Raw genomic sequence first — 72,089 nt, forward strand, 5'->3', positions numbered from 1 at the left:
TTACCCAAAGCCCATTTTAAATAATAGAAAATTTTATGCTAGCTTTTGTGGGCTTTGGATGACATCCTTCTTGGGTGCAGAAAAGCAAGAGTATAGAAACCATGGTTGGAATTGCAATGTCTTCAGAAGAAGAGTAAATCAGAGACCTCTTTCCTATGTCTGTGATGGAAATTCATTCCACTTTCTAGCTGATCGATACTGTTCTGAGGCATGGCATGTATGGAAGATCCTGCACGTGTTGTGCTGTGCTGATGTTTCTGTGTTAGCATTATCTTCATCTGTTTGGCAGAGGCATTTTGTAAAATGAAGCCAGTTCTTTACTGAAAACATTATGGAGGCAAGAGTTTGTAGGATCTTCAGTTAGCTTCAGCTTAGTTCAACCTGAAAAGGAGGGTTACATGCCCTCTAAGCAGATGTTGAAGAAAGGAATGAGCTCAAACACTAAGCTCTCTAATCTGTCATTGGCAAAGGTTATGGTAACCTTATAGTGGAGACAACCCCTATGGATATACCAGATGGTGAGATAAGAGGGAACAAATTGCTCGCTGGAGAAGGTGGTCCTATCATGTAGTTTATTGCCAGGCCCAATCCCAGCATAGGCCCTGTGAAACATAATTTCTAGAGGTAGCAGATGAAGATGTGGTTTTAGCTCCTGTTGGGATAGCAGGTGTGCAGACTGTATAGGAACAAAAGGACTCTTCAAATTGCTGCAACGAGAGCTGCCTGAATTCCCTGGAAAGAAAAATCCTGACTTTCCGTGAGCAGATTCAGGAGATGAGGCAAATCCAGAGAACTTTCCTCAAGAAAGTGTCTTGGGTTACTTCACCTCTCAAGAGGTGTGTTGGGTTACTTCAGTCAAATATGTTGCAATTTGTTTTGTCTATAGTTGTTCATTGCTGCCTATTCATTGACACTATCTAGATTCTGGCTCTGTAAAACATACATTTTGTTGTTTTTTGGTTTTCTTTTTTTCTCGTTACAGGTGAATGATTTTTGGCAAAAGTCAATAACATCGTAAATTAACTGCTGGAATGAGGTATTGATCACCTTTTTCCTGTAGGAATTGTTGAACATTTTTCTCTGTTAACATATTAAACTTAATGTGGCAATTAAGCTTCCTTGAGTTGGAATTACCAGCGTTTTAAAAATACCTCCTTATCTTTATTGTGAAGAATTCTGAGTATCCAAACTTCTCTGGTTTTATATTTTATCTATGCTCAGTCAATTTGTTAGCTGACAGAAATCCATCCAGATAAAATATTGGCATCTCTTTGTATACTCCAGGCCTATTCAACCAACTCACTCTATTATCCCAATTTGTAAAGCTGGCCAGCTAAGTGTGTCATCTGTATTACAGTGACACATCCTATAATCAGTAGAAAGTAAAACAAATCTCCCATAACATAGCAGCTCAGACATCCTGCTGCAAGAAACAAAATGAATGTATGTACCATTTTTCCTTACTTGTTTGTGGTGGATAATTGTTTATTTGTAGTTTAATTTCTCCATTGCATATGTTGGGATGTGTTAAGTAGTAAGAATAGCTGTATTGAATTGATTGCCTCTTTTAATTAAATTTTGGGTTTTGGGGACCAGTATGATGAGTTTTTAATTTTGTGAACTATGTGGGAGAAGGGAAGTATCAATAATCGTTGGAACAATGAATTAGCTAAATGCCTTCAATCTCAATAGAATGCACATGGGGATAAAAGCAAAGTAGACTCAGAATAATAACTCCAGAGGAGATTGTCCATTGCAGTCAGGGATGACAGAGGCCACTAGACCTTACATTGCCAAGGTCATATCTATATTGCATAACTAACAAAGGTATCCATTGTAAGGTCTTAACATTCAGAGTTGCCTTGTCCTTGAGCAAACATTCTCACAAGAAACCTACTCCTGTCTTACAGTATCTGCATAGTATCTGCCTTCTCCAGAGTGTTCTTGTGTGTCTGTTTGTGTGTGTGAATACAGATGCATGTGCAACAGTTTGTTGTGATGAGCGATATTAGGATCCTTTCTTCCTCAGGTATCCAAACATTTCTCACTTTTAAAGAGGAACTGTGAGAAGGAACTAGAGATCTATCTGTATTCAGTGATTTTTGCTTACCTCCTCATTCCAAAGTGGACAGTTTACAAAATGAGATTACAGCAGAGTTTGGGTTTGGATTGGATTATATGATCAAACTTGTGACTTCAAGCAAGTACTCAGGTGTTTCTGTAGAGATCGAAGAGGAAAACGGACTGTAAGTCAAGATGTTAGATTGATAACACAGTCTCCATGAGGGACTACCTACTCATGAACTAGCTTTGTCTTTAGATCACTTCCTGGAAAGAAGTGTCAATTTTAGGCACTCTGTGGCAAGAGAACTTCTGAGCTGAAGGAAATCTTAATAGGGATGTTTCTGTGACCAATTTGAATATAAAGGCCTCTATGGTTAATGAGACTTTTGAAATGCCTTAGTATCTCTACAGTGCATATGACAGTGTCACAAATTTAGTTGTGAGTATTATTCAGGAGAGACATTTTTGTGTTATATTTTCCCCTTCTCTCACTATAAAGTGCTGCAAAGTACTTCCAGTAAATGATGTTAGAATAAAACGATGTCTAAATCTTAGTTAATGACCCCTTTCAATACTGAGAAGAACATGTATTTTTTCACAGTTTTCAAAATATATTCAAAATAACTGTCAGTGACCTAAAGCCTCATGGCTTTGAATTTGTTCCTGATCACCTTGGGAAAGTGTTTTTCTTAATAGAAACTTGTGAATAAAGTTTTGAAGTCCTTCTAGCTTCATCTGGATAATAGAAACAGATCTGGGTCTATTACAGATGTGATGGCAGGTTAGCTTTATTATAAAATAATAGAAGGAAATAACACATAAAGAGAATTAGAAATACTTGGTCGCCATTAAGTATCAGCCATGATATTTCACAGACTCGGTAATTGCTAATATAATGTTAACTGCCACATAACTTCAAATATCAGGTAAATAATTAATTCTATTGAAATTTCAATTGAAATTTCCAAATTACAGGTTACTTGAAAAATAGGCTATCTATTAGAGCTGAACAGAATGTAATAGAATCATACATTGTCATTGGTGACTCTTAATGGATGTGTGTGGACTCTCAAAAATCATGTTAATAAATTATTTCTATATTTTATTAATGATATTAAAATACTCAGGATATTTTATTAATTGTATTATTAATAGTACTACTCCAGACTTTCAAAATTATGAGATGTGTTAAAAAGGAAATGACTATTAAGTGTGGGCAAAATATAATGACTTTTTTTATTGAGAGATTTACAGAGTGCATGCATGTGATCTCAAATAATGCTTTACTAATTAATACTCTTTCATATAATTTTAATATCAGATGCGTGAATACTTGATAGTGATATGTATCATTAGTTTGAATTCTGAACTTATTCTGATTTTGTTTACGTTTACTGAGCATTTTTCCTCCCACTGCTCATTAAAATGGTTGTAAATATATTATTTATCTATTTGGTGAATAGCTGCTGTTGCTGTTTATAGTCATGTTTGCATATGAATTTGGGCATTGATGAAAATGCGATATCTTACACTTGTTATCCTTTACTGAAAATTATAACCAAATGGTGTGGAGCAGAAAAAAGCCAGAAAAATCTCTGTGTGATTTGAATGACCGGCTGTACAGCAAAAGACTCCTGGCTTTACTGGAGTTTGACCGGTGTTCAGATCTTGTGCTGGAGAACTGTCAATTTTACGCAGAAAAAATGAGTGTAGAGCCAGAGTACTGTTTATGAAGAACAGTTTGAACTAATGAAAGAAGAAATAAAAATAGAGTCAGGAATCATTGTCCAATAAAAAAGAAGGGCTAATTAATTGGGTTAATTGATTTTATCAGCTTTATTGAGCAGGATCTATGACAAAGGAGTGATAAAGTATTTGCACCCATCCAGGCGATCAATGTATTGCTTATGCACTGAACCATTTGGAAACTTTGAAGTATTTGCCAGTGTTTAGAGAATTTAATATTCTATAAATCTTCTAAATCCCTGGCATTCCTTTTAGAGTTTCATCCAGTATTTGACAAAAAAAATGTTTAAATCTCTTTTTTGGTGGTCACAGGACAATAATTTCATTACTATTTCCATGAAATGATACAGCCATAACATTTGTTCTGTGTTTCCATCAGCACCATCCACACCTGACCTCTGACTCCTCAATTTTTCCTTAATTGGGATCAAAATAATTTCAGAAGCATCTCTGTTTGGTTTTTTTTGGCCAATAAAAATGTAGTTGAACTTTCTGAAACAACAACAGCCTGGCCGAAAATAGCTTCCACAGGGCTGGGAAAGATGACTGCAAACTTGCCTAAATATTTATAAACAGTTTCTCTGAAGAAGTACTAGACCATGCAAAATAATTACTTTTAAGAATTTTCAAGACTTCTCTCAAAGCTATTGCACTCTTGAAAAATTTTATAGTTCAAGACTATAAGCTATGGAACAATCAGTTTCCATATCCAGGTTTTCAGGGAACTCTGGCTTCCTTTCTCCATGGATTCCATTCTTGAAAGGCATTTGCTTTCAGTCCTGGCTGGAAGAACACACTTATCCTCAGCTGTACATTCAGATCCTCAACAGAACTTAAGCTTCTACTTTCTACTGAAATCATCAGATCTCGGGTAGGTTTCCAAGTGTGTAACAACCGAGACAGAGCTTGAGGAGTTAGCCCTTTACAGATAACATAGGAAACAACTGTTGTGAAAAGCGTGTACGAAAACTAATAGCCACAGAAAATTTTACTTTTCATATTCTATGTTAAAGAGCAGGACTGCTTGCCTGGTGCGGTTACTTATGCTGTCCCAGAGATGTACAAGAGGTACAGACAGTTATATTTTTTTTTAAGTGCTTCATTTTACTGGGATGGCACAGACAACCTGCAGGTGATCTCTACACTGCTGGATGATGCTAGGAATCTGTAAAGAGCTGTGGGAAAGAGTTCTATGTCAGGGTGTTTCCAAGCCAGTGGTTATTGAAATAAGTTTTAATTTGATGCTTTTAGCAGTCTGCCGGCCTGTGTGGACTCTGGTAATGTCAATAGCTCAGGATCTATATGTAAAGAATAGATTGTGGAATGATTGATAAAATCTGGTTTAATACTAACCTTGTGTTACTTGATGAAGGAGCTTGTGCTCGCTTCCTTAGGCACAAAACTTATTTTAAATGGGATAGAGAGGTCTAAATGCCTTCTAAGATTATACTTAGGTTTTACTACCTCTTTGTCCCAGTTCCCCATGTAAAAAGTGGGGAGAAAAAAGGACTCTTTCTGTTAAAGCCACCTGGAGTGTATGTTAATTTTGGAAAGCACCACCCTCTTTGTGATTTGTAAAGTGCCTACAAAAATATGGGCTTGTGGCTTGTAGGGATATCACCAAGGAATTTGAATAATAAGATTTTCTAAAAGCCAGAAGAGAATAATCCAGAAAAACTGTCCAGGGATAAAGAGAAAGACAGTATTTTCCTCAGCTGAAGGTAAGCCAATTCAGGCAAGCAGAAAGCAGAAAGTCTCAGTGTAGTGTAACAATATGAAAATTGGGAGAAAAAAAAGCCCTTCAAAATAAAGATCTTTGCATGGAAATACTGCAAAAAGGAGATTTAACAAGAGTGTTTAAAGCACTACTATAAATAATAATATAATTTCCTATTTTTTCTTGGAGTATTATAGCCACTTATTTTATTAATTATGAAAGATGCCTCTTTAGTAGAGCTAGTGGCTTTGTAAGGAAAGTATTGTTGTGCTAATAAATAGATGTAACATCACTAATCCAAAGCCATAAGAAAGGATTCTTTAAATTCCCACAGTTCTAGTATAGACATAAGGAACCTATAAACATTGTGATTGTAGCATGTACCATTCTGAAGAACTTCAGCTGTATGTGTCATAGCAACAGGAATACTTTATAACAGGGATTTTAATGTGGCTTGAGGAAGGTATTTCAAAATGTTGTTACTAAATATACCATTAATTCTGTACTAAGCAACCTGGCTCAGTAACAAAAGCTTTTCAGAGGCTCTTGAAGACCATGTACTTAAATTCTTTCTCTATCACATGTCTGGGAAGGTATCTTTCATTTTAGGAGGCTGTGACCAGCTGCTACTATATGTACTGGGCTTAAGTTCACTTACATAAGGATAACACATACAATGGTGGTAAGATCCATCAGCCTTGTCATACTACTGGAGTTTCTTCTCCTTTAAAAAAAAAAACCCAAACCGACACATTAAAACTGTAGTGACAGACTATGGTTTCAACTTATTGCTCTGAAAATCATATCGAGGCCATGAACTGGTGAATTTGTGTCTGTGGCCTGCTACACCCATACATTCCTGATCAAAGTACAGGTAAAATAGTTCCCAATCAGGATAATCAGGTTTTGTGTTTACAGGTTTAAAACTATAAAAAGGAGATGCTCATTCAGGTATGACAATTATAGCCTAAAGCTATAATAAATGCTTTTCTATACATGTATGTAATACATCAAATTGTCAAATTCTTTAATTCTCAAGCTTGTCAGTCACTGTAAAATCACAACCACTTCCTCACTCTGTCAGTCTACCTTCACAATACTGTGTTAGAAATTTTGCTCAGGAATAGAAATTGCATTAACCTTTGCGAGTTCTGGTGCTTTGTTGACTTGAAGAAATAAGGCCGAGTGTATTTGGACTGATGGCAGGAGAATGTCGATGACGACAAGAAGTTGTACAAACCTCCAAGCCTTTAAAAACATATGACTTTTTTTTTTTTTTTTTTTTTTGGTTCCAAGTGATGTTCCAAAGTCCACACCAAAATGTCTCACTGAATAGCAATGGTCATATTTCTCTAAAGTTTGTACACCAAACCAGGAAGGAAATTCCAGGTAGTTGACAGTTTAATAAGAAGACACATGAGGAAGGCACTGAAATAAGAACACAAATTTCTAAGAAGACATTCTATTTTGTGCATGAAGTCAGTAGCTTTTTTTGTGATAGAATGAATATCAGAAAGCAGCAATGCTAAATGCTGCAATGGTGATGTAGCGTAGCATATTATACAGGAGTTTGCTATTTGAAATAGATTTGGAAAAGCTCAAGCAGATATATTTAAACATAAGAAAAAATTATTGTGAGGGTGTTTGAATACTGGAATGAGCTGCCCAGAGAGGTTGTAGAGTCTCTGTTCTTGGAGGTATATAAAAACTGACTGAACATGGCCATGATTTACCTGACCTTGTTGAACGAAGAAGTTGAGCTAGATGATCTCCAGAGGTGCCTCCTATAAGCGCCTATTCTGAACTTCTATATTAAGAGGACTCACTGCTAGCACTTTGCTCAGTTTTCATTAAAATTCCTCTCTGCTCTTTGTGTGGGGACCTAGAATCTGGTGGCACTGGACTGCAGGGATTCTGCTGCCTTGATAGCAGGACATAACACCTAAGGTAGGCAGCTGGAGTGAACAGGACAAATATGGTTTTCATAATGTTTCATGGAATGAGGGAATGGAATATATTCGTGTCGATGAGCTAATTCAGTATTTCTGGAATCTGGGCAGAGTCTTTCTATTGGATTGGTCTTCTGTAGATTATGGCTGGAATGCTACAGTTACTTCTGAGCATCTCTTTGTCAAAAAGACAGAGATAAAGCAGAGGGTTCCCAAAGAACAACAGCGATGATAAAGAGTCTGGAGGGTATGACTGCAAAGAGATTAAAGCTTCTTATTAAGATCCTCAGTGTTACTCTGAACAAAAAAGTTAACATTACCAAAATATAAGTAGTTTTTAAAGCAAGTTAATTGAGCAAGCAATGAACTTGTGCAGGTTACAACAGCAACCAAAAAAGTCATTCTATTGTGAGCAGTGAATGAAAGACAATGGGTCTCACACTCATGAATATTTGCATGAATAATAATTTCCCATTTAGCAGTTTAATAACATGATATGGGAGAATGAGGTATATAAAAAGGAGCCTGAGAAAAATAGGAGAAGGTATGTAGACAACAGGTAGAAGAAAAGTTAACCTGAAAGGTTATTTATCTGTTAGACTAGACATCCTCTAAAACAAGGAACAGACAAAATGAGTGTTTCAACCCATTACAAATGGAACCAAAAAAAAAAAAAAAAAGAAATCATATGCCAGGGAACAATCCCACAGTAGCAGGAAGACTTTAGATAATCTAATTGTCCTTCCCATATAGCTTTTAGGAGCCTGTGGTTCTGCAATTATGAAGGAAGCTATGAGGAAGACATAACATGTTCTGACAAGGATGCAGACTGTTAGACTCACCAGTGTGCAGTTTGTTATCTGTCAGTGTCTAGTCCAAAAGAGATGCTGTAAATTTAAATTTGTAGTGATCATATTGATGTAAGTGATCAAGGAAGATCTGGTAACATTTTTTTTTTTTATATATATATAGTGTCTAAAACAAACCCTGTAACCTCAACATAGCAAGAAGGGCAAAAGTTTGCTGGGGCTGGGTGCCTCTTACTGGTCCATCTTATAGGTTAACTTGTCGGTAGACACTGACACTTGAGTGCTCGACTACTGACCTCTGATGAAACATGGCAGGCCAAATGGAGGAGTCCTATAGTCCAAGTTCAGCCAGTAGATGACTAGTTGACCCAAACTGATCTTGATTTGGTGGTGCTTTTACTTTCTCTAGGGATCAGATACTGACACAAACGGGAAGTACTGCTCAAACTGGAAGTACTATTCACTGCTCACAATAGAATGACTTTTTTGGTTGCTGTTGTAACCTGCACAACTTAACTGCCTGCTCAAGGTTAGGAACTCGGTCTTCCTTGAATACATGTCAGTGCTTTTGAGTGTGTCTATTATTGCAATGAGGGAAACTGTCCACCAATAACTACCACACAAACAGCTTCCCACTCACTGGGAAGTGAGTCACTGTGGTCATCCTGCCACTTATTTGCTGAGATCCCTCCCTTCCTTTACCTTACCAGAAAAGAAGTAGAAGTTGACCGTGCTATTTTACAGTATTTATTTATATGCTGACTGATTTTGCATGTTGTGCAGAGAATTTCAAGGTCATTACTGTCAGCTTCTACTAGAACGGATGACTATAAAACCGGATCTCTGGCTTCATATTCTCGATAATGGGTAATTCATGCTGTAGCTCATTTGGAAGGAACACGAACTGCTTAAATGTGAGAGCAGATGATACATTTCGAACACGCTGTGCTTATGCAGCCTGTACAATATGAAAAAAGGGAGCTTTTTGATATGAGCTTAGTTAATAGAGATCATATAGCTTGTCACCAAGTTAGCTTAAACAGTATGTAGGACTTTTTTTGAAAAATAACACATTTAGAGAATGTAGCCCTGCAGCCAAGTAATATGGTGTTGCCCTTACTAGTAAGAGGTCACAGGCTTTGCACTGAGTTTGTGAGGAGCTGAAGTTTGTCATACTTGGTCTGTCTGAACTTGTCCTGACCTGACTGTAGTTTTGTTTTAACTTGACTTAGCTACATGGAGTACAGGCAAGCAGTGGAAACCCCAAGGCTGTAAACAGCTCAGCCATGACCAGCTAAAGAAATTAATTTCAAGATCTGGACAAAACCGGATTTAAGGATATGAGAGAGAACAAAGAACAAGTATGCAACATCCTTAGAACAGCATTTATGTATTAAATTTGCATAAATGTTCAAATAAATGAAGAAAAAGGAAGGTGTAAATGTGTGTTGGCAAACATAAAACCACCCCAAGCAGATCTCAAGCAAGAAGAACAAGCCATCACTATTAGCATCATAGTCTTCCCAAAGAAGGACTCCAGATGCTGTCAACTTGTAGTGCACCCTTCACCCCTCCACCGGCCAGATGGGATCCATGAACTCCAGGGCCTGGATGGCAGTGGGAAGGTGAATATAACACCAGAAAAAAGGGTAGAGGATAGGGACTATGTATACAACAATCTCAATGTTATTGCAATGTTTTATAACTGTTGAGACCCTTTCTGTATGGTGGTATTCTTTAGTTTCTTTTTTTTTTTTTTAAGTGCTGAGATATAGACTAATAATAACTCTTTGATTAGCCTGTTAAGATTTCAATTATAGTAACAATAAATTCTTGGCTTTACATATAGATTGTTTTTCCTCTTTCCCATAATAGAATTTTGAACTTACCACCAAGCTATACTCTTTTTTTTTTCTGCATAACTTAAAGCATTTTATAATCCTCCACCCTCACCCTACAACAAAGCCAGCTACACGAGCATTTCTATGCCCTCCAGCTGGTGTTCAAAGGAAGAGATCTGTAAGGTAGTTCCACCTGAGCTATGGACTTTATTTTCTCTATCTGTCTTATAGTCAAGAAAGAGAAATAGGCATTTTCCAAGTCCAAATCATCTGATCAGTTTTGTCTATCTACAATGACAGAATGAATCCCACACAAGTCTTTCACTGAACTGACCTTCAGAGACGTTTGAAGAATTTCTGTCTCCTGTCTGGTTGGCTATTTACTCCAGCTTTCCCCAGCAAGTCTTTCTGGGGTGGATGGACACTTAAGTGCAGCTCCATTGATGCTTTTTTGAAGAAATTACATCACCACATGCAGCAAAAAAAGGCTCTGATCTCAGACAGACAGCACAAAAAGACAACAGGAGTAGGCAAGACATGGAATTCTTTCACTGTATATCCTGTTCATTCATTCATTCATTCATTCATTCATATGTCATACAGCTTTCTGCAGCAGACAGCTCTGTCACAACAGTTACTAATATCATGTTTTCGTCTATCCTATGCTTTCTATCTCTGCATATGTCTCACCTGCAGGTTTACCTAGGTAAATATGTCACTCAAGCTTTGACAAGTAGGATGCTGGTTCGAAACATGCAGGAAGTTCACCTCCAAGACTGCTTACAACACCAGCCATGCTAAATCAATTGGATTTTTATCCAGCCTTCTTGGTTTTATAGTCCTTATGTCTATGGCAAGAGAATGTTGTCAAGTCAAGTTGAAAGTGTTAATGAAGGTGCAGCATTCTGTGGTATTTCTTATCAGTTTCAGCATATGCTGTAGCATGGGAAATGATTTGGCACAATCTCTGTTCCTGGCACTGAATCTCACTCTTCAGTTCTACTTTGAGGGAGAAAGAAGGGGAAAAAAATACTCAAACACAAAGCATACACAGTTATCAATGGGAGAGTTTTTCAGCCAGGAATATTTATTTTTAGACCTACATCTGTGCTGTATGATACTCATGCATAGATATTTGAAGAAAATGATGATAAAAATATCTCCATGTGGCTTATTGCTGTTGGCTCTCCCTGGAAACTGAGGGCACTCAGCCTCTTTATGTAGTCAGAGCAGTCCAAGACATCCCAGGAATGGAGAGTTTTTAAATTTACAGTCTTCTCCTATGGCAAATAAGCTCAGAAATTAGGTAGGGAGATGAAAATAGATATGAAAAAAAAGGATATTATTTTGAATGACTAAATCAAGGCAGAATGACACAGAATGACATCAGAACAACAAGATTCTTATTTGAGGTGTAGAGTCTCAAGTGGGAGCAAAGAAGGGGAGAAATATGTGAGCAATATGAGCCCCAGACTTCCAGACATTATATATTCCGATAGATTGGAATTCCGCAGGTCTCAGCAGCTGTTAGCATCTTATCACAGCAAAATTCATAAGGGTCAACGTCTGGGGGAGACTTCACATAGAGACCTTACCTCAGTAGCCAAAATGTCTTTTGTTATCAGAAGCAGGATTGTCATAGTGAAAGGCAGTAGCATAGTTCTAAGGGAACTTGCAATGCTTCAAATTCAATTGCAACATTTCTAGATTAAACAAGGATAGACTACTTTCAAGGGTAGACTAGCACTCTTTGGGAAGGAAAATCAACAGTCAGATATTCAGTATCCAACCCAGTAGCTGGAAACAATTATTTGAATATTTGAAAAAAAAAATTCTCTAAAGCTTTTTCTTTGTAGTTATTGGTGGTGATATCTGTAATAAAACCTTTACCTTACCAGATGAAGAAGAGAAACTCAGAATCAGATTTTTTTATATCCTGAACTGGATTATAGAAATTTCCTATTAACATTACGTGCCTTTGGAAGCTTCTTCTTAATAAGTCTTTCCCATTGTTAGAGTCACAGAAAAATAACCCTTGAAAAGAATTGCAGAAAATCACTACTCCATTTGTCTGCCCCAAGATGTGATCAGCTATTCCTATGTCAATCTGAGGGCTTTTTGTGTAATTTATTCTTAAAATGGGCTAATGGTTGGGGTCCCAAAAGCTGCCAGGAAATCTGCTCCATTGCTCCACTATCCTCACTGACCTATTCTAGTGTCTAAACTTATCTTTTCCTGGTTGCAGTTTCAGCCCTTAATTTATGTCCTGTCTATCATGGATATCATGTCCCTCTGCAGGACTTTGAGGCTTTGAGGCCATTTCTGATGTTTTCTGAAAGTCTTTACTCTAGACAAAAGAAAATCACTATTCTTTCAATATTTCCTTATAGACCATGACTGCCAGACGACTAACAACTCTGTACTTTCTTGTCAGCAGTCTGTAATTCAGCCATACGTCTCCTGATGTTCAATATTCAGAACTGAACACAACATTTCATTACAGAACTTATCAGCAGCGAGTGCAGTGGAAGGGTTAACTCATGTATGTTGTATACTACACATGACAGTGTAGGTATTTCGCTACATCATTCACAGCTGCTGGTGATCCACCAGAAACCCACACCTTTTCCTGGGTTATTGGTTACTTAAGCCGTCTTCCAATCTTCTTTGTTTGTTTGTTTGTTTGTCATAATTATGTCCTCTAATTGTTCTTAGTAAATTGCATTGGGGCTTTTTTTTTCTTCTTCTCCAAACAATTTCTTCCTTTGAAATTCTAATCTTGCCTTCCGATGTGTTTACAGCTTAGTGTCATCTGTGTATTTAATAAACACAGTCCGTATTCCTTTGAGACCATATGTAAGAGTATTAAGCTAAAGACAAACTCCTCGGGAACTCCACCTTATGCATCATTCCACTTTAAAGGCAAACTCTTGATAGCTACTCTTTGAATGTGATTTTCCAGTCACCTTTACACCCAAGCTACTGGTCTTTCCTAAGATTCCTTCTGAGAACAGTATATCAAACAGCATGAAAGCCAGGCTAGAATTGAGATACAGGTTATCTGTTAATTTTTCCCTGTCTGTAAAGCCTGTTACCTGGCTAGGGAAGGAAATTCAATTTATTTGACGTTATTAATTCTTGAGAAAGTAATGTTGACTGTAGTTTGTCTCCATATTCTTGTCTAAGTATTTACAAATAGTTTATTTATGATGGTACTTTCCTGGGACTTAAAGTTCCCCTACTCCTCCTTTTCTTCTACTTTAAAGATGGTCACTTCATTTTTCTTTTTTCAGTCTTCCAGAATTTTACTCATTTTCTATGAGATCTCAGAGTAGTTCTCTGAATACTAAAGAGAGGAGATCATTTGGTCCAGCACATTTGAGAGTACCTATGTTTCTAAGAAATATTAAATTTATTCTTTCTTCCTGCTTGTGTTAAATGTCTGACTGTTTTTAACTTTTTGACAGAAGACTGGTGCAAGAAAGGCATCAGATATTTCTCCCTTGTAGCGACAGATTCATTGTGCAGTAGTCATTGAATCAACAGTTTCTTTGTTTATTCTCTTACTGAAAATGTACTTACAGAGAGTTTTCACTTGTTTATTTTTTATATCTTTCTGTATTTTTTCTTCCTGACTTTATTCCTAACGTGCTTCTGCCACTCTATTGTTATTTACCTATGAAGTCCAACTTTGTTTTAACTTCCTATTTGTTGTGGGGAAAGAGTCCCCGACGGAGCTAAATGGATCACTTCATGTTCTTACTCCTCTGCGATGTAATAATTTTCATGTCTGAATTTAATGTTTTCTTTTAAAAGAAGTGTCAATATTACAAAGCCTCAGCCAGTCACCTTTATGATATTTATGGTTGTTTCCTAAACTGCAATTCAGAGATTTATTTCCTTTTCCTAGATCTGCCTATTGACTAAGACATTGTCCCTGGCAAGTCAATTTGCCTCAGTTTTCCCATCTGTAAAAAGAGAAAAGTAATATTTATTCCTTTACAGAGCCCTTTCACACTCACCCAAGAGAGACTGTGGGACATTATTAATTACAAAATTATTGAGATTCCCTAATATCTTCCAGAATAAAATACTATAACAAGCAAAGTGGTTTGTATTAGCTTAAAGTTGCCATTTCGACTATTTTAAAGGTTTTGATGGTTTGTGTTTGTTGTAGTTCAGCCCTGCTTGGGACCAAGCTACGCAGTCTCTCACTCACTCCCCCCACCCTCCGAGGGAATGGGGCAGAGATAATATAACAAAAAGGCTCGAGGCTGAGATAAGGACAGGGAGAGATCACTGAAGTTACTGTTATGGGCAAAACAGACTTGACTTGGGGAAAACTATTTATTTATTAATAACTCACTTTCCCTTTCCTTATCTCAAACCTTGAGCTTTTTGTTATAGTTTCTCTCCTCCATTCTCTCAGACGGTGGGGAGAGTGAGTGAAAAAACTGTGTAGCTTGGTCCCGAGTGGGGCTAAACTACAGCAGTGTTTAAGTAAGTAAATGGCTTAAGGGAAAAGATAATTGTGAAATATAGCCTTTACATTTAAAAATGCTATCTGACTCCTTCAACAGTTTCAGCTGAAACTTGCATTAATATATCTATATGACATCCATTTATATTAATAATATTTTCTCATTTATCCTATTACTTAAGCTGGTAACAATGCTTGTTAATAATTAATTGGAAATGCTAGAAACTTCAAAACCCTAAGGTGTTTGTCATTCTAAAATGAGCTGAATTTTTTACTTTTAGCTTGAAAGCAAAACTGTTCAGTCTGACAAATCTATTAGATGCTGTCACCTATAATTTAGCTTTTTTTTTTTTCGCAAATGTTAGCTACTGACAGAGGAACAGAGTAGAGTGTGAGTGAACTGTATGGCAGACCATTCCATGTCTGTTTCATTGCTTTAGTTGGTTGATGGTGCCAGCCAGCATGTTAAATTCTTAATATTAGTCAAATTTATTTACTGCCTAATCCTTTTCTCCCCTTCCTTGCCTTTTTATCAGTGGTTCAGAGCCTTGAGGGCTTTCTGAAGGAACTATTGATGACCACAGTGCTCTCTGTACATCTGGGATAATTCATTGTTAACAGTGACATTTTCAAGTCTGTGTTGAGATCTGTTTATGAAGAAAACACTGTGCTGATTCTCCAGGGACTGCAGAGGCGAAAAAAGAAAAAGGACATGAAAAAGAAGTTATAATGTGGCTTTTATGGAAGAAGATGAAAGGTTTGTTTTGTTCTCTCTCTTTTTGCCTACATCAAAAATGCTGTTTATTGTGCAAAAGAAGGTACGATACAGACTTTAAGTGCTGATTGCTTTTGCATTTGCTCAGCTTTCAGAGTAATATTGACAGGTGGAAAAGGGACAAGCAGGGAACATCAGGGACCTGTATCCTTGTGAGAGGTGAAGTGAGAATGTGGTTCCCACACAGGGAAGAATATTTTGCATAAGGCTACATCACTCATAAACTTTCAGACTCGTTTTCTTCTTTTGGAACTGACTCTAACGGAAAACTGCAAAACAAGGACCTACTACTCTTTTGTTGTGCTCTCTGCAGCTCCCTTTAGATACATAAAGGTGACTCTGTAACTCTTTATTCAGGGGTTTTATATTCCAATGGTAGCTTTTTAGCTTTTTCCAAATAAACTTGTTCTAATCATCCTAGCTGTATGGAGTTTTCGGGAGAGTAAGAGTCTGAAGACGAAGTTGGAACATGAGCTACAGCTAGGAAAGCTGAAGCACTAGACTGAGATTAGAAGCACTATAGTGTGTGGAAACAGGTCGTTTCTTTCCATCAGGTGTTGTAGAATGGAAGAATAACAGCCCAGGTTTTACCATTCTTTGATAGTTTTTCAAGGTTTTTCCCTAGTGAGGACACTATTTGAGAATCAAAAGCAGAGAACTTCCTTACATCAATTCAACTGTATAACTTTTCACTCCATTTGCATGAAGGACATTTCATAAATCATAGTGAATTTACCATAAGCAAGATATAATGTATTTGCAAAAAGATAAAGCCATTTATTCTACACAACTGCAAAAGCTTTACACCTTATAGAAAAAAAAAAGGGGCAAATCCCAGGACCTAAAGCTTCTAAGACAAACTACTGAATGAGATGTGGTGAATTGGCCTTCGTTGATGGTCAGACCCTCACCCATCTGCTCTCTCAGTCTCCCTCCTCCAGACGGCAGGGGGAAGAAAATAAGACAGAAAAGCTTCTGAGTTGAGATAAGGACAAGGAGATCTCTTACTAGTCACTGTCACAGGCAAAAGAGACTCAACTTGGGGAAGATTAATTTAATTTATTGTCAATTGCAAGTACAGTAGCATGGTGAGAAACAAAGGCAAAAATAATAACAAACTTTCCCACTCCCTCCCCTTCTTCCCAGGCTTCTCAGGCTCAACTTCACTCCTTTGTTCCTGACTCTTCTTCCTCTTTTTATTCCCTGAGAGGTGCAGAGGGCACAGGGAATGAGGGTTGTGGTCAGTTCATAATGCTTCATCTCAGCAGCTCCTTTCTCGTTGAGCCGTTCCCTTGCTCCAGCATAGGGTCCTCCCCACAGAATACAGTCCTTCTTGAACTCCAAATTTTTTATACCCTTTTTATACCCTTTTTTCAAAGTGCTATCATGGAGGAACCACTAGTGTTGCTGATGGGCTCAGCTTTGGCCAGCAGTGGATCTGTTTTGGAGCTCACTGGAATTGTCTCTGTCTTACGTGAGGGCAGTACCTAATCTCTTCTCACAGAGGCCACCGTTGCAGCCCCCTGACTACCAAAACTTTGTCATATAAACCAAATACACAAGCAGAAAAATATTAACACATTGTCACAAAATTTAAGTCTTGAAAGCTCTGAGCAACCTGATCTGGTTGAAGATGTCCCTGCTCCTTGCAGGGGGGGTTGGACTGGATGGCCTTTAAAAGTCCTTTCCAACTCAAACCATTCTATGATTCTACGATTTGTACCGCCGTTTGTCACAAGCTATTATTTTCTTCCAGCTTCCTTAGTTCAAGGCTACAGTTAAATCAAACATTTCAGTTTGGTCAATTATAAATCACAGGTACAGAACAGGAGATACCAGTGGATGGTAATGCCAAAAGACTTTAAAGACACAACATCAATTAGGTTAAAAATGTCCCATTTCAGTAGAAAAAGAAGGACCTGGGGGGGAACTCATGGATGAAAAGCTGGACATGTGCTTTTGAAGCCCAGAAGGACAAACACATCCTGGGCAAAAAGAAACATATCCAGCAAAAGAAACACGGCCAGAAGGTCAAGGGAGGTGATTCTGCCCATCTACTCTGCTCTGGTGAGACCCCACCTGCAGTACTGCATCCAGCTCTGGAGTTCTCAGCACAGGAAAGACAGGGACCTTGTTGGAGTGGCCATGAAGATGATCAGAGGGCTGGAGCACCTCTCCTATGAGGACAGGCTGAAAGAGTTGAGGTTGTTCAACTTGGTGAAGAGAAGGCTCCAGAGTGGCCTTTCAATGCTTAAAGGAGGCTTATAAGAAAGATGAGGATGAACTTTTTAGTAGTGCCTGTAGTGATAGGACAAGGGATAATAGTTTTAAAACAGAAAGAGGTAGATTTATACTGGATATAAGGAAGAAAGTTTTTACAATGAGGGTGGTGAAGCACTGGCACATGTTGCCCAGAGCCGTGGTGGATGCCCCATCCTGGGAAACATTCAAGGCCAGGTTGGGCAGGACTTTGAGCAACCTGATCTGGTTGGAGACGTCCCTGCTCCTTGCAGGGGGGTTGGACTAAATAAACTTCAAAGATCCCTTCCAATTCAAACCATTCTATGATTCTATAATTCTATTACATGTCATGAAGCAGACAAAAGCAAAATTATCTACCAAGTTCTTCACTATGTTGAGGGAATGGAGTGTTGTTGCTGACTCTATCAGGTGAGCAGTGGGGAGAGATGAATGAATAACATCACCTAGATAATTCAGGTAGCTCCTACCTGAGGCCTCCACAAAGAGGGATTGTTGTGCATAAAGCTATGGTGAAACTGGTGCTTCTGAAGTCCTAGAGTGAGGAATTGCTAACTGCAAGAAAGCATAACACTGAAGCAGAACTCTTTCTTTGCCTTGTTTTTTTTCGTTCTTCCCTACATAACCAATTTTGGCAAGGATTGACAACAACCCTGGGCTAGATGGATGTCTCTACTGACATGGCATGTTTGTTTTGTACGTGCCCACGATAACAAGGCACATATATCTACCCTCTTCCCCCTCCAAGAATGACATTATATACATTTATCTGTACACGTGTAGGAAATGTGTACCCCTGAGGTCATACTGTAACTTCTGTCTTATTATGGTCTCACAAGCATTAAGAGAGCAAGGGCAGTATGGACAGCAAATCTGTGGGCTCTGAGCTGTAGATATCAGGCCAGAACAGCCACTGTAGACATGCAGACCTCCATGACAGGCACAGGTGAAATAATATCTCCCAGATTATGGCTCAAAGGTTATCTTTTAGAAAATTTTATAACTTCATCTGTAAGATCTGAGGGAACTGGACCCGAGAGATTCTGAAGAATACAGGAGCAGGGTAATTTCCCTTCTATTACTTTAGCCCTCCCAACAAATCATTCCTATGTTTCCCTGCCTTCGGTGGTAGCAAATTGCATCTTATTTCAATGTTGAATTTGTCTGAGTTGAACTTCCAGTTCTTGGAGTGGTAATAAAGTATAGGAATGGTATTATGGTCGTGGTATAGTAATACAATAAAATTTTATGAAGCTGTCATCATGCCTTATAAAGTAGCCGGAAAGGACACAACCTTTTTTTTTTTCCTTCTACTTCTTTGCATGTCATCTTCTACAATGACAAGCACAATTATGGAAACAATTATCAGAGGGAGGAACAATGATGCTGAGGCCTAAGTTGCTCTGTATGAGCCTAGTTTTACAGTAATTTAGCTTCAATAAAGTCAACCACAGTAACAGGAAAGGGAAATTGAGTGAAGAGGATCCTAAAATTCATCTTGATGACCTGAATGGAATCCCAACTGCTTATCAGGCTTGACTAGGTTCAACTATATTATCTTTATAGTTACATGTTAAGTCAGTTGCTGCTGTCGATGATCAGAATCCCCATATACGTTGCTGTTACTGACTGCTTTTTTTTCAGGGGGCTGTTGCTCCTCCTGGATGTCATCAAATAAATGAAGGTCCTGGGGAGCTGTGCTCTGCAAATGTTTTATTTTTTTTTTATTTTGTTTCTCTGCTTCAAAAACCTGCTGCTTTTCCAAGATTTAGATTGTTGATTTTTTAATTTTATGACAAAATTCTTATTAGAACTATGTGCTTACAGAAAACCTATTCAGATACCTTTGACTGCACATAGGAGTTTCTCTCTATTTCATAGCATAAGTTTGTCCATAACATTGTTATGCACTTCTGGTTTATTTAAAGTTATACCTTGTTAAGAAGACATGAAAGAAGACAGCTATCTATCAAGCTCTGGTCATAAGCATCAAATCTTTAAATAAAACTATGTTTTAATAAAACAGTTTTGAAGCTAACAAAAATAGAGTGGGATGGGCAGCATGTTTTATTGACTAAGAAAACAATTAACCTTACCTGATAGTTTTTGCATATATTTGTGCAAATTGCTGATTTGATTAAATCTGATGAAGTTTAGCTACCTCTGAAATTGGAGTTACAGAATAAGAAGATATTTCAGCAAGCCAACAAAGCCCACAGCTGAGGCAGATTGGCTGAGCACACGTGTCTCAGTGGACTTTAACATAAGTTGTGCATAGTCAGCACCTCAGTGAATCTGACTAGAAATCAGGTCTGCTCAGAATTGAAATGGAGGAATTACAAGTCACTGAAGATTTTCTGTGTCTATTTGTATAGGAGAAGGCACTCTATGAGCTTATAAAGAGAGCAGAACCTGTCATCCCCAATTCACTGTTTGCTTAGTGTTTACTGATGGAATGCAAATGACATTCCTTCACATTAGTTGCATGTCAATAGAAGATATAGATTCTCAACAGTATGCTAATGCTTTGAGTTACCCTGAAACTGCCAAAGACACAGCCTTTACGATCTGCTTCTTTTCTCTCTTGCAGAAATTATTAACCTTAGCAGGAAGCAGGGTCAGTACTGGAGGGTGACCGAAAATCCAACGTGGCATTTAACTCATAAATTAAATTATAACTTTGCTCTTTTTCATCTCCCTCGTTTTAGTTCTCAGATATATGAGTCCTGATCTTCCTCCGTTTCAGAAATTTAGACTTAAACTCCTGTTAAGGTCATAGTACTGCAGCTACAAATGCCACGCCCTAAGTTGTCACACAACCGAGTTTTCACAGCTATGTCCTACTTCTCTGTCCATAGAATTGACCTGACCAGAATCTGAAGGATTTTTTTACATATGACTGGGATTTTTTTTTTTATATGCAGCTGCTCGGAGTTACCATTTAGTAGCTCTAATCTGATCTGTGAGACACATAGAAAGCCCAAACAGATCAGCAGCACGTTCTGTGCATATTATATCCACATGTATATCCACGTCCTGAACACATGTATCTGTGCATGCAGTCACTGTAGGTGAAATTTGTTAGACTTGGTCTAGGATCTAGAAAGTAATTTTCTCTATCTGAACTCAGTCACATGCTTCCCTCTATAGTCAATAGAGAAAAGTTGATGTTATTGGCACACAGTTTGTATGACTGCAAAGAAGGAGGGAATTCCATTGTGTAAGCATAGGTGTCCTGCTCAGCCTCCAACAGCCTCTCCAGAGCAGTCCAAGTCCCTTGTAGGTCTTTCGTTTGTTGTCTTATTGGTGTCTTGAAAACATCAGGACACCATGATTAGCCTATAAATGCTTATGTTTAGACAATGAAATCCCACCTTGAATAGCTAAATCAGAAATGTCAAGGAACCAATTAATTTGGCCCATAACCATTCAATGTTCTTTGAGATGCTCTTGTGTGTTCAAACTGTTTTCTTGCTGACAGAGAAAAAGTAAGCTTTATGTCATATCTGCTAGCCCTAAGAAGTTGTCTTGGATATCTTAGGTCATCTAAAATGACATTATGTGCTATTGTGTGGGTAGCAGAATAAAGCTGGAACTTAGAATCATAGAGTCATTTAGGTTGGAAAAGACCTTTAAGATCACTGAGTCCAACTGTTAACACAACACTGCCCAGTCCACCGCTAAACCATGTCCTTAAGAAGCATGTCTACATATCTTCTAAAACCAGAAGTTTCAGACTAACTGAGCTATCTTGCACATCGACAGTAAGCACACCATCAAAAGCACACCGTATTCCTGGCCCATTTGCTATTCCATAGCTCCATGCAAGAAATGCGTAATAGAAATATGGGAGCTACATTTCTATCTCCCTCTAGTACTTTCTTCCTTCTTCCTCTAATTTCTTATTGTATTCCTGGTTTCCAAGAGTCACTGAGGTCTGAAAAAGGTCAATCTTTGCAGCTCTGCTACAAGTTAGACCACTGAAATTAGCTAGACTAACTTATTTTCTTACCTACTGTTAATTACTCAATTTTTCCAACCTGATAGATTATTGTTTTTCTCTTTTCCCCTGCCAGACTTTTTTGTGTAAAGCTTGTCTTTGCCAATACTGAAGTGCTCCTACTTTTGATTGTCCAGACACTAAAGCTTAGTGCCAGTCTCCAGGAATAGAGGCTGATAGACCTGAACTCTCCATCCTGGTCATCCTGGTCTTTTCAGATGAAAGCCATATACAACCTAGATATATTATAGCAACTTTAGCATAACATGGGCATTGCACTATACGAACCAGACGTAAGAGCAAGAACCAAGGCCAGTAATGTTTAAATTTTCGGTAGTCTTGGAAATGAAACTCAACATTTTTATCTGCATGACAGTGTGGACAAAATAGGAAATGAAGAGCAAAAATGCTATTTGTTAGGCAAAATGTGATTTGTTAGGATTTATCTCCTGTGGAAACCAACTTGGAGGGGAATCTTCTCTTTTGGCTAATGAAGATAAGACTGAATAAATGGGAGGCAAATTCTCTACAAAATTTTACAGTAGTTCTTTTTCTATTTCCTTTCCTGAGTGAACATTGAAAACATGAACAATTAAACAATATGAACATTGAAAAGCTAGCTTGGCAGCTGGCTTTGGTGTTTTATTCTTTGTTAATGGAAGACTGAAGATGAAAGAGAAATTGATAAGACATGTACTAACACCTAGATACACAGGCAAGAAACAATACTCGTGCAGAAGGAAGTTTTCTAGCGTTGTACATTTTGGTACTAGTGGGGTTAATGTTCTCTGTAGATTTAATTGGGAAGATAGAGGCAGGGATATTGAGCTGTGAAGGGAAAGGAGGGCCCAAAACCAGTGACACTCCTGTTACACCTCCAAACTCTGGGGAACCATCATTCTCTATGTAATTAAGAAAGAGATTAAAAGGCGGATTTCTGAAATGCTGGCTTGATTATGTTTGCATATGAGTTCAACAAATGTCTTAAGATGCTGAAATTTTTTTTTCTTGCTACCTATCATATTCCATTCCATACCTGAATTGGTGACACTAGTCCTCAGTCTGCCTGTCTTCCTTACTTCCACCAGTGACTTGCTCACTTTGTGAACAAACATCAATGTGTTTTGTCACATGGTGATTTTCAAACTTATGGAAGGAGCATCTCAGAAACATTTAACACACTACTTATTTGTGACAAGCTACTTCCTTGTTATTTAATAAACTACATCGTCTCTCTTCTAAAACTGCTCATTGTTGTGGCATAAGCAAAATATCTTGTTGAGAAGTAGTAGTAGACTGATATGATGAGGCCTCGTTACACTGATCAATATAATCTCTGGTTTCTTATGTTTGTTTGTTTGGATCTATTTTTTCATCTTTTCTTAGAGATGAGCAGAGATTTTCTTCCTCTGTGTCAGTAGCAAGCTACAGGGTCTCATCGTGAATGGGGTAGGTAAGTGCTTTATTACAAAAAATAACTCTCCTAATCGACTTCAGAACTGTACAGTCATTCCAATTCCCACTTCAAGATGTCTTCCAAAGAAAAGTCCTAATGAGCAGATATTTAGGTGGTGAACAGATAAATTCTGGAAATTTGAACTGGATGTGGAGAAAACCTCAATTTACTCTCTGCTTGTAGGTTGCAAAAATGTGATCCTGGACACAAGCCACAAAACTTTTACTTCCTAATGAGGCACTCTCAAATTCTGTCATGTGTATTACAACGGGAGGACAACAGATTAGCTCTATTAATTTACATACAGAATAGTCTTCCTTTCACATGCTTATTAATAGAAGGAGTACCAGTGTAATTGACCAAATCCACGCAGCACAATTAAAATGGATTTTAAGGGCTTTGATGTACATTACTGTAAGCAAAGGAAGCAACAGTTAAATCCCCAATTAACACAAAAGAAAGGACGAGACAGGATTTTGTATAATTTCATTGCAAACAAACAGAAACAGAACAAATCCCCCCTCTGTAATGTAGTCTACACCCTACAACAAGCAAAACCAATTTAAAGCTATTGTAAATCTTAAATTATTAATTTCATTCTCAATAGGTCATTAAAAAGCCTCTTCTAGTTTCTAACATCTGAGTGCAGTACTTGGTTTATGGCGAAGAAGACACAAGGAAAAGAAAGATGTGGAAACCCCACAGGAATCTGAAAGTTGAAAACCTAGAATGAGCAAAACAAAGCTGAAGGTCTTTTTGATCCTTGGGATTTTCAAAGTGTTTTGAGAGGATTTACTGAATGCATTGTACTTCCTTGCTTTCAGTTGGTTGAAAAACTGTCTAAAAGTTCAGCAATGTGCCGTATACTGTTTTAGACTTAGTGACCCAAAGACTAAGAGTATGTAGGTAAATGCATCCCTCTGTGACTGCTCTGGTAGGAGAAGGAGGACAGATTAGGACTTGCAGAGCACAGTGTTAACACGACTAAAGCTTGCTCATATACATGATTCTGCTTTACTCTACAGAGAGATATGAACATGCTCTGTGAAATCATGCAGCTTCTGGAGCTGGGGCTGAATTTCGGCACCCAATTGATCAATTTGACTTGCAAACTTTAGCTTGTTGCCTACCGCCTTCTGTCCTGGCCATGAGACATAGGAATTGGTCTAGCATCCACCTCTTTACCCTCCTGCCTGAGCGTCTCACAGAATCTTCCTGGTTCATGTCTGGAAGTATCTTTTATTCTGTGGTTTATGTGTGAGTACTTCTATCTGATGTTATCACACAGAACATGTATTTTGAGTCTTAAGAGAGCTGTGAACTACAGCCACAGAATATCCTGGTTGTTAGCAGACTATTGCATACCAGCAGCCTTCATAGTTCAGTTTAGCGACTCCCTTGATAGTCCTTCTGAGATACTGCCATGTGTGAATATTATTGACTGTGGAAAAGTATATTATTTGCTAAAAATAATTGCATGTAGTGCATAAATTGAGATTTTTGGTTGAAAGAAGTATATTTACTCAGGTGGCAAACACACTGTAGGTCTACTATATTATAAAGTATACTATATTATAAAGTGCCCACTGTCTCTGAATGCAGAGTAATCTCTGCAGGGATGTGAAGAAAGGGTCCCACAATCAATATGGCTGAGAGAATGGAGCTCATAAGACAACTTATTGTTTACAAAGGGAACAAAATAAAGTAATTTCTTTGTAACGTAGGCTACAAGCAAAAAAAAAATTCTGCCATTTCCTTCTCTCAGGCATTTTTTTTTTTCTAAATATGCAGAGACATTATGTAGGATGGAGGAATCTGCTAGTGCTTTCCTGACCTTTTACTTTGTTTTCACTCTGTGATGTGGTTATAGGGAGCCTATTACATGGATGTACTCAGCTAGATAGAAGACTCAGAAGAACTGGAAGAAAAATACTGGAAGTAACTGTACTAGAATTTGTCCTGCAATAGGATCAGTGTGAGACCTCACTGCCTTTGAAAATCTGTGAGGAGAACCTTTGCACTATGATAGTGTAGGATTTTAGTGCCTGGGCTTTCATAGGATAAAATCTGATTGAGGTTGTTCTTGCATGGAAAACATTGTCCTGGAAGAGTTTTCTCTTTTTTTTTTTTTTTTTTTTTTGGTGTTAATTTTAAACTAAAGTCCTAATTACAAAATAAAATCATTGCCACAAGGAGTTAATTAGGAAGCACTATTCTGTTTTTAATTCTCAGCCAGGTTAAATTGCAGAGAAAGATTCAGCTGTAGATAAAAGCATCTACATTTACGTCTACCTCTACGTATCATCATGTGTCTTAGGTGACAAACATGTCATTGCTGTCAGTGAATCCTGGAAACTAATTCGACTGGCTAGCCAGCACATGTACACTGCAGAGTGGGCTAAGTTTCTCCCAAGACATCACGTTAACTGACCGGCATATAAGGAGAGCTCAGAAACTCAACTCACTGGAGGACACCTACGCATAGGTAATGCTAGTGTCTTAGTCTACAAATGCATGTCCTAGTATTTAGAAACCCTCAGCTAAAAGCAGTTAACAGACAAGTGAAGACAATATATTAATGCACATTAACAGTTCAAAATAAAGATGATAAAGGAGTTAGAGGTTTCCTCCGCGGTTTAAGAAGATGCACATAATAAGTTGATGATCCTTCTGGGTGTGTCACAAACAAACATATTTTCAAGTAGGTAGTTTATTAAAGAGTAGTGAATTGTTTGTTGCCCATAAAAACAGCATTGAAACTAGAAAGGCTGGTGTCTGGGAAGTTTAATTATGATTTAAGTGGATTATGCTGAAACATTTGTTGTTCAATTACTTACTGAAGGTAGATGCAATTTCTTTCAGCTTTCTTACTCCCTGGTAGCATTACTGATTGAATCAACTGCGAAATGAATTCCTTGGAATTGCTGACTAACTCCGCCATACAGATTGGATACTAGCACTCTGGAATTCTTCAGCAGTGAATTTTTGAGATGATGTCTGTGGAACATAGCTTTAAATACTATTCAGCATGGCTTTTAACTTTTGTCTTTACCATGCTATTGGGCATCTAATTGGTGAATAACTTAATGGGTTTTGGCAAAAAGTATTTGCCATGGATCATCCTGGTTTCAAATAAACAACAAGTAAAAGAAAGGAATACAGAAGTTGTGTTCATAAACATATCCCAACTGATGAACAGGGAGGAAAACACAGTTCCTTATGTATTTTGAAGTGCTTGGAGCAGGAACATAATATTTCTTATTTTATATAATAACTTTTCCTTTTCTAATTTATTAATAACTAGGATTCACAATTTTGCTTAGTTATCTTTATTACAACTATGTAAAATCTTTAGCACGAATTCTTGTTGCATCTTAAATACTTAGAAGTCCTAAGCGAAGCTGGGCAATATAATCTTCATTCAAGTTTAAGATTATGTCAATTACATTGTGCTTGTCATATGAGCTCAGTTGCTCACCCAACCGTGAACCAGCATGATCTGTTTGTTTCATAAGTTAATCTTAAAACAATAATTTTCCATATCTGTGTATGAAGCGTAGATATGAAAACCTCATTGTGATACTTCCATGAATACCACTCAAATTTACCCTAAAAGAGCATCTAGCTGAAAAAGTTTGCTACTAAAACCAAAATTGTCCTGTATTCTATGCTAGTATAACAAGAAAATGTGTGAGAAGGGCAGGAAAACCTTATGTCTCCATTTGAAATTGCTCTTCTTTGCTGTATTTTGTGTAAGATAATTCTTATTGATGTGTCCTATTAGGTTATTGGCATCAAAAAAAAGCTGAACACTGGCGTTTTGAAAAGTAGCTTTATTGATAGAGTCAGTAAGAAATTCAGAGGTTAAAGCCTTATCATCAGAAAATTTTCTTACCCATTTCCAAACATATATGTTTTTAAAAATTTCATCTGCTGTTTTATCAGGTTGTATTTTCACATTGTAGCCAAAAAAAAAGACATCATGCCAAACCTTATTTTCACCGAAGCACTAATTAAGAGGTAATGAAATAATTTATCATATTTTGCTATTTATAAAAGAACTCCAAAAAGGTAGTGAACCCTCAGATGGATTTATCATCTAAAATCCTTTTCACATTTCCTCAAATAATGCTATAGATGCCTTGTGGCTCCTTACTAGGCACAGAATTGAATTCCAGATGTTGTCTTCAAAGTCCTGCATGAGGGAAGTAACAATTATTTTCAAAACTAACTCTCAACCTGTTGCCAGTTGTGGCAGGTGAAGTAGACAGGTATACATTCTTTCTCATGCCCCAGTTTGAATGTGTGGGTACCATTTTCATTGCTGAGTTCACTGTGTTTCTTATGATGTGACATAATCCTCATGAAAAAATTCAGGCAAGGATTAAAGAGATGATCAAAGGAAGACATGATCATCCTTCAAAGAGCAAGCTTACTTCAAAATAGGTTGTGCTGTTTAATTTCACTTTCACAAGGAGCCCACTGTAAAATCAATCATTCTTAGGTTGTGACTAAGGCAGATGAAGGTCACAGCCTTCTGTTGGTTGGCAGTTCAGCCAAACTGAGTCTCAGTGTGGACTAGAGATATCTAGTATTCAGATGGATAAATGAATATTCCCCTTCATCTATGACTCTAGGACAGAAAAGAAATCATGGCCCGAATGAGATTTAGAAAGAATAAGCCATTTTTAGGAAAAATGGTAAGGTTAATATAAAAGCAGAAGTAAGGATAAGACAGAGGTTAAAGGTAAAAAAATTGTTGAGGATCATGGACAGCACAGTCACTAATGAACCAATTCCATCCATGGCTATAGTGAGGCTGTCCCAATGGCAATTTCACATCTAATAGTCAGAAGTCATAAAACTTGCCACAGGATGTGTTAGTTGCCACAGTACTGAGAGGGTGGCCTGTAGTGCCATACACTGGAGGTCTCTAGCAACAGCTGAACATGTGAAAGATTAAAAAACATCAGCATGAAGCATTGTCTACTGTAGGCCTGACAGTGACTTGTACCTTTACCACATTAATGTACAGCTCTGGATCATTCCTCTGCTGTGCTCTTCCTCCCTGATAAGTGTCCCAGTCTACAAGGCAGATGTCTCGCTGCATGGAGTAGTGAAACTTTGGGATGCCTAGACCTGGACTTGCAATTTCTGGAAGTAGAAGAACCTAACAGGCAATGATGGTGACCAGTCTTGCCAACAGATACTGAAACGCAGTCTTCTCCATGACGTGTCAAATTTATCATAGTTGCACAAGGACCAGCTTCTCAATTAATCTTTTTAGTTGCAGATAGCTGAGAGCTTGAAATCTTTGAAAGGTCAGTCCTCCTGAGATACAAGATGAAAGTCTCTTTTCAGTATGTGATACTTCAAGGTGAGACACTGATCCTCTGTGATAGTTGGCCTGTGTGACCGCAGTGTGCAACTCTGTATGTAATGATGAGCTACGGCTTTCTCGCTCTGAAGAGAATGAGGACCCTCTCTCATTCCATGTCAAAAGCAGAAAATGATGTCACTGCTCATGGCATGGATCTTGGTCTCACTGCACAGGCCTAGGAGAATCACTGTACAGTCAATCCACCTGTGAACACTAGGTGTGAAGTGTCACATTCACTGTACATTTACAGAATTAGCTTCAGAGACAGCAGCTGAGCAAGGTCCTGTCTAACATAAGTCTCTGCTCTGTCCACTGAAGCTCTAAATGGTGCTGGTCACAGATTTCTCTTTCCTGCTGGGGCTGCGGGTCTCCTTTACAAACATGGTCTGTGGAAGCACCTTCCTTTAATGCCTCCCAGGTCTTTCTTTCTGTGTGAATGGCTTCTTCAACTTTATATCTTTTTGCCATATGCATGCCCTGCACAGGAGTAAGAACTGCAAGGTCAAACCCTCCTTGTAGAAGTCTCTTCTCAGCTGTTCTTGAATTAGCTTCCAATTCCAAACCACCTGATTTTACTCCGGTCCTACTGATACATTGGATGCTTGCTTTATAAAACTTGATTATTGCTTTCTCAGCTTCTTTCCATTTAACGGAGAAGGTTGGTACCCTGCCCATGATGGCACAGGTAGTCGCGCTCTCTCTCTTTTTACCTAAGGACATTTTAAGAACTTAATAATTTCAAAGCTTAGGTGAAATGGGAGAATGAGGAAAAGAAAACAAAAATCCCATAAACAAATGCATGACTAATAAGGGAATTTTGAACTGCACATCTCCAATCACTCACTCAAGAGCCTGAGATTTTGTGGCACATATGGCCCTCTGTCAGGGGATTCCACAACAGCAGGCAGTTATTAACAATTAGTGTGTCATCCGGTAGTATAAATGATGCAAAACTCAGCAACCATGATCTGCATACCACCATGATCTAATTTTTTTTTCAGAAAAGCATTATTTCTAATTTTTTTTTTTTTTCTTCTGATTTTTGACATCACTTTAAAGAGAAATTGGAATGATTTGTTACCACAGTAGACAGGGTGGATTTTATTTCCTTCTGAATCTTAGATTTAGATAGAATTCATGCCTCTTGGGGATTTCATAAATCTGTGTCTTGTCTTCTCTTATGCACTCGTACTCTGGCCACTCTACTGGAAATGGAAAAGACATTCCTTATTGATCACTTCAGCAGTACCCTTGTGAGCCAAGACAGTGTTACTTTGGTCATTAATCTTTTATTTTGCCCCATCTGGTTTAATTTCAAAGGTGCTCAATGACAGTCTGTATTTCTCTAGGGATGTTCACTAACGGACTATTAGTGTGTTGCAGATTCTGGGTTAGGAAGAACTACTGCAGTCCTCTGAGGTAAATATCATTATCACCATTTGGAAAGGATTAGGGATGAGGAAACGAGGTCTGTGACCTGACAAAGATCATGGTGGAGGTCTATAGAATAATTTAGAATGGAAAAAAAATGTCTCCCAGGCTTTAAATTCTTTGTCTTTACCACAGGATGGATCTGTGACAGACGTAAATAACTTCCTAATGAGCTGAGGATCATTCTAGCTTTTGAAACAGAGAGAGCGTCCCAGTGAATCAGGCTAGACTTCAGTCTCATTCAGCAGCTTGTCTCTAAAAAATACCTTTGAGGAGCTAATTCAGAGACAGACACTCTGCGGCAGGACTTTTACCTATCCCCTCACTAGGAAAAAAACCTCTACTTCATTCTCCAAAGTTTTGTGATGAATAAAGATCATTTATTAATAATAAATCATTTATTAATAATAAATAATTTATTAATAATAAATTAATACTTATTTCCAGAATTCTTGTTGGCTTTTAACACTGTTACAAAGCTGGATTTTCATGCCACCAGCTCTTATTCAACCAAAGCCACTCAGTGACTATCACTGGTGGCAACTGTGAACAGATGCTCAGATGTCTTAAAGACCTGACTATAGATTTGGATTCCTAAATTTTATAATGAATGCTTGATGTATGCATTTATTCATAGCTTCCACCACTCAGAAGACTCCAGTAAGTGTATACTACTATCTCAAATCCTCTGTACTCTTCCAGACTTCCCACTGGAAGCTGAATCAAATTCAAAGGAAATCTACACAGCTATGGTCTACCTACAGTTTAACTAAAATGTCACTTGAGGCTCCAGAAAAGCTCCAGTCTCAGACACAGCACAACTTTATAACTTCCAGAAAAAGTTCCCCTGTGCAAGAAGCATTTTTCTTCTGGCAAGGCTAAAACTTCTCAGGGAGCTCTTGAAGGGCACAAAGTATTTTTTCTACTCCCAAAGCCAGGTGCATCGTCAGGCTTTAATGTGAAGCAAGAGAAATACACATCTGAAAACAGTAACAAACTCCTGCCAGCGATAACCTCTCCTCTGCACACATTTCTCACACTACATAGTACCAGTGAGAATAAACTCAGTCGCGCTGTTTAACACAGTGCTGGTAAATACTCAGCTATTCCAATACTGTATAGAGCAGAAGGCTCTTTCTACCTCCTGTCCCTGCTAATGCCTTTCCAGACCACCTAGTTCAGGAAGGACCACTCTGACAGGTGAATCCAATCAACAGCTATGCATACATTTTGTCTCAATTAAGAGAGATTAAATTACAACCTCCTGAGGACTCTGGTTATTAATACATTAAAAGATATATGATTTTTGAGCTTAATAGAAACAAATGCATTTTTGCCCCATCAATAATATATCATGTGCAAATTAGGGTCTGAATTAATGCTGTGTGGCTGCAGTGAAAAAAAACAACACTGGCTTTATTACATAATAAAATGCCCTTAATTGTTGGACTAGAGCAGCTTTATAACATACCATTACTTTTGGTAACAGCTTCTGCCTTTTCATCGATTGGGAAATGTTATCAGTCAGAGCCACATTGGAAGTAAAACTGAAGAATAATATTACAGGGCTGATGCAGCTGAGTGAAATAAATTGATGTTGGCCTGGCTTTGAATTCAACATGAAATATAATTAATAAGAAGATTTACAGAATAATGCATGTGAAGCCAAATGTTTGCATTCAAAGTGGTAAAGCATTACATACAACGTGGCTGCGTTTCTCAAACCGTGAATGGCGTGTTGTCAAGCCTCTTTTTATTTGCTTGTTTGTTTGCTTTCTTGTGGCTTAATTAAGGAGCATCTCAAGGTACAGTTTGGAGATAGTCTAATGCCACTAAGCACTCAACAAGTGTGGCAGGCCTGGAGACAGTGACAGCAAGAGGCTATTAAAACATTTTCTTGTTCCCATCAGTTTAAATGCAACTTATGGATTCAAGATCCCACCTTACAACAGTCATACCTTTTTTTTTTTTTTTTTCCCCCCTCCTAGGCAGAATTTTAAGAGCAAGGAGAATATAACTGAAGAACACTAACTGGGGGCTGTGATTTAGTTTCTAGTCCAGACCCTCCAGCCTCAGCCATGACTCTGGAAAACAGACATATTTAGTGAAAAGCTTTATCAAATGACTAGAACTACATATGTACTTAACTGCCTTCTTAAATCAGTGCGTCGGGCTGTAATCCCTCTGGGCTGGAGCTTGCATCTTAGCATGTCCTTATCTCTGCCAGAATGGAAACAGTAATAATGAATTAGTTTAGGCTGTTAATATGGAAAGCCTATACAATGACACCAAGTTTCACGGCCCGAATGTTGTTAATTTGAGAGGCTATAGTGAAATCCACTGTGTAGGCTATCTTCTGCAGCTCTATACAGAACAACATTTATATTCCTGATAATTTGATTCGCTCTGTCTCACTTAGTCCCTCTTTCTCTCTTTCTTCTTTTCCCCATGAGCAACGCTGCTTGTGTAACTTTCCAGTGATGCAAAAGTTTGCAGGTGCAGGCAAGCATGAAAATATTTAAAATCTAGAGGGAAACCTGCAACGCAAAGCTCCATTATTCATCTCAGCTCGATCAAAGTTTGTGGGTATTTATTCCAAGGATATAAGAACAAGCATGGGTGTGCCATGGGAGTGGGAAGTTTAAGTTAAGTTGCTGAGTTAAAAGTGAGAACCAACTGTGGACAACTGTAGAAGGACTGTAAGAGACTAAAAGACTTGTTGATTAAGTGGCAGATGAAATTCAGGACAGATAAATGTAAAATGACATATGTGGGGAAAAACAATCCAAACTTCACACATAAAATGATAGGCTCTGAGCTAACTGCTGTTACTCAGAAATGAGATCTTGGGGTTATAATATCTAGTTTTATTGAACCCAGTGCCCAGCTGTGGTAAAACGACGCAAACGGAATAATAAGAATTGTTAAGAAAGAGAATAAAATAGAAAATATAATTATATCACTATGCAAAGTGCTGGTGTGCCTGCATCTTAAATTCTGTGTGCAGTTCTCGTCTCTGTGTCAAGGGCATAACACTACTAGAAAAGGCCAAGTGAACCGTGAGAAATCAAAGGTGGAATGCAGATTTCGTATGTGGACAGACTAAATGTGGCATAGCTTTTCAGTGAAAAATTGTGGCAACTGAGAGAGGGTTATAAGAAGGATGTATAAAGTTCTGTGGGATGCACAAAGGGCTTGTAGGAAATAGTTTTCCACTCTCTCTAACCATACAGAAACTAGAGTCGTCAAGTCAAGGTGGCTGGTAGCAGGTTCTCAGAAAACAAAACAAGAAAATATTTTGTTACACAACAGAGGATTAACCTCTGAAATTCCCTGCCACAAGAGGCTGTGGGTGTTGAAAATGGGCATAGAGAAGATGACTGGATGAATTCCTGGAATAACAATACATTGAGGGCTAATGAACACAGACAATGGGTCTGGCTTATACTGTCCCTAAGCTGCAAATTTTTGAAGGAGTAGAGGACTGTTCTGGAATGGTTTTGCTGTACAGTTTCCGTGTCTGTATCCTCCTCCCCAAGTGTCTGCTGCTGGCCACCTCTGATGATGGGGCACTGAGCAGGCTGACTCAGCATGGCTGCATCTAGTTCTGTGTCATAAGCTGTCCATACTCAGTCACCACTGTCTCATGGTGCACACTTGTGGCCGTGATGGCTGCAGAGCTTAAAAACTCCCCATCTCTGTGCTAAAGCTGGTGCTGTTTTCATCTAAGAACATAGCATCCAGCCTCAAATGGAGTTTGAACTGAGCCCGTATATTTTTTTTTAATCTAAATCTGGATTTAGTCTGGCCATTAGAGATACAGAGTTTGGACAATAAATTGAGATTAAAATCAGAAAGTTGCCAAGGTTCAACAAAGCTCAATGCTTATGTTATCTCTCTCCATAAGCCATCTAGTCCTGCTTATCTGCAGAGAAAATGTAAATGTATCTTTCTGAAAAAATGAAGAGAAGAAATTAACATCAGCAAAGCTCGCTACTTTCTCTCTTGCTGAAGATCGTAGATTGGGAAAAAATGTCAGGTTTTGATATGTAAAATGCAACTGACAATTACTCCTTTTTCTATATTTTGTCAGTACTTTCCATTCACGCCTGGTTGTCTTTTTCCCCACTCCTGCTTCCTACAAGTGCCTTATCTGTGTATTCTTAAACTTATCACTGCAAAATTGAATTCTCTTTTACAATTGAAGTGGTAGGAACCCAGCCTGCACCAAAGGAGAAAAAAAAAGCCTTTTCAATTTGTTCAGAACTGCTGTGCAAATAAAAACAACAAGAAGAAAATGACTGATTAAACTGAAACTCCCAGTAGCAGAGTTTTGCATTGAGTTTAATTTTCTGTTTCTCCTGAAGCACACTGTCTGAAAGTTTCTCTCTGTTTATCAGCTAAAGTTCTTCTCTTCCTCCAGAATTTATCTGTATTCACACTTACCATCTTAAAGATGACTGAGGGCTAAATTTTGTGTTGTTTTATTCAGTTTAGCAGTGCAGCGAGAAGCAATGAAATGTCTACTCACTTGGTAGGCTCACCTGGAAATTGGGGAAGTCCCTTTCAAGAATAAGGAGAGTAAGGAGATGCTTTTTTTGTTGCTTTTGCTATGTTTGTACAAAATATAGTTTCCAATACACATGCTACAAAGAGTTACATGCTGAAGTTTAAACCCAGAATTCCAGTTTTCAGGGACAACTTCATCTTCAGTGAGTAAAAAAACTGCAATTGAGTTAAACATTAAGTGTATTTGAAGGCCTTGCTTTCATAATTAGAAAAGCTATGTGTAATGACAGGGGAAATATCCAGTCAGTGAGTCTGTCCAGCCTGGCACTCTGTCCCCAGCAGTGGCAATGGGAGATGTCACTGAGGGACAGCATGTGAACCTGGCCACCTTCTGTGGACCTTTCCCCTGAAACAACTGTAACGATTGGATAGAGCTTTTAGTAAAACCCTTTCTATTTCCTACTTCTCTTTATGGACCTGCTGGCCAAGAATTTGCCTAAATCTTTTTTAAACCTGCTGATACTACCTGCCTTCCCCACCTCCTGCAACAACAAATTCCAGAAATATGTAAAGAAGAACATCCTTTTATTTATTTTAAAATTACCTCCTACCAGTTTTAGTGAATGTCCATGGTTTAAGTACAGAAGGATTCCCAGGGGACATCAACATTCCTTAAACATCTTCACATGCTAAGAAAAAAATAGTTAACAGGGGTGAAGTGTAAAGATGTACATCTCGAGTAAGTACCACATCTACATGTCGCAGGAGATGCTGAGCTACAAGTTCCAAATTAATCTCCAGTAATCTAGTTTCTAGATGAATGCATTTGGAGGAAGTAACAGTCAGCATCTTGAGTAGAGGTAACAAACCATCTTGCAGAACTGTGAAATATTTAGAGAGCTTTCTAGCTGAATGAAAACCCTGTGGAGCGTAATTAGGAGTAGGAAGTTACTCATCATGTTTTCATTCATATCTATGTATCTATTTTCAAATAAAGTTATTAATTTCTTAAGATTTTCACCTTAAAAAAATTGCTTTCCCTTTAATGAGTGATCTAGTTTTCAGAAATTGAAGGTCTTCCAGTCTTCTGAGAATAGACACATCAAAGAGAACAGACTGATCCATCCTCACAGTGCCTAGAGTCCCAACACAACACCAGTGGCTTAACATCAATTTTCTGGATGTTTCTCCAGTAAGTTGCAAAAGCTTGTCTGAGGATTGATATTGCAGCTGTCTATTTAGGAAAAGTGTCTTCCAGTGGCAAGTCTTAACCAGATTATTGTTGACATTCAGTAGAACAAGAGGAATAATTTATTAAACCTCTGAGACAAGTCAGCATTGCAAGCACAGTCTTTCTAAGATTTAAGGATTTTGGACGGGACAGCATGAGAAATGGGCTGAGTTTTCACCTCACCTGTCTGGGTCATAGGTAAATAAATTACACTCTCATGTGAACTGCAACAGTGTCCTGTACAGAGCTTGATGGGACCACTGGCAGAACTGAAAAGAGCACCACTGCCTTTCCTGTGATGCCTCACTATGAACTGCTCCCCAATATTGAGACGAGGACTTTCTTTAGCATCATGAATACAAGACTTCTATAAGGAAGTACTACACCTAGAGAAAATCCAACCTACTTAGTCTTTGCAAGGGAAACTGGCAAAGCTAAATAAAAATTCTTAAACAAATAGGATTTTATTGTTACTATTGCTGTTATTACTACCTGCAGCAAACAAGCACAATTGTAAAAGCAGAGGCCAACACCATCAGCATAGTTCCTTTAATTTTGGCTGTTCGTTCTCTTTTCAGTTTTGCATCCTTCAGGTTTTCCTACAATGCCTCCTCAATAGTTTATTCTCAACCATTTTATCCACTGCACTCCCATGTCCTTCTCTTTAGTCTGTTCCCTACCTTTGTATTTCTTATATTTATCAGAAAACAAACAAAACCCTTCCTGCAACTGGCATGTTTTTATCTGGACTTCACATTACTCTCTCTGATTAGATAATTATCCTATTCTCTATTCACTGACTGTTGAGATCATTTAGGATGGTGACTATGCACTGTCTTGTCTTTGCCCAGTACCTGACCTAGTTGGATCCTGTTCTTGACAGATTAGGCAACAGCTTGATAGTAAAAAGAAGGAATGTTATGATTCAATAGTACCCTTGTTGATACATGGAAATACATTAGCATGTAACAAAACCAAAGATGGTGTCTTTCTATGAGCATGACGACAAGCCCTTATGTCTAAGATAAATTGGATATTTATTTTGTGCAGAATATAGATTTTATTACACTTTTAAGGCCACACACATGGACATCCATTTCTTGACCTTTCATTAAAATATCGTTGATTTTATTTCTGATATGAGTCTGCTTCTGTATGGTCATTTAACACGACCATCAGTGCTTACAAAGAATGAAAGCAGTGAATATACACTCTGTTTATGTGAAATATTTTCCTCAGTTACTTTAATTTGCAAAAATTGTCAAAGCATTCAGAGCTCACTTAAATACTCCTTACAATTTTCTAAAATATTATCATAAGAAAGAAAAACATTCACTCAACCCTGCCCCAAAAGACAAGATTTTCTCCTTATACTTATAATGATGCTCATTCGTTTCTTCACATTTCCTTTGCTCTCTCTTTTTATTCTCCAAACTTGTATTCAACTTGAGTACTGAGAACAAACTTAAATCACATATGTACATCTATCTGCATATTCAAAATAACAGTACGCAAACAAAAAATAAATAATTAAAGACATTCAAAGGTATCTATTTTGGCATACGACTAAACGATCTGCTAGACAAAAATGCCAAGTTTCTGACAACCCTCAGTGAGACCAACTGGCTTCTCAAGCATTCTAATGAAGATAAAAAAGGATTAAACCCGCTCATCTTAGTCATCTGCTTCCAGTTCTGGCCCTAGCTTCTCTTCTCTTCCCCCTAGCTGGGGATCTTCAGAGACTGAGTGAGGAACTGATCCCAGCAGAGGGAAGGAGGTCTGGCAAGGTAGATCACACCAAGCCACTACACTGAAAATGTCATTGAAGATGTCCACCAAGTTATAAATGGCCCATTGAAAGAAATGGATAAACCTGCATTACTGACAGCAACAGAGACTGTTATATGTAATAGAAGTGTATTATCAAATTTCAAAGACTGTGCAAATCCAGTGAGGAGCTGTGTTCTGGGTAACCTCAGTGCCAAAAGCCACTGAGCATCTGCTGCTTCACCGTCTTGCTGTGGCTGGGGAGCCCCAGACTGCCAACTCTGCCTTTGTGGGAGGTGAGAGTGGAAGAGCCAGTGCATCATTGGTCTATCTTAAATGCAATGTCTTATCTTCCCGGCATGGAGAGTCCTGCTTCTGCTGTTTTCAATGGCAAATCTGGATTCTGCTGGGCAGTCAAGGAAATACAGTACCAAGGAGTTGGCTTCAGGGTAAGAAGTCTCCTTTTGCCATATTGAATGAGGTGAAAGACCCCTTATCAGGCCCTCCAGGCTAACTTCTCAGTAGTATTCAGAAGATCATAGAATTATAGAATGTTTTATGTTGGAGGAGACCTTCAAAGCTCATCCAGTCCAACCCCCCTGCAAGGAGCAGGGACATCTTCAACCAGATCAGAGCCTCATCCAACCTGGCCTTGAATATTTCCAGGGATGGGGCATCCACCACCTCTCTGGGCAACCTGTGCTGGTGTTCCACCTCCCTCATCGTAGATTTCTTCCTTACATCTAGTTTAAATCTACCCTCTTTTAGTTTAAAACCCTTACCCCTTGTCAAGATGGGACTTTTGTCCCTACAGGTGCAAGAAGCAGCCTACGAAGAAAGTTCTGTATATCCCTGTAGGAGAGTTTGTGTCTCCCTCACCATCCATGGCATTTGTTTAAATATGAAGAGCTTAAAAATAGTTTCTATAAATACTGAGTGTATAAAAAAACATTCATCCCTATGAAGAAAATCTCTAGTACTGAAGTTTAAATAGTTCCTGTGAACTTAAATCCCTTAAAAAGTAGGACTTAGAGCCCAAAGATTTTGGAGTACAGTGAAATGGAGATTGTTCTCCTGTTGCTGAATGAGTTCCCCTCAAAGCTGGGATTAGGTAAGTAGCTGGTTCAGCTCCTCTGGACGGCTAAGCCTGGTCACAGGATGATGCTGATGTACTGTAAGTAGCGCTTTGGTTTCCACGCTGCTACCTCTGCAAGGCTCTGCGCTTTGGTACTCTCAGCTTGATAAATTTATGTTATCTTATTGTATCCTACCCTCTTTGTGATTCTTACTAGACAAAGCCCCTTTCTGAATACATTTTGTCAAGTTTCTTTCTTGAATAACAAGAGAAATGTTTGTACAGCAAACTCTTCCTTCAAGTACTCAGGCAGTTTCTTTATACGTGTGCATGCACATTCGCAAGGCTTTCAACTGTTTTTCTGGCGTATCTCAGAACAATTCTCTTCTGATGTTTGCTGTTGTTTGTCTGAGATTGTCTTTGTCTATGCAGCCTGGCAAAACTTAAATAAAAAAGCTTTTCCTGAAAAGCTTTGAAGACTGGATGGCTCTGGACCCTGGGGAAAGGCTGTGCTTTCTCATATGGGATGTTAATTTGAAATAATTAATTTTGTTCTCTGGTCTTATGGGTCATTCTTAGTGGGAGAGATGAAATAATTCAAATCATATCCTCTGTTCTGGACAAGCAGCCCCATCTCAGACATGCTATTAATGACAACCGTTAATGCAGGAGGTGGGATCAGCGGAGGGAGGGAAGACTGACCAAGCAAACAGCGCTGGGATCTCTTGGGCTAGGGCAGGGCAAGTGAGTTGATGCTACCTCTGTCTCTGCTGTGTTTGTTCTGTGCACGACAGAAGGATTTCAGTTCACCAGGCTTTCCATAAAAAGCACTTCACAAAGCTTTGCATTTCATACCACAGAGAGAATTAATATCTTTTGCTTTACCAGCAGATGTGGTCTGAAACTGTGCAGGTTCCAAATAAAGAGGCAGTGCAGGACATAATGCATCAGTCAGGATTTAAGGTCAAGTTATATCTAAGCTCCAGAGTGCAGGAGTCTGGTTTTGCTAATGAAAAATGCAGAACTCAGTTTCTTGAAAGACTTAACATGACTGACAACCAGATGGCACTTCTGATTTTTTCTTATCTGGGAGAGGGTGGAGATTTTTTCCCTTGTCTTGGCTACCGATGTAGGAGGAAATTCTTGTCCACTTCTGTATCTCCAGATGATCCTTTCTTGCTGAGGAAGCAGAGACAGTCATTAAGGTTTTCTCAAATGTGTATGGAGGCATGATAGAGTGACATGAAAAACATGCAAAGAATTGTGCAGATGACAGGGCTGGTACAGGAACGTAACTGTGGGGTTTTTTTTCTCCTTTTGATTGGAAATGCCATAATTCTTCAATGTTCAGGCTCTTCTTCCACAATAAAGCCATGTATGCTCACTTTTGGGAAATAATTGTATTTTTAGACATGTGAATGGCACAGTTGTACAAAAAAGAAATCCATGGATGATGAAGCAAATATTCTGCAAGGAAAAACAGGGATGTCCTACTCCAAAATTTAAATGGGCAGGATTTACTGTGGACAATATTTCACTACTTTAAAAGAAAAATCTTTCTTTTCCTGCTTAGAATAGCAAAGATTAAGGTACTAAGCTGAAATGTAACACAGTTACACATATAAGTTGTACACAGGAAACTATTTTATTCATAAGGGTTGAACATGTATTATTTCAACTTACAACTTTATACCACTTCCCAACCTTTCAGTTCAGCCATGTATTTTCTTTTAGGTCTGCATTGAGAGCCTCCTGAAGTCAATAGAAAACCTGCTGTGGAATTCTGATGGGCTTTGGCTTAAGCTTTATAAGAATATGTACTCTTGCTTGACTATGTGGTTTATATTTTGATGAATTGCTTGTCATATTCCCTCAGATAATTCATGGCTTCACTGGAGAGGTAAACCCAAATCTTGTTCAGTCTTCTATAGGTATCGCAATTTACAATATATCAATCATCTGGCTGTCTTTAGGAAATTTACAGTAACACTGTAAAATTATGGAAGACTAACATTTCAGAGATCAGAACTGGAGAGATTTTGTTAGCACTTAAAGTGTCCTATGTATATCCAGTGACACGTTTAATTTGCAATGTATTCTACTGAATACTCACGATTTCCAAAATGCTCCCATTAGTTATTACATTTGATCCATTGCTATATGATGGACGAGGAGGGCCACAAAGATGATCAGAGGGCTGGAGCACCTCTCCTGTGAGGACAGGCTGATAAATCTGGGGCTGTTCAGCCTGGAGAAGAGGAGGCTCTGGGGAGACCTTATAGTGGCCTTCCAATACCTCAAGGGGGCCTACAGGAAAGACCAGGAGAAACTCTTCCATGGGGCCTGTTGTGATAGGACAAGGGGTAACGGTTTCAAAATAGAGGGAGGTAGATTTAGATTAGATATTAGGAAAAAAAAATTACAATGAGGCTGGTAGAACACTGGCCCAGGTTGCCCAGAGAGGTGGTGGATGCTCCATCCCTGGAAACATTCAAGGCCAGGTTGGATGAGGCTCTGACCAACCTGATCTGGTTGGAGATGTCCCTGCTTCTTGCAGGGCCTAGATGACCTTTAAAGATCCCTTCCAACCCAAAACATTCTATGATTCTACATTCTGCAGCACATCCCCAGGCACTGCACAGGGACCTGCAGGATCAAAATTGGCTTCATTACCAGACACCAGAAGCACATTACAGTCAATGGAAACCTTGCTCTCAAGCTATGTTAAAGGTTGAGAGAGGTCAGGGTGTGTTGGGTACCTACAGAGCGTATGGGTGCATGGTCATCCCCTGCAGCAGCAATAGCTGTTCTGAAAATCTCACTGCTCAGCAGCAGCAGCAGTAGTGAACTTGCTTCTTGTCAAGGGCTTTTACCCTGTCAAGCCACTTATTCTTGAGGAAAAAAGAAATTAAACTGCTGAGATGCATTGCAGTGGCTCTAAATCAATGTATGCTTAGAAGACCAATAACAGTAGCATCTAAGGATAGGACCTTGTGTCTGTAGTATTTTCTTGCACTATACTCCTACTTCCTACTGGAACAGGATTAGGACTTGTTTTCTGCTTCAGCCACATTTTAGTATTAAGATACCCCGCAGGCCATCATAATCCTTATCTTTATTTTCTGGTTCCATTCAAATGAGGCCAGTCAGGTTTTGTGAAAGGTTACTAATATACCTGTGAGAAGACAGTACCTACTTTCCACAATTTGGAGGTTTTTGCTACAAGTCATGTTTTTGTTGGAAATACTTGAACAATTTAGAAGAGTTAGTCATCCAAATTCCAGCAGGGAGAGGAATGAGGGCTTGTGAGAGGGCAACAAGTGTTCTTAAAGTAGCTCACATAAGAATTCGTGTTGGAAATGGTGTCTATTATGTCTTAGGAGGTTTTGTGATGCATCTTCTGCAGCACCAAGCTCTGCCAGTCTTTCACCTCTTTTGTAGTGGCTGTCCAGAAAGCCAGAAAGGCTCTGGCCATGTGTCTCACAGGCAAGACTAGCAGACACAGGGCATGATTAATCTTTCAACATTTTAGATATCTGCAGTGGCTCAGAGGAATGAAAGTGGAACTTCTGGGAATGATTAATCCTAAAACAGATATCTGAAGTATAATAGGTGGTTCACACTCTCTCAGTCATTGTGAGACGGAACCTAGGGTAACTAGCACAGATGACCAAGATAATACCTAAAATCAAGAAAGATGCGTCTTGTCCATAATTACATCAGCGATGGTTGTAGACATTAAATTAGAGATGAATGGTGGTAGTATTATTTGGGAATAAAAATTGCTGATTGCAGCAAAAAGAAAGGTCTTTCAAATCTTTTTTTTTTATAATCAGATGACTGGCAAGTGTGCAATTAAATGATCCATAAACGGCAAAGCCTGGTGTAAATTTACCTGGGTGTAAATTACATTATTTCTCATGTGTAACTCTTCCAGATTTGAGACTGAAGGAAAGTTTGGTTTAAGGACCTCCCTGGCCCTTCACCGTAAAGGGGAATATGAATACTTTTGATTTCAACGAATATGCTTAAATAAACACTGCAGAGAGGTCTGTAGTGATCTGTGACTCATTTCTTCCTGGCATCAGGACATAATTTTACTTGATTTTATCTTTTTCCTTTGAGCAGAGGGAATGGAACAACAGTTGTACCCAGGAAGCCAACATTTGTCCCTTTAATTTAATGCTGGTTCCTAATCTTAAAATAGAAAAAGTGTGTGTGTGTGTGTGAACTTTAATGAAAATGGCTCTTACCCATAAACACAGCATTATGAATGCCTCAGACACTAACAGCAAAAATAATCTCTGTGAATAATCACTTTAATAATGATTTTCATTAATCTTTGTTCAGAGCTATTCTCTTTGATTGAGATGAAGAGGAACAGTAGGCAGTGCAAATTCAGAGCGATGCCAGGTACATTCAGAAGATACTCTAAGGCTTTGCATTATAAAAGTCCCTTCTGATCTGCCGTGTGTACAGAGAAATTGGCATGGTCCCTCTTAATAAAAGAGTAACACAAAGAACACTTATCAGAATAAAGGCTGTGTTCTCATTAGATACTGCAGCATGGCTTCACTTACTATGAAATTTTTCCCTTGTAATTTTCTTTCTGAGTTTAGTGCTCCTGCAAGGTATAGGAAGAAAATATTCATGAACTGCATGCCAGTTTTACCAGGATTTGAACTTCTGACTGCTTGAAGGTAAAGCAGGATACTTTCCACTGCTTCAGAAAGACAGTAAGACTAATGCTGCTGAAAAGGGAAGCCCAAGAGCTTCAGTCTTGAAAGGTAAGACTGTGGAGCTGGAGGCTAAGAGGGCTTGATCCTTTGCCTTTATGTTTGCTGGCTTCTATACCCTGGTTTTGAATACAGGAAACTCTTATTATAGAGGCTGTGTGCTCAAGGTCTATGTCAATTAGGAGAAAAGACCAAAACCTCAGTTTTTGACCCAGTTCACACATCTATCAGTAAAATTAAAGACTATCATTGTTGTGGATAGCCCCTGGGATGTGGGATTGGACGCTAAAAAATGCTTCTGGTTTCTAACAGATAGATGGTGCTTGGCAATATTTGCTGTACTGTGGTAGACTAGACCCAAAACACACTAAGCCAAATCCATACAAACTAAAGTTCAGTCACATTCATCTGTTTAATACTTCCCATGGTCTAATTTTCTTAGATGGGCTAGGGCTAGCCACTGGGAAACACCAGGACTCTCCTGGGAACACAAACGGCATGAGCTTGCATTTTTTTTTCTCCTATATTTTTATCCTTAAGACTTGAAGTCTTGGAATCATTCAGAAACTGCATATAACGCCTTTCTGCTCTTTTGTAGTTCAGGAGAAAGAATTCACATAATTCTCTTCAATCCTAAATTGCAAAGGCAAGATCCAAACCACATTTCTTGTTGTGCTGCATGCTCTTCAGGGACTGTAATGTTGCCACTGCCACAGCCACCATGGTAGTGGCTTCAGAGCCCTGGCATCAGGCATTTATTCTTGTGTGGTACTGTGAACCCAGGGCAACTTGGGAATTACTCTGACATGGCACAGCTGTCATTAGTTATGTTTATACCAGTAAGTTAAACTTTGTCAGAAAACATTCAGAGACACTGGAGCTTGACTCTCCCCACTGGCAAAACACTAGGATAGTCCTCAGCACATTTTTGGCCTGTGCTTACTCATGGTTAGGGGCATTGTTTGTGAAAAAAACCTGCTTGCCAAAGACCATTTCCAAGAGGAAGTCTGCAGACAGATGTCCAGTTTTGTAGGGTGAGAAGATGGGCATGGACCATTCTGTGCCAGTAGATTTCAGCACCGGGCACATTTGATTTATTAGTATAGATACGGTTCTTTTTGTTCATAATATTTTTCCCAACTCAATGTTCTCCAAGTTATTATTTATAATTATCTGTATTTTGTCTTTTTTAAAAAAAGGTGTTTTCATCAGAACAAATAATTACTTGGTAGATTTATTCATTTCTAAAGATAATTTAATTTATTAAGATTCATGCTTACATTTTTAGTACCTCCATCTACCCAGTAATTACTATGAAATTATTTTTTTATCTATTCTTAAGCCGTGTTTGTTTTTTTTCTACATCAACTTGCTATTATTATTTTCTGTGTTGTTTAGATGAGTATGTGTGTGCATTAAGAAATGAAGTACTATGTAAAAATCTTATAAAATAGCCTGGAAGAAGCCCACAAGACCTTGAAGGTCATATCAGCAATGCATCTGTTCTTCTTGACAGATGTTTGTCGAGTGCATTTTTGAGACCTCCAGTGATGGAGGTTGCACAGCCTCTCCAGAAAAGCTTTTCCCATGTTCCATAAACCTCACCTTTACAAAGCTTTTTGCAGTAACTAGTACTAGTACTCTAGTACTTTAAAGCTGTTGCTTTCTGTCTTCTCATCGCAGCCCTAATACTTATCATCTTTCCTCCAAGGCTATTCCAGACCTCTGGTCATTCCCATTGCTCTTCTTGATCTTCCTCTATATGTTTCTGTTTTTTTGACTGATCGACTTTTGTTATTGTTTTGTGTTGCCCACTGTAGCGTCAGTCTTGTCTGCTTAAAGAAATTTGTCAAAATTTTGTCATTTACCTTCATAAAACTGTCCACAAAGATAAGGACATGGTTTAGTGGACATGGTGGTGTTAGGTCCATGGTTGGACTTGATGATCTTGGAGGTCTTTTCTAAGCTTAGAGACTCTATAATTCTATGATTTGTCTTTTTACTTTCTATTCATGATTCAAAGACCCATACATGCAATAGAACACACATTTTTTTTCGGCAGTGGCAACACTTGTGGCTACCTTTCAGGATTGGTGCAAGAGGACAATTCAAATCACTTCATTTTTCCACTCACCCACTGTTGTGGATCTCAGAGTTTATAGAGAAGATTTTTGGCCTCTTGAAAAACCACATTAGTTTCACCATTGATTTCCTGATCTCAACTCCGTTATACAGTAAAGGAAGAAGGCATGGTGTTATAGAAACATCCAGCTCCATGAGTCATGTTATGGAGAGCTATGTCACTCCTGCAGAACAAGCCCACTGCTATGTGCATTCTTTGCCTTGACTTCCACTCTTTTAAACATTAATTACAATGATATTCTGAATATGTCAGTCCTGTGAGGATAGGTCTGTGCTTGTATTATACCAGTTAGTTATTTTGGTTTTGTAACTTTAAGATAAAACCTCAGTCATTTAATTTCTTTGCTATACAATCAAACACACAAAGGCTTATCTGAAGTTTCTGCTAATTGGTCCGTGTTAATTCATTGATAACAGCTAGCATAAAGGCAAAGGAGTAAAATTTGAAGCTGTGACTCTAACATTCAGGTACTAAATGACTCCTCAGATTAGGTGGTGTGTGCATGCGAGTGGAACAAGCTATACAAGGGGTGGGGCCAAAGATCTTATCCCTTCAGAAAATGGCAGAGTGAATAAACACATAGCTCTATGGACACTCTTCTTCCCCAGAATATTAGCAATATTGTGGTTTTCCAGTGGGCAGAACTCTTTTACAAGCACAGCCTGTTCATTTTATCTCATGACAACAAGGGATTTAGGATTGGAACATGAACATAATGCTTAGCTGTATGTTTAAAATGTACCTATACTGAATAGCAGCTATACAGATCTTTGTTATATCAAAGCCCATCAAATTCAGCAGTTATTTTTTGCAGGCAGGTTTTCTCAAATCAGGTTGATCACCTCTGGGCTTTGTAATACTTTTTTTCCCTGCCAATTTTAAGCACTTTGCAAGCACTGTCTGAAAATCAGTCCTCTTTTAAGTAAATCCACCCCTTTGGCTGGTCTTCTTAAAAAATATTGCTCTTAATTGCTTTCCATTAGGATAAGAACATTAAAGGTACAATCAGTGACAGCCATTCATTAGAGATGAACCAAGAGAACGTATCATCCCAGAGCCATGAGGAAGACGTGGTCTAGATAGACATTGTTGTGTCCTGAAGGTTATGCAAACTGCTACCTGCTCTGGTTTCTCTGCAATTAACAGAAAACTTGAAAACATTGCTGGGGTTTGAGGTGACTCATTTTGAAAAAAAATAATTGCATAACCTTTGCTGAAGCGTAAGAAAAGTTAATAAGGGAAGCATTGTTTCCCTGGCTAAGTAAATAATGAGTGTTTGTAAAGTGTAGCCTAAGCTGAGAATCGTATTCTCTCTTCAACTGGAACCACACGCAGCAGCGATTTATTAATGTTCTAACGCTGTTCAACCTGCACAGCAGCTTTCAAATAGGTTAAATGTAGCACGGCATGTATAACATTAAGTATGGCAATTAAAACATCTCCACATCCTATGCCTGATCAGAAATGGCTGTCGCTATATATGCGTGCTGCTGTCATTAATGTTTCCGCCCTTGAACTTGTAGTTTGCTGTGTGTGATGCCCTGTCAATTAAGCGCAATTACGCTTATGTTCCCTCATCTGGAGAGCTTGCCAATTTATGGTTCAGTTGCTGGGGATGGGGAGGAAATTGGACCACATTGCTCTTGCTGATGAGAAGAAAGATATCACTTGAAGCACATCTATTTAGGCAACTTTATCATCCTTAGGACAATGAGGGATGGATAATAAAGTCTTGATATTTTAGGAAAAGGGAAGTGAAGCTTTTCTCCCCACACCCCCAGAGATCTTTTAAAATACTTCTATCAAAGATCTGTGAAAACCCTAGGCAAGAGTTGTGAAGACACATCAACAGCATACAGAAAGGATAGAGTGGTCACAGCCTCATGTTTGTCTGTCTTTCACATCCCGGTGTCAGGAGGGCAGGTATTAATTTCAAATTGAAGAGGTGCACTTTTTCAACACTTTTCAAATAGATGAAGTCTATTAAAATGGACTTAAAATTTCCATCAATAACTGATCTCTTAGCTGTACAGAAAAGACTGAGTATGGTGGATCATGTTAAGGGAGAAGGAAGGGTGGCTGTGAGACACAGGTGGGGAAGTGAAAGCTCAGTGAGGAGGAGAAGGAGGGCAAGAAAAGCAGATGCTTGCATGAGGATAAACTCCACTTGACTGGAAGGTACTAAATGTGCATCTATAGCTGTCTGTGTGTGTGATCTCCAGCAGCAGGAGTCCAAGGTCCAAACGTTACTGTTACAGGTGCCAAAACTGAGTCATCTTGTCTCAATGGCTAGGCAAGATCGTGTGAGGGAAGTCTTGACTTCCAAATCCTTTTAGGACACCAAATTATGTATGTTTCCTCAACTTAGTGATTTGGGGTGGGATGCATCTCACTTCATTTTAGATCATTGAGTTCAGCATGCCATGGTGATCCTCAGCTTCCCGTGCTGGCCTGAGAGAAGGACACCCTCCAGCTCTCCAGGGTGAAGCAGCCACCTAAAAGAGGTCAGACGTATTGTGCCTTATGAGTCCCTGTTTCCCTTCACTGAGCTGAAAGGGGACTAAAGGGGATGTGTTTACTTGGTTGTGTAAGTGAGATGAATCTCCCTGTTGACATCAGCCTTGCTCTCCCAGTGGGGTGTGTCAGGAATAGCTCTATTTGAAACTGAAGAGTGCAATTCTGAATAACATCAGTCAGGGCTGTGTTCCTTCAGGAGCCTGTTTCTCCAGATGTACAATGATAAATACATTAACTTCCTTTACAAAGGTGTTTGGAAGGTATAAATACATAGGGAGTTTTATCACATCCCTTTTGAAGCAGAATTCAAGATTTCTTTTAGTAACCTCTGAATTTTTTTTTCTGGTGTTGACTGTTTTCAGGATTAGAGTCCTGCTTCTATTGATGTTTCCAGGCTTGCAACCTCAAGCCTGAAAATCACTGACTACTTATCTCTTGTCCCTGCACCTAACAACTCAGCTTCTGCTGTCCCTAGTAACACATGCAGGGAAATGCCAAACAGGCTGTGCTATTGAAAGGGGAAAAAATAAAAAAAAAATCCAGTTAAACCTAGGCCCTGGTGCTACAAACATTTAAATGTTTATTTGTTACAAGTTAAGGCTACAAATAAGTGTTGGCAGGATGGATATTTTAGTCATAATATTTTTTTTTTATGATGAGAATTTCTGTCAGCTGTAGTTTTTGTGTTATCAACATCTGTCACTGAGGGCTGGGCTATGATCCATAAGTGTTTCAAGTAAAAGGAACAGATTTTCCTTCTAAAAATCAGAAATTGCCAAACAGTTGTTTGGAGCAAAATCTTGCATTTAAAGCAATTGTCTAATGGTTCAAGAGAGGTGTTTATCTTCTGTGTGTTTTTCTTAATTCCAAGTCTCACCTGAGGTGTATCTCTTTGTCTGATAGCTGTGATTTCCTCCATCTTAGTCACTAGGATGTCAATACAGAGTAGTATGATGCTATTAATTTTCTTTCCTAGAGTATAAGTGTTAACATTCTCTAAGCACATAGTCATTTTTTTTTAATATGCTACAAAGAGTTTATTTAGTGCTTTGAATGACTGATGACTTAAGAAATAGCAGTACAGACTTGCACCTCCTTTACTCCAAGAGGAACACTGTCCTTTGGGGAGCTGCTGTGTTATGCATGGCGCTACTGTGTCTGTAACTTTTAAGAAAGAAGCAGTCAGTAGATCCAATGTCCTAAAATATGAATATAACGTATCTGATAATCTCTTGACTTGCCATTATCCTCCTCTGTTGGAGAAAAGGTAGTGATTATTCAGCAGACCACTCTTGTTTCTGAAGAATCTAGTAGAAACCATCTTGTTAATTGGAGTTAGCAGCATCAGGAGGAGGCCGATCCTCTTGGAAGTTTCTGTTGGCAGTTCTTATCTCTTTTTGCTTCAAATATTCTTTCTAACTTCCACAGGTCATGTATATACATTAATTATAACACTGGCTCAAATCTGATAGAATTGTTCAGATGCTGTCTCCATCTGCCAAGGGCTTACACTGCAGAACTCCCAGAATGCATCTAAATCTTCATTTAGTGATTGTTGTGTTTCCAGGCGTAGGCTTACCTGGGGAACAGGCTAAGTGCACAGGGCCAAATTCCTCAGCTAAGCAGGCTCTGAGAAAAATCAGAGTACTTGTTCCTGAAGCCCACAGCTTCCATTTAAATAGATATCTAAAAATCAGGAATTAAGGACAAGTTATATTTTCTGAAAATCTAGAGCACTGATACACTGGAACTGCCTATCAACAAATGCTTCTTTTATATAAAACATGAAGGGAGTTTTCTTAAATTTCTATTCATTCCTTCCCTGTAAATTCTTCAACAGCACATGGAAAACATTGAATTGTCATTTGTTGGCTCACTGAAGGGAAACCATAAGAAACTGTACAAAATAACAGTATAATGGCAACAAAATAGGAAGAAATTACAGTGTTAAGAGTTTGTTTTAACTGAAAAAAAGTTATGCTTCAGTTGTCTGTCTAGTGAATGAACACAGACTAGAGCACTTGTGCTCCGTGTTACAAAGTGACGTATCATCAAGTAGATCTCATTTAGATATGATATAACAACAGTTTACTAATTGAGACTCAGAGCCATTCTAATCCAAGATGTTCAATTTTTGCCTTTTTACTCCTGTACCTGGGTACCAAGTCTGTTGTGCTTAGTCTGTACCTTGTATACTGAGATTTCTCACATTAGCAGGGAGCATGGTATTTACTGATCAACTAGCACACCAAATACATAAATGCAATATTCTTAATTTTTTTTTTGTTTTCCTGTCAGTTAGGAAATATAAACCATGGGTCTAAAAAGACAGAGCAGTAGAGCAGAAATCTTGCAAAAGTCAGTGGTATTTACATACGTAGCTGTTATAAAGGATAGAAGACTGTAGTTGCAAGTCTATAAAAAGTGCAAGTTTCCTGGCAAATATGCCCCTCCTCAGAGAAGATAACAACCAAATAGGTCTTTATGATAAAAACCGAGTCCCACCAGCACTATACCTGGGTGTAAGTCATACTTCTGGGCTGGAGCTCCCTCTGAGAACACGCAGAACTTGGGGCCCTAAACCACTCATCTCTCACGCTTGACAAGGATTATAGTCATCTGACTTCAGGAGTCTAAAAGTCAGGCATCTGTTCTGAACTAGCTGTCTCATTTCCCTTTATGATCAATGGAGAGAGATCAGCAAGGTGATGATTCATTCCTCTTATCTCTGTCTGGCATGAATCATTATTTCCACTTCTCCATGTAAGTCATTTTCTCTATCCTATGCATGTATTTTGTCCTTTCAATTGCAAAACACTTCCAGCTGTTTTCCTCCAAGCTAGGAAAAAGCCAGGGACTGCTACCCATGAAGAAATCACAAATTTATGCAAAAACCCCACGCTACGGCAGGTACAGCTTCACATGCTTCGTTGAGAAGGCAGATTGGGCTGTCTCTGCAGGATGCTGTGCCTGACACCGGATGGTGCCACGTAAAGGTGTAAATGAAAGTGACTCAAAATGGATGCTCAATCAGGAGGAGATGCCAGGGCTTCGCCTAGTCCCAGAGAAAACTGCAAGATCAGAGTGCCTGACCTTGTAATTTGTAAACTAAGGGCAACTAGAGGAGGGAAAAGAAGAGGTTAAGCTTATAATCTGTGCCTTGCTTTTAGGTCCTCCTTCAGACTTTCTGGATAAGTCAGAAAGAGGTTTTTATACAAATAACATATGCTGTTGTCTTAGCCTTTTTCACAGAATTCCCCTCTCTTGGCTCTCTGTCTCCTCTCTGGTGTCTCACTCTCACAGTGTACTAATTTTACTTCCCAGCAAATATAAGAAATAAAAATCATACCTAGAATGTTCATGTCTTGCAAACTAGAGGACAAATTGTCTTTCTTAATTCCAGCAACTTTTTGAAAAGCTTTTTTTTTTTTTTTCCCCCATATCAGCCATCAGGAAGTGTCCTGTCTTCTCTCTAATTAATGATCATTCTTCTCAGGCATTGCAGATGTCTTCACATATGGCTCATTACCCTTAAGACAGAAACGATGTAAGAGTTAAAGGTTTATTTTACAGGGTGCTTTGGGCAACCATGAAGGATGAAGTCATTAAAAATACTGCTAACTAAAGTGAAGGCTGAAGCACAGATCCATATTTTCCTGCCTTTACAATATTAAGTGGTGGTTATACCTTTGGAATCAAGGCTTATGAGCTTTTGTTTATGGTAAAAGTTGCCTGAAACAGAAGGAAATTGAAAAAAATAGTAATAAAACTTGCATCTATCACCTAAGTTCTAAGGAATTTACTTTTTTTTTTTGTAAATCTTAAACCATTAAAGTAAATTAATAAGAAATGTGTCTACATTTGTATTATGAATGGGTAGATCTTACATGAGGATACAGAATGCTAGGTTAATGAAAGAACTACAGAAATCAAAACAGGGAATACAGGTTAAAGTTCAGTTATACCCTACTATCAGAGTTTACAAGGCTTACTGATGCCAGTATCTTATTTTTTTCCTTCCCTATTGAGCTTGATGGCTACTAGTTAGTTCCTACCTTTTCAATGTGCTTAATTGAATTATTTTTTCTAAATAATGAAACTTTCTGAAGTGGACACACAAAGAACAGTTAACATGTCTACTTCATTACTATATGTCCTTACTTGAATATCCTAGTTGAATATTTCTACCCTTGCTGTCAAAAGAGGTATCACTACGGTAACCTTACAGATGACATTTATTTTGAGGACTGCTGTGTGACAGTCTCATTTTCTTGGTAAGTTTGCTCATTGTGTTTGCAGAGTTGCACCTGTTAATAAAATTACTACTTTACATTTTTACTTGTTATCTAAATCTCTGAGCTCTACAGACCTCATACAAAAGGTTACTTAAGATAGCATCTTACATAGTTATTCTACTTTTGCAATGTTGGAATATCTTCCAATCAGTGTCCATCAAAGATGTGACTATGCCTTCTGTTCCAGTGTTTGTCAGTCCTTCTCTGGTGGCAGAAGTAGGAGAAATGGTGTGATATTTTTCTTTTTGAAGATTTGTGTATTTTTCCATATGAAATACAGATAAGACTGAAGATGTGTTTCTTATTCCTGGAACAGATGGTTCCAATGTCTGTGATGGTCTTAGATCTGGATGCTTCAATATAGGGCTCAGGAAGTGTCATTTTCCTCTTCAGAGAACTCAGCTGAGCCAGCAAAGTACTATTGTAGACTTGGTGGTCACAGTAAAGCTTTTCGCTCCTCTGGGTCTCTATTGTGTCTATCATGGAGAGTATTTTAAAAATAAAATTTAAGACCTTAAATTTGATCTACATTTTATAGAAGAGGAAAGATAGGTTTGATATAATGACAGAGTTGGTGATAATCTATTGGACCCTTTCCTGAGCATGAATCCAGATTACACAGGGTTTTATACAGAACTGGCTAGTTGTAATGAGTATGTCTATGAGGCAGATAAGATTATTACAAAAGAAGGGAAACGAAGATTTCTAACCTAAACGATGCACTAACTACTCTGACCAGACATATACTAATGAGAAGTTGAAGTGCTAACTGGAGTTCCAGAGATGCTGAAAGTTTCATGCTCAGTGTGGTACCAAGAAATAAAAATTAGGGCATTAATAATGATTGTCTTATCATATAACAGGATTAGCCAGAATCTGCCAGGTAAACAAATCTAATAATAATATGTAGATGCACCCGTGGTACTAGTCAGGAATCCAAGAGTGCTACAAGCCTATCGACAAATTTTGATGATTTTCAAGCATGTATTTTCAATATCACAATATTTGCATGCACACAATTGGCTGTGTTATGGCTGTAGATGTAGATCACACAATTGGTTGTAGATGCTTACCTGTATCAAACCTCTCACTGGGGTTTGACTTCAGGCAAATATACATTCCCATTAGCTGATCTCATCTAACCAGTGGTCTTTTTCAGCAATGACTGCATAGCCTGCAGCTGCGATGTACTGGAGCTGTGTTTCTACTCATAGTGCCTGTACTTCATCTATACACTTGAAAGTTACTTGAGTTCAAACTTCCTCAGCAATTAACTTGGTGCTTCCATGTGCATATTAAAAAGTATAAAAGAGAAAACTGGACCTTGAGTAACTCCACTGATGGAGGACTCAGCTCTTGCAGGAAAAGATCTGATCAGAAGTGACAGGAAGATGATGAATATTTTTAGGAATTTTAGCAGATTTGTGCCTATCACCTCTTTCAGGCAAGTCTGAAGTATCGAAGGTTCCAGAGGTGCCTAGGGAAATGCATTTATGTATAGAAATTACAAAATTTTCCATCTGTGGTTTTAGTACCTAGTCCTAGCTTGAATCCAAATTATATCAAGCTTGGAACAGAATATAAATTGGCTATGGCTATGAATAAATATATCAAGGTTAGATGTCTTGAGTCTCTCAGATTCTATTATGTTTTAAGGTGATTTTATCTTCAAATGCTGCCTTGACTGTTTCAGTTGAGAGTGGCATTAATTGTTCATAGCTCTGTTGTTAAGCATGAAATATTTCGGTTACCAGTCCTTCTGGGTGTTCAAGGTTCCTGGCTGTATGGAAGCCTGGGAATGGAGATGTGTTGTGTACTAATGGACGTAAGCGATCTCTACAAGCAAAGTCATGCTGTGTGGAAAGACTTTCCAAATGCACATGCTCTTTTTAGTGAATCATAGAATCATAGAACAGTTTGGGTTGGAAAGGAACTTTAAAGGCCATCTAGTCCAATCCCTCTGCAAGGAGCAGGGACATCTCCAGCCAGACCAAGTTGCTCAGAGCCTCATCCAACCTGGCCTTGAATGTTTCCAGGGATGGAACATCCACCACCTCTCTGGGCAACCTGTGCCAGTGTTCTACCACCCTCAGTGTAAACAATTTTTTTCCTGATGTCCAGCCTGAATCTGCCTCCCTCTATTTAAAAACCATTACGCCTTGTCCTATCACAACAGGCCCTGCTAAAATGTTTCTCTCCGTCTTTATTACAAACCCCCTTTAGGTACTGGAAGGCTACTATAAGGTCTTCCTGGAGCCCTCTCTTCTCCAGGCTGAACAGCCCCAACTCCCTCAGCCTGTCCTCACAGGAGAGGTGCTCCAGCCCTCTGATCATCTTTGTGGCCCTCCTCTGGACTCAATCCAAGAGGTCCATGTCCTTATTCTGGGGGCTCCAGAGCTGGATGGAGTACTCCAGGTAAAGGATCATAATTCACTGCAGGAGCTCTACTGTGTTCTGCAGAGAGTTGCAGGCACTCGGGATTGATGAAGCAGTTTAACACCCTAGATAGCTCCTTGGAGACTCATTTGGCAGCTTCAGCAGAGGCTGACAGGAAGGCTGTAGGCCGGTACCAGAGCCTTACCACTGCAGCTTTAAAGAATGTATTACATTTCATCTGATTTCATGTACTGTGGTTGACGTTGCTGTTCCTTAAGCGAAGGAATTCAGAAAAATATTTTATGAGAAGAGGCTTGTCTGAGAATCAGTGTTATGCAAAGACAATGATTTATTGTCCTGTAGTGAGAACAGTGTTAGCTTTTCATACATTGTTGGAATCTATTTCCACTGAATCAGAATAATTTATCTCCTAGAAACTGAAAGGTCTCTTGAACTGTCAGGTTCAAGACACTGCGTATTTTATGATGTCCTCTTGTGTGGCACCTAAACTGAAGATCAAGCTGGCCAGCTCTGAAGGCTGGGCCACAAGCAGTAGATCACAGTTCTATGCAAACAAATGCATTTAGATAATTTGAATGTCTGTAGCCTTACTGAACTTTACATTGAAAACTCTCAGGCTAACTAGAAATGACTATGTCATTGCCATGATAGAGAAGACATCAGCAAGCACTTCTATGTGCCATTAAAAAGAAGCAATCTGTAAATCCCTAAAAGGGAAAGTATCAGCCCTAGTTTTAATATCTCAACCATGTGAAATTGAACAAAATATTCTTACCTAGGACACTTTTCCACTGTATGTCTGAAGAATTTTCTTACCATGTGACAATCTTGCATGCTGCAAATGGATGGAAGAAAATAATTTAGAACTCCCTTCTTTTGCTAAGGTGTTAGTGGCGAAGACTATACTCACTGCTTCATCACTACTTAGGTCCCAATTTTTATAGCAGCTCTGCTCACATCTATGATCTTTAGCTTTATTTTGCATACACCTGGTTTAGATGCAAGTTGTGGTCTTGTGCAGAGGATAGATGTTGGATGCCTGTAATTTAGTTTCTTATATCCATTCTTCAAATTAAACTGTGGTTTTGAGTTTGAATTAAATTGTCCTGTTGAGGAAAGAACAGGACAATTGAAGTTTTTTTTTATTAAAGGACCTAATGTCCAACCCAGATATCATAAGAAAGCCTGGTTCAATGGCTGCTTTTGTACATTTACGGAGTGTGAGGAGTGGGCAGAGCTAGAATAACGAGTTTCTGGAGTACTAGTGAGTGCAGCACAGACATAATGGCATGAAAGCAATGAAATAAATTATACTGATTACAACAGGTAGGGCTAAGCTCTGCAACAAGTATCAGTCAGTACAGACACTAGTGTCTCTGAAATATGCTCTCTTGCTTGTCATGGCATCCTCTTGTTTTGCAAGGGTGGTGCAGAGAAAAGACAACATATTTAGCTTGTGTGAGATCTCAGAAGATACTTTCTAGCCAGTAGCTGGTATGAAAGTTGGAAGACCATGGCTGGAATTTAAGTCTCTTTCCCCTGAAAAGAAGCTAAGTAATTTATTTTTTTTTGTCCTGCCCCTGGTAGTATTTCCTGCTTGAAGGCAATTCACATCCGTTGCACGATTGCATTCAGTTATAGCCATACAAACCCTTTTCCTGGAGACAATGAAGGCAGCAGGAAGGATGTAATTTGGCTTGCAGGGCTTTTATTGTTGAATATGAGGTAGAAAGAAAAGGAATCAGGGTAGTTCCTAGAGGCTGCATTAGTTTCTAGGAAAGGTTATTAGAGAAAAAGGAGGAGACTGGAAAAATCACTGTTGGGTAGTCGCAAATTAAATATATGTTTTTTTTTCCAGAGATGAGCCACTTTTTATTTCCTGACAGATTAAGATTTACAGTTGATACTCTGCCTCTGTAAAGGGTTTGCCAGGGCTTCTAACACGTCAAAAAATGCCCACAAAGAAGACCAGTGAAATCAAGCAATATTGAAGTCTGATATCTGTCAGGGTTTTATGACAATATTTGTCAGACTTGGATCCTCATTAACACTTGCAGTGAGATACTGAGAGGAAACCATTCGGTTATAAAAGAGTCAGTGGGATTATTCATTAGCAAAGAGAGGTCTCCAAGCAACCACTTGTTATAGTTGATGTTAAGAGTTGGACTATGAAGACCTGAAATAGCAGGAACCAGAAAATACCACACTGTTCAGATAAGACTGCAATAGTGTCCAGAACTAATATTGGTGTGTGACCTAGTCAAATTTTCCTGGAAGTTAGCCTAAAGTATCATGTAGCTGTTCCATTGACAGCAAATCCATCCACTTTTCACAACAGGATAAGTCACATCAGGTGGTCATTCAACTCAAGACACATGTATGGGGTGGGTGGCAGTGAGAAATCAGTGCATCCTCTCTTAAACTTGCAGTCTATGTTGTTTTCAGAAAGAGATTTGCCGTCTGGGCAGCTGCAGAAAGATCAACTGGGTCAGTTGCAAAACATTGTATAGTAAGAGAGTAATTTTTCCCACTAGAAATAAACTCTGAGAAATATGGTGCTATTTGAGCTAACATAGTTTAGTTTCTTTACATTCAGAAAGCAAGGAGCTTTAGGAGGAGAGTCAGGGCCTACCTACCCCTGCTTCTGTAAATATGTCCATAATCTAATTCTACCTGGCACAATTTGTGAAGGGAAAGGGGAATAGAAATGCCTTGTCAAGACACCTTCAAAAACAAAGACTCATTGTGGCTGTAGGAATAGACCAAATGTGCTTTGTTTCGATCATATTATTGGACCAGAGGTAAGGGTGGTCATCTTGTAGCAATGAATGGACTCCGAAGCAGCTGAGCTGAATGCAAAGTAAAGGATGGATTATGAAAGGGGACTGGGGCATTGATTTTCTGTAGGTGGTTTTTTTTTTTCGCTATTTTTTTCAGGAGTGGAGGAATGGGATGTTATTATAAGTGAGTTCCCTGTTCGGAAACAGCAGTCTTAACTTACTATATATAGAAGTAAACTCAAGATAGGTTTTCTTGTAATTGAGTGTTAATAAAAGATGCACCGTTCTAATGAGCAGGTGAAGACAGAGATACAGTCCTCTTTAATAGATATGCTGTAGTTGTGATAACGAGAAGCTATTAGTATTTTTCTTGATGACAATTAGTCTGTTGATTGGTTTGTATTCCCCTTGCACAATCAGCACATTTATATATAAATACGATGTTCATTTAACTTGTAGTGTTCCTACATGTCCCTTTCAGCTGCTTAGCTGAAAAACAATTGTATTGACTTAGTAATGCTATGCTTAGCATGCATGCTATATTTTATGTTTTATGCCTATCCCCACTTCATTCTTCCACAGTAATAGGGTTTGATGGCTGCAGAATCAACTATTCAAAAATCAAGAAACACCCAATCAAGTTTAACTTTAGAGAGTTGATTCTGCTTGTCTGAACAGATCATAAAACTGCAAAGTATAAGACAGAGCATACAGAAGATCTGTATCTATAGGAAAACAGAACAGACTTCCACATAGCTTGAAACCAAACATGGTCTCATTTGTTTACCAGGGATGCTGCTGGGAACTTCCCACAGCACAGGGTGGCACCTAGTGGCTGTAAATACGGTAAAAATAGATCTTTTACTACAGTTCGTACCCTCTGAGCCATGAATTTTCTTTAAATGCATGATCACAGTCCTGTGCAGCCCTTAATTAATCAACTTTTGATCCCTGTGTTGAACAGCACCCAAAACAGAGGAGAAAACCGCTCTCTACCCTGTCAACAGCATGCTGGCTGATTTGCAATCAGGGCACATTCAGGAATTACTGTCCTTCAAACTTCCTAAAAATGCACCCTATCCTGAAAAGAAATTACATGTTGGGCAATTTTCTCCCAAATATGGATGTCTGAAAAACCTACAAATACTGACTAAAAAAATTAGAATGGCGATAACACTACTAAATGTTGTTGGTAATATTACTGAATTGTTTACTGAAAGCAACACTGAAGAAATCTCAGGTGATGGCTTTCCTTTCATGCATATCTGTGTGGTTTTATCGATTTTGACAGACCTGTGCCATTTTAAATCAGCCCTGAGTTTAGTCCTCTTGTCTCTTCCATACATGAAATAGAGCTTTCAGTCTTTCAGCATTCAACTATCTTCACTGTTATATCTGATATCGTAATACAAACACACAAACATTCGGGAAAAGCACATAAACTATCATTTGGGAATGCAAATCACATTCAGTTAATTTGAGGCTTAGAAATATATTTCTGCTCATACGGGGTACTAGTAAATTACAAGCAGTTTGTGATCTTCAGAATTACAAATGCTCAGCACCTTGAATTTTGTAGCACTGTATATCAGTGCTTTCATCACTGCAGGGTTTGAATATGTCTTGAAGAAATGAATAATAATGGTAATATCCCATGTTATTCCATCCATAGCTAAGAAAGTCCTTGTCCAAACACTCCTGGCTCAATTCTGCATCTGAGCGGAGCATCATTAGCAGGGTAGTCAACGCTAGAGTTGACTGAGCTGGAGACATTGTTTGTGCTCACCTTGAGCACACTTTGCTAGTTTATTTTTTCCTTCTATTTTGCTAAAGAGAAATTTATTTGTCATTCAACTGGGTTTGATCAGCAGTTTAACCCTCCCTGACTGCTCCGTTGCCCAGTGTGAGCACAAGAAGCAGCAGTCAGCTCCAGTGGGTATCTCCCACTTCAGAAGAGTGGACTCGCAGGATGGACATTTTTTACAGCGCTGACACCTGCTCTGTACAGGTGCCTGGGCAGTAACAGGCTGTGACATTTACAGCCTTTACGCAGCATTCATACTGCTTCACTGCCATTTCTGCAACCTGGATTACAAAAAGAACACCATCTGCTGTGGCAACTGCTTCCCTAGAAAGGCTTCACACAGGTTGAGTACAACAACTTTTTTTTTGTTTTAAAAAGACATTGCGACTCATTATGTTTGCATTCTGCATGGTTTTTAAGGGCATAGAACGAAGCAAGGCAGATGAGAAGTGCGATACTATTTTGGGACACTCAGTTCAAGCTGGAATTCCCGTTGGCTCACAACCAAAGGCACCTTCCTTTCCCAGGCACTGGTGTGAAGTCAGCAATGATGTTGGTCTGGGTGTCCTAAACTTGCAACAGGCTTGGACAACTGGAAGATCCTAATGTGGCTGCGGGTGGCTAAATCCTAATCTTCTGCATATGGTTATCTAAGACAGGCAGGATGATCATCTATTTATTAGCAGTAGAATAATGCATACCATTCACAGGGGATTTTGCAATCTGAGGAAAACAGACGTATAAAGTCAGATGAAATAACTCTACTCATCATTTCTATTTCAAGTACTTCTGCTGATTCCATTATTTTCTTTGGAACAATTAAGCACATGCTTAAACTTACATTTAATTTTGAATCAGGGAGATATAAGAGCCCTGCACTATGAGGACATTAAACAGCAGGTGGATCTGCTTTGTGGTTTATACTATACCATAAAGACATAGGCTATATTATACAGCCACGAATTTGATATACTTAATTATTTTTCTCTTCTTCATTGCTGGCTGTAACATGAATGAATTTTGCAGCAAAGCTTGAGTGTTGGATTTGTTGCTTTATAAATTCATTTGAGTAGCAGAAGCTTTTGCTTTTCAGAAAATATTTGGAACTCTGGACCTGCTCCAGAGAATTAAACATAGAAGATTCCAGATCCAACACAGAAATAGTATAGAGATACAATACTCTGCAAGTAAAAATCCACATCTATTCAACATAAAGCATGCCTAGCCTTTTCTATTTGTGCTAGCTTTTATATCCCATAATCTGCATAATATCCTTTGAAAGCAGCTCGCCCAGACAAGTTCTGCTGAGATGTGCACATCCCAGCTACACAGCTTAGTTCTTTTATCTTAATTTTTTAAAAGCTTAAGTGTTTCAGCAATTAAAATATGTGTAAACAGACCTGTAGATTTTATTTATTTATTTTTTTAGTAAGAAGTCTCCAAGTCCATTGGTATTGTTTCTAGCCTACTCTGCAAATATGGTTCTGGTGAATAAGTACCTTGTTATGCCAAAACATTTAAATTAATTACTCTGTTCAGATTCACCTCTTCTTTTGCACAAAAGAAAATAAGAACTTCTGGGAAATTTCCTTTAAAATTCTAGGGTTGATTATCTCTTTCTTAAGCCAGTTTTACTTCATTGTTGTGGGGTACTGCTTATCGGCCTCTGTGTAGTCAGATTGTCCCTTAATAGTCTTTAGTTCCTCCTAGGTGCATGGACCTCTTCAGCGTCATTTCAGCCAGCCTTCATGCGTTGGCTGTAGTTTCAGGTGTGCTTTCCACAAGTCTAGTGTGTCTCCTGAGAGGCCAATTTAAAACAGACAAACACGTCATTCCATCAGGACATCTTTGCTTTATACTTTTTCATCACTCTAAAATGTTCTCTCTGAAAGGCCCATCTCACCTACAAGGTACTTTGGGAAAATGCAGTTGCATTGATATGAGTCATTTGATGGAAAGAGGAGGGAGATTTTGTAGTTATTTTATCCTGAAGCTCTTCATTCTTACATAGCGACTTTCATAACTCCGTTTTGTGTTCTTCAGAAAAACCATAAACTAGGGAAAGAGTGAATCACTTCCTGTAAAAATTTCATTCAGCATTTTCAGTAATGGTTATGGGTTGCTACTAAGTGGTGCTTGAAATACATTAGCCTACCTGATGTTGTTAATCTTTCTCTACATCTGTGGAAGCCTTGAGACTGACTTTGTATGCCTGCTCCCACTTGTGCCTGGTACCTCTCTGAGCTGAGAAGTGAATTTCCCTTCGTTCATCCTTACAGGAGTCAGCAGAAGATGGATGGATTGCACTTCATTAGACAGACTAAGGAAAATGTAATTTTGCAGTGCTGAGCCAAAACCTCAGTACAGAGAGAAAGCACTGGGACGATCAAGTTGCAGGAAGATTAAATCAGTAGATAGATACTGTGAAGTTACGGGTTGGGCTGTCTGGTTATGGACGGGTCACTGAAATGGATGAAAATGGAAGTGTAGCTGTTACTTTTTGCCACAGATGGTTGTATCACATCAGCTCCAGCATAAACTCTGAGTTTACCTACAAGGCACCTTCCCCAAAAACATCTGGACAACGCACACGAGGATATGATTTGCCAGTTGTTTATTCACAGAGGCACACACAACTGTAACCAGTTCTGTTTCAAGGCACGACCCTACAAATTCTGAGCCCTGGGTGCCAGCTAATACAACTTTGACCCACTGGTGAAGAACAGAAATTTCAGAAAGTCTGTGTATGGGCTTTTCTCTAGCAGTTGTCAAATTCTCAGTTTGTTTTGAAGAGCATACAGGGCACAGCTTTTCTCAGAGCAACCAGCTGCTTTTCTGGAGGGTATTCCAGGTGTCTGAAAAAGTAGTTGCTAGTTGTTCTGCATGCGAAGTTAGTAGGTGCAGTACAAGAAAATCAGACCTGTCAGTACAGATTGAGTACTCATCACATATGCTGAGAGTCCACTTAGAGTTTCTACTCCGTGGGACCTGCAGAACTGCTCTTTCATTTGTGATTTTTCCTTCTGGACCTGTAGAAACTCTGAAGGCTGATGATAACTCAAAATATCTTCACTTCTTCCTGCCCTCAGGTCAAGCTGTTCTGTAAGAAACCAGTAGGAAAGGGGTCCCTCTCTAAGCTAGAGTGCTTTGTTCACTCCCACATCCCTTTTACATTAACAGAGGGATGAATGTGTTTTGGAGCCCTTTAACGTGACATGTTCTGGCACCAATATTTGGGTTAAATATTCTGTCGCCACAGAGCTAAGGCTCAGTGGAGGTACTGAGGACACTACCACCAGTGTCACGATATCTGAATTTGTTCCCTGCAGCAGCAATGAATCACTTTGGAAAATCGTTAATATGCAAGAGTCCTCTTACTCCCTCTGGTGAGCAAGTATTCACACAGATCAATGATATCACTGATGAAAAATTACTCACTGAAAGCAGGAACAGGTTGTCTGTTGGGTGCTAAGTGTTCAGAATTTAGTTTTGAAATAAAAATATCAGGAAGACCTCTATGTTATAAAAACAGAGCGAAATTTATAATGAACAGTGAAACTACACACTAGACCTAATGACAGTAATTAGACAGCAGTAAGGAAGACAAATGCCGATTCTGAGTACTTTTTTTAGTCTAAATGCAAAGATGTCTCCTTGCTATGACTTGTTGAGATTTCTACGCTTTGTCAGGAAAATGGTAACTGTTGTAAAATTTTATGAGCTTTCAAGATCATTAAAAGGAAGTGGCAGAAAATGAAACACAAATATGAAGAATAGACTTTGGACAACTTCATAAGAGTCCATCTACTCGTAAATTAAAATCAAATGCCATCAAATATGGAGGTTATAAAAATGCCCCTACTCTGTGAAGATTTAAAAGGTCTGTTCAGTTAAAATGTCTTTTCTGAATACAGCCCTTTTTTTTTTTTCTGCCTTTTACATTCAGCATGTAAGTTGGAGTCAGTGTATTTTGAAAGGTTGAGCTAGGATGTAGTGTCATGCTGGGGAGGATGAGTACGTGCAGAGAAGCCATGCTGTCCTTGCTTTTGCATTATTTCTTCATATGGCTCCTGCTGCAACCAGGAGATCTTTGCCATTGGCTTCCGTGCATGAGAGTTCAAATCAGTGGTACGTGGCTCAGGACAGAGCAAGTAGTCATTAGCAGATGTGTTGGTACACCTGGCACAAAACCTCCCCATTTCTAGTGCCGATGGGACGGCATGTTGTAGTGGACTAAAGAAGGTTCAGCCAAAACTCCTGAATCCCAGTTATACCTGTGCTTCTGATTCCTAAATTCTGCAATTTTCCTGAGTTGCTGATATGTTGCAAAGACGAAATTAGGCTAGCAACTGCAGATCATATGAGCACAATACTGACTAAATAATACTAACGAAATATAAAATACTTGTTAACTTCTGAGACTGAAATAGTATTTCTTTTGAGAATGGTAAATCAGGTACGTCCCAATTCAGCTACACTTTGGTTTGCAGAAGAAAAGTGAAGCTCCAAGAAAGCTGCTGATTCGTGGCTGGAGTTTGGGCCAAGCAAAGCAGGGACACCAGTAGAGAGGAGCCAGTAAAATTTCAGAAATGTAAAGAATATGTAGAGGTTACTGCCTTTATTTGGAAAAAAGGGCACAGGGTGATGGGCTGGGAACCTGATGCGAGGAATGAAACTCCTAATTCAGTGTTTAACCTTGCCCAGCTTCAGGGCTAAGGGCTTTGAGTTGTTCTGGCCTCAGGTGGTGCTACATCTGTAAAGCTCACTCACTTGATAGTGGTGTCACCTCCATCTGCACCCAGTCATCCATTCTCTGAAGTACTCATTTCGCATAGCCTAAATGGTGATCTTCAGTAGTTAACCTCAAACAACCAATTCTGAAAACATTTGAGTTTGTTATTTTTTTTTTCCTGCAGGCTGCTCCATTTGCTATTTCTGTTTACTCTCCGGCAGTATTTATTTCATTCTGAAGAGGTATTTAGTATATGGACAGATGCAGACAAATCTCTAACTTCAATATTTCTTCTTTGGCTATGACTCTTAGGTGAATCCTGACTGTGGCACTTAATCACCGATATGAATAGCAGCTATTTTATTTTCCTCCTCTGAAAAATATAATTTAATTGAAATGTGAACAGTGTATGCCTTTTAAAGGGAAAGGTGGGAATGCTTGAAAAAATCTTAGAGTGAATGAAAAACTCATACCAAATTCTAAAAGAATAAAAAGTTTGCAATTATTATTCGATGCAGAAAACTATCAGTATGCTTTTCCATTTCTGTCTTTATCTAATTGTTCCTAACTTTTAGATATCTCTCTTTTATGGGACAGAAGAAACAGTCACTCAAGAAGAATGCACAGAAGGTAACCGCAAAAAGTCTGATTTGTTTTGAACTTTTTCAGCAATCTAAATGTTCTATATTTTTTATTCATGTTTCTTTATAATATTTCTTTACAGTCAAACAACTAGCTTATGCTACAGTTGCAGAAACAGTTAATACCTTTTTATTAGTAATTATTTAGTATGATGTTCTGCATTATTTTAAAACAGCAGGAAGCTTCTTTGAGAAACTTATTTGGAAAATGAATCAAAGAAGAGAAACATTGTTCATCAGCTTCTTTTCTCATTGCTCATCAATGAAAAACAATTTTTTTTTTTGTATTAAAAAAAGACAGTCATTGCTTTCTAGTCACTCAAGCAAGGATGATATTTTTTTCTAATACTTTTTTTTTTATTTTTCCAATTAATTTTATAGTAATAGTCTTGGATAACAATTACCTACTGAGATAGGTAGAAATGGGGTTTGTTGAAATACCACCTACATAAAAATAGTATTTGAACACAATACAATTTTATGGTTTTTTTAAATAGTGTTGGTATCTTCATAATAGAGAAATAAATCAGTTGTAATCTCATCACTTCTATTGCTGAGGGAGCTTCCACATTTATAAAGAAAGAAAAAGAATCTTCCCTCTCCCCTTCCAACACATTCATAAACTTTGAGTCATTTAAGTGGAAATAATATTTGTACTGTGAATGACCCTAGCAACATAGAAAAAGACTGTGTAATAATATATGCCAGATTAAAAAAAAAGGCAAAAGCAGTCTGTCTCCCCCAGTAGAATTTTTGTTTTAGTGAGAAACCTTACTTGACTGAGAATCTGCCTACTACCCAGTTTGCTAACTATTTATTGCAGAATTTATAGTTTTACACAGGATACACACACCACTTCCTGATGCCCAATGCAGCCACCATTAAATCCAGCAGAGTTGTATTAATGGTAGCATTGAAGCCAGCCGCATGACTTGCATTGGGTTTTCTACCAACATTATATCAACGCTATAGAAATATTACACAGGAAAGAAATACAAACAGAAAAGGACTAGAACCCCCCATCATTTCCTAACATGGCTTGCGAGAAGACTGGCGTAGAAGTATATGCGTAGTTGGAAAACAAATTTTGATTGCAAAGAGAACCTGTTGGCTTGGTAACAAATAATGACTCTTGTAGAGTGAAACAGCAAAAATGGATCTACTAAAATGTGGAAATGCAATGATCCATTTAAAAACTCCCGAATTTCAAGTACTTAAAACATGTGAACTGCTAGAAATTAAAGCATCTAAGTGGTTTGCACTTACTATTGTTCTGTGAGACGACAAAAGCAACCCTATGTTGGATGTGTGAACTCAAGCTATTAATCCTGTCCTAACAAAAATTATAACTGGCCTGTTTTATCCCCTGAAAATGGGCAAAGGGTAAAAGGTGAAAACGAAAAAACATGGCTTCTGTGCATTCGTTAGTATACTGCTAATTGAGAGTTTCCACCCTGCAAGAAGCCATGTAACCTGCCAGACCCAATTCCCCAAATACTAATTAAATCAAACATGAGCAACATGATCTTCTAAATCTTCTGGTGTGTATAACAAAGATAAATACAAAAATAAATATACATACTTAACCAAAGTGTCTACTGGAAGGGTTTTTAAACTATGCTCAGAAAATATTTCCCAGGCACTGGGAGGAAAATCCGTTCTGTGTGGAAAAGAAGGTTTCAGTACTTATGGCCACATGGGTCCATTGGCAAAGTGGAAGAAGATGGCTACACTGTTGTGCAGTTACTTTGGTACCAGAGGTCTCATAGCAGTATTTTGTGAGATAACCATCCTTTCTGTGAAGGGTGTTAAAGGAACTTCCAAAATGTCTTAGATTCATGTTCCTATGTCACCTCCACCTGCTCCACTTGCCACCTTTTCTGTTCCAGCTGTCACTGCCATTGATGCACTTGAAGCATCCTTTGTGCCTGAGTGTGCTTCTCCAGATCTATACATCATGACTAGTTTCTAAAGGTCATAGCAAGTGAGCTGTGTCCGCTGAGCTTAGGGGGGACTGGTGGATGTTAAAATAAGGCTTGGATTTCTTTCCATAATTTGGAGGTGTTCTATGGCTCTTTCTGTTATTTTCTAAAGTAAAGAAACTCAGAACAGTAGAAGCAACTTGAATGTGTAGAATTTGCCATTTCATGCTTGCTTATTCTTAGTAGGTATGTTTATTAGACACCTAGCTATATGCTTGGAACAGCTTCATCTATGCAAAGAGAGGAAAAAAAAAAACCCAAACCACAGAGTCGATAAGTGTGGGTTTCCTTCCCCTTGTTGCTGATTTTATTTGACCTTCTTAGCTCCAGATAACCAACCTGAGTTATCCACTGCAGATAATATAGAGTAGGTTTCCCTACAACATTTCAAGGTGGATTTCACTCCGGATGCTTCTGCTTTGCCTTTTAAAATTGTTTCTGCTCTGTAACACGTGGGCTTGAACCGAAGTGACACTACTGGTTTTAATAACTGCTCTTTTTTTTTTTCCTAGAGGTTGCGAAAAAACATTTTAAGAACGAATGGTCTGAGTGCTGCCTTATCAATGATCACTGGAAAGCTATTTCTCTACAGAAATGAGTTAAATTGTTGTTTTTACTGGCTGGAAACAACGAAGGAAAAATTTTAGACAAAGACTGCCTGATTGTTCTCATAAACGTTCAGTTTCTCTGTGGTGCAATGTACCTAACACAATATAGATATGAAATATCAAATGTACACTTAAAATGATAAAATGTCAATTTGATCATAATCAAACACAAAAGACTAACATCTATGTGTTGGAAACAATCCCTATTGATTTTCAGAGTGTGCGTGGTTCTCAGAGATTGAAAAAAAAGCTCTTAATCACACCACTCAAAAGATACTTCTAGGATTATTTTTCAACCCTTTCACAACAATTCTATGGCTTTTAGTACAGTCTTGTTGGTCCAGTGAGTGCAGTCACCATGTATTCAGTTAAAAGATCTCAGATACTGGGGAAATACTCTGCCAACTGTTGGTTTGGATTTTTTTTTTGTTTTATTTTCTTTTCTAAATAGTACTGAATGGAAGTGGGCATTTGGCTAACATGGAATAATGTTTCTGGTTCTTATCTGGACATTATGGAACTACTCCAGCTTCCAGAACCTTAATAGTGAGTTGGCTTAAGTCCTAGAGGAGGGTTAAGATGTGATCTGGCATACCAAGGGTCAAGAATTTGAGAGAGAAAAAGGCAGACAGATGACTAAATTTACGCAATAGCCGTCAAAGTAGGGCTTTAAGTGCAAGAAAATTAGCAGAACATAAGGGTGCTAACTGTGCATGGACAGTGATGGACACACAACAAAGAGGAAGGAATATGTAAGCAAGAAATAAAGGCAGGCTTATTCTCACTGTGATGTTGGTCCTCTGTAATCTTCATGTAACATTTTTTAAAAAGCCTCAAACTCAAAAAAAAACCTCCTAAAAAACTGAAGACAGTATTCAAACTAGGTAGATTTGCTTGAGGCTACAGGTGATTATATCAGGAAGAAGTCTAAAAAATAGAGGAGACTTGAGGAATCATGCTGAGGTGAGTTCATTACTTCTGAAAGCCTGGGGAGAAGACAAGAAACTAAAGCTGGTTTCAAATGCACCATGGCAGTAACAATTTTCCATCTTAATAAAGCAACCTAGATTGAGAAAGAGGAAGCAGAGAGGTATATTGAAACAATAAAAAATAGCTACATCTTATACAGGCTTTTATAATAACCCTTCCATCATATTTTAGTCTCTAGGACTCTGAGAGATGCCTGCTCTGGGAAAATTGATTCCAGACACTCTATAAGGCTTCTAATTTACATTAGTAACAAGAAGGAAAACATGCCTTACCCTACACAGTGAGGCATATACCAGGGCCGTTTTATATTTCAGAAACTGCATGGCTTTTCAAAAAGGGATAGTATTTTGGTAAGTAGAACAGCAAATGATTTCATAACCATCTTCTGCAAGCTATTACACTGCTGTGGCTCTGGAGAGATGAGCAAGACCCTAGAGGCACTAACCTCATTAGCTGGTTATCACTCAATCTTACATCAGATTCTGAAATGATACCAGTTTTGGATTACAAGCAGCCAAGCACACAGCCCTCCACAGCTGATGTATAAAGAGGCAGAACAGTTTTTCTTGAGAATAAGGAGGAATTAGGTATAGAAACCAGAGTCTCCTCAGATGACATTTTTCAGAAGTTTTTAAGTAAAAGTATGTTGCAGCAGGCTCAGTACTAAGAATCAATATACAGGAGATGACCAGAAAGAGCCAATAGAGTTTATTGTAAAGCCTATAAAAGTTATATTTGTGTGCAGCCAAAGAGCACAGGCAGCCTCAGGAGCCCTCTTGCACTGCATCCAGATGACTGTGGGGAGGGCAAGCAGCAGAGGGGAGAAAAACAGTAATTTCTCTTCCTTCCCCCTTCCATTCTTGGAGAAAAATTAATGTAAATTGTATTAAATAATTGAATTGCTGCTGAAATCCTTTCCCAATTAGATGAAGAAATTCAGGCAACATTCATCTCCCAAATGGCCAAACATCCCTTATTTAAATCTTTGTGCATATGCCTCTGCCCCCATTTTTGACTTGTTTCTCTGTCTGTCTGTATGCATCTATTTTTACAAGAAAGAACGTGGGTGGTTGAATAAGAGCAAATGTTTGTTTGTTACTCTTTAGTGTTTTCCACCTACAGCCTATCCTTCACGTCCTTCAGAAAAGAAGGCTGCATATTTATGTGTAGCGCTTAATGAGCAAATACATCCTTGCATATGATATGCTCTGCTTCCTGTCATGTACTCCTTATTCCCTTTGAGTTTACCAGTGTTCTCTGGTTTAGAGATTCATGATTAATTTATTCTCAATCTACAAGAAAGCCCTTTTAATTCCAAGAAGTGGGTTAAATGAATTACCAGGTACTACTTTATCTGGTCTGCTTATCTACTGGAATGATTTGCAATTATCATCCCATGCCTTTCCTGAGCACAACAGAAATCAACTGCTGATGAATGAAGTGAGAGACAGGTGCGGTCTTGCAGCTTTTGGGATCTTGGGCAAGGACGGAGGTCCAGCCAGCAAGAAATGATGTCAGGAGGGAAGCTGTGCTTGATGGGCACTGCTGCTTCTTTGAGTAAGGCAAATGAAAGAGGAGGGACCGTGTTCTGTGCTCCCACCAAAACACGCAAGGATACCACGCAAGGCCAAGCTCATGCAATCTCCAGTTGCCCTGGGCTGTCCATGGCTACAAGCAGCCCCGCTTGTGAATACGCTAGACATGTAGGTGTTTGTCATACTGTCAATGGAAACCTCAGCTGTGTTCAGGGACTTGCTTTTGCTCGTCCTCTTGTTAAGCTGAAAGAAGCACTTGTGTTGTAGGAATTTTGACTATCTTGCTGCTGACTCTCCATGCACCCATCAGTTGTAATGCATGTTGGATAGAATTTCAGACACTGCATGGCTGCTTGATCAAGTGAGGAAGCAAGGTCGAAACCTGAGCAAAATGGATCTGCCACTGTGTGTTTTGTGCCATTAGGAGGCTGAATCTGTCAGGCAGCGTTTCCAAACATGCTTCAGTGCCTTCAGATATAAATGTTACAACAACTGTGAATCAATCATTTATGATACAGAACAGAAAAAATGGCACCGAGTGAGAATTTGGGACACCTGTGGTTTATTCCCAGATCTGCCTGTTCTCAGCTGCAAACTTTTATCTGCATAGCTTGCAATCTCTTGCTGCATATTTATACAATACCTAGAAAAGGCAGTTCAAATTTTAGGTGGGGCCTTTAGGTGCTGCTTTAAGAAATCTTGCTAAACGATATGAGTTTGCAGTCCAGAGCAGCATGGAGTTAAGAGCACTTACGAGGAAGGATCAGATTTTCATTAAGTGTGAAGATTTTACGTATGGGTGGGTAGATAGTATACCACCTTGTCTGCCTTTGTGCTTCCGAAAACCATTGCTGTCATTGCAAGGGAAAAATCACACTATAATTAGTGAAACTGGCCACTAACTGTTTAGCTGAGTCTTATGTGAAGAGGAAGAATCATGTGACATATGCTTAGGAGCACATGTTTTCTCTGGGAAATTTCAGTCCTAGTAAAACATTTGAGGTCACATAATGTTACAGCTTCATTAAGAATTCACAGTTGGATGCACAAAATAACTGCCTTGCCTGGATTTGCAGTACTTTAAAAAACAAGGAATATTTTATTCGTTCATCTCTATGAAAATAAAAACAAGCCTGTCTCTTTTTTACCATGAAGATAAATTGACAGTGTCTTTAAGCTACAACCTGGGAGAACAAGGGAATACTGACAACAGGCATAAAATTTTAAATACTAAGAAAAGCATTTAACAATCACAGTCATCTGCTTGAGGCAGGTGTAGCTAATAAGGAGGAAAGGAAGGAACAGCTGTATCTTGGATAAAGGCTCCTTGGCCATACAAAGATAAATAGCTAACAGCTGGTTTCCCACAAGGGGTATCTCTGCTGTAATGCCCCTGGTTCTGCTCCTTTGCTTAGGCGAATCTTCTCTTAGGCCAAAGGGGAAGACACATTTATACATCACAGAGACAGATGCTGTCATCCTTGAAGATGATAATTTGTCCTGGCTGTAGAAAATTAGCTTTCATTGGTCACTGTGGGAGTGGACACAGATGTTTTGTATTATGATGTTCAAAGTCACACTGGTTATTAAGGTAATAATGCGGCATGGCTTTTCTAGACATGGGAGAAATGGTAAACAGGGAATGTGCTTCTTCATGCAGTTGGATTCTGATTTTTATTGTAATTTATGAAGATTTGCAAGATAGTTTTTTAAGAGAGTATGCAAATGAGAGAGTATTTCACTGAATGCTTTACCGTCCCTTCTAATTTTACAGCTGATGTCCTGACACGAACACAATGTTAATCATAGTAGATCTGCAATTAAAGTATATAAGATATTTTATCGAAACAGGAGGGACAGTCTGTCATGCCGAAGACCCTGATGGAGGTCTCAAAGGGGGTGACCAGCTCTATGTAAGACTGATCTTCCTGCCTTCTTTTCTCTATCTGCAGGATGGTGAGACACTTTTACTCTACAATGGTACCTATACCCCAGAGAGTCTGGTTTTGCTGACTGTGTTCCAAGTGCTGGGTTCTGTCATCAAGCCTGCACATAACATTTCGTTTATTTTTCAATAAAACTGTCTGAGTATGAACATGTAGCAGAGTTTGCAAGGCATAAGAGTGAATTTGTTATGCATCCTTCCCTTTATGGAAAATACTGGGAGATCCAACGCAAATTTTGGCTTGTGCTGTTCTTCCTTTGCTGCCTGATATGTATTGTTATTGGTACAAAAATTACCTTTTATTTTTTGTCTCTGGAACTGACCATCAAAAAATGTCTCTTCTTGGTGCATTATTGCTATCTTCTACAGAGTTCAGAACTGTTTCTAGGATTGGTGATTTTCCTGAAGGAATATATGCCACTCTGTAAAGCTCAGAGATGCTCATCCATTTTTCGAGAACCCGATCTCTGCTATTTCAAATTAAAAACTCTTTCT

Source organism: Chlamydotis macqueenii, chromosome 1 (assembly GCF_036417535.1).
Source record: "Chlamydotis macqueenii isolate bChlMac1 chromosome 1, bChlMac1.mat, whole genome shotgun sequence".
Lineage (NCBI taxonomy): Eukaryota > Metazoa > Chordata > Aves > Otidiformes > Otididae > Chlamydotis > Chlamydotis macqueenii.